Source organism: Triticum urartu, chromosome 5 (genome assembly GCF_003073215.2).
Source record: "Triticum urartu cultivar G1812 chromosome 5, Tu2.1, whole genome shotgun sequence".
NCBI lineage: Eukaryota > Viridiplantae > Streptophyta > Magnoliopsida > Poales > Poaceae > Triticum > Triticum urartu.
In genome coordinates, this window is record NC_053026.1 from 551,774,815 (window position 1) to 551,846,307 (window position 71,493).

Consider the following 71,493-nt stretch of genomic DNA (forward strand, 5'->3'; position numbering starts at 1 on the left):
TGAGACTCCTTCATTCACTTTGGACAACCTGTCCCAGATAAGCTTCGCTGTCTCCAAAGCACTCACTCTGCCATACTGTCCTTTGCTCAGATGGCCACATATGATATCCTTAGTTGCTTGAATCTCTTCACATCAACAGCATTCAGATAAGGTGTGACTAAGGGAACACCATTTTCCACAACATACCAGAGATCGTTATCAATTGCCTCAAGATGCATTCGCATCTTATTCTTCCAGTAGGGGTAGTCCATCCCATCGAAGGTAGGACATCCAGCAGAGACCTTGATCATATCTACAGTCGACATAACTAAAACTCCAGGCGGTTAAACCAAAATCACACAGAACAAGGGAGTACCTTGCTCTGATACCAATTGAAAGTGCATTATATCGACTAGAGGGAGGTGAATAGGCAATTTTTATGAAATTCTTCACTGAGGAATTTGCCGGTGAGGAAATTCCTTTATGAAGAACTACTAGCAGCGAAATGAGTACTCAAAAGTAAACATAACAGAATACAAGCATAGTCATCATGATGAAATGAAGACAGGCACAGAGTACAGGAAGCGTAAGCACAGGATAACACAGGATGAAGACAAACAGACTGAAGAAAATGAACTGAGGAAATTGAGAAAGTCTTCAGTCAAAGTCTTCAAACACAGATATGAACAAGTACACAACACAGTTATGAGGAAATGAAAGAGTTGAGGAAATAGAACCAGTAAGCTTGGTGAAGACAATGATTTGGTAGACTAGTTCCAACTGCTGTCTCAGTTGTACGCTGGTTGGAGCGGCTAAGTATTTAAACTCGAAGACACACAGTCCCGGACACCCAGTCCTGAACACGCAGCTCAAGACACCCAGTCCTCACCGTATTCTCCTTGAACTAAGGTCACACAGACCTCGTCCAATCACTCGTGGTAAGTCTTCAGGTGACTTTCGAACCTTCACAAACTTGGTCACTCGGCGATCCACAATTCCTCTTGGATGCTCTAGACCATTACGCCTAACCGTCTGGAAGAAGCACAGTCTTCAAAGGTAACAAGCGTCGGATCCACGCAGGACCAATCTCTTCAGTGATGCTCAATCACTTGGGGTTTGTAGGTGTTTGGGTTTTGGGTTTTTCCTCACTTGATGATTTTCGCTCAAAGTCCTCGGAGGATGGGTTGCTCTCAAATGACAAGTGTCGGTTTCTCTCGGAGCAGCCAACCAGCTAGTGGTTGTAGGGGGCGGCTATTTATAGCCTAGGGAGCATCCCGACATGATAAGACATAAATGCCCTTCAATGAAATGACCGTTAGATGGATAGATATTTTGGGACAGCTGGCGCATAGCACAGCAACGGTCGGAATTTTGAGTAGCAAAATCCTTAGGGCTATCATGTTCCTCAATGTGTAGGAAATCCGCACTGGCGAATTCCTAACTCCTCAGTCAGAACAAATTCCTCAGAGACCAAAAGAACTTCGTCTCTGTCACTGAAGAATATGACTGGACTGTATGAGATTTCCAATGGCTTCACTCGAAGGGATTGGTAGGTGTAGGATTTTGAGTTGAGCATCACATGGAAATTTTTCCTTAGTATTTTCTCGACCCCCTTTAACAGTACGGTGTTTCCTATGACTCAAGAAAGAGAAAATGAAACTACGAAAACAAAAGTCTTCATGCTTCATGTTCCTCGAATGAATACCAAGTCTTCAAGGTCACACCAATTTCTTCACTTTCAAAGTCTTCAGAAAGTCTTCAAAGATTTAAAGTCTTCAGTCGAAGAACTTCATTTTTAGGGGTCGACTTTCTCTGTAAATATCAAACTCCTCATAGACTTATAGACCTGTATACACTCACAAACGCATTAATCCCTTAACCTATAAGTCTTCAATACACCAAAATCACTAAGGGGCACTAGATGCACTTACATCAAGGCGGAGATTTGCAAGCGCTATTGGGAGACGGGCATGCCGTTGCTGTGGAGCGACATGCACCTCCCCAGTAACTGGTATCTCTCCGCGGATCGGGTGCCCATTCCACCGATCCCAGTGAGCGGTCGTGCCCGCCACGAGGAGACCGACCGCCGCCGTGCCCGCCGCGAGGAGATCGACCGCCGCTGTGCCCGCCTGCCGTCGGACCTCATCCACGATGCGAGGTACGCTGTGGACTCCCCGCTGTGGGATACATGGCTCCGCGACGAGCACAATCTGCGGCGGCAATCCTTCTTTGCCGGTCGTGCTCCGAGCCCGTCGCGTGCACGCTCCTAGCCCGCCCCAGCACCGCGGGCGTAGGCTGGTTCACAGCCTCATGCCCACTCCTTCGCCGTCCCCGCCACCACCTGCTCTGATGACCGCCGAGGAGGAGGCGAAGCTCATGAAACGGGTGGTGGAGGACTCCATCCAGTTCCATGAAGAGCGCCAATGGGAGGGCCTCGATGTGATGATGGCCCTCTCTGCGGCCGGCGACGTCGCCATCCTGGGCTCCACGACATGGTCAAGGAGGAGGCCATGGAGGAGGTGCAGAAGGAGCAGCCCGCCACGTGGAACCTGGCCTTGGTCGGCTAGTCCTGGTCATGGACGGAGACCGTGCCATGCACGCCGGAGTACGCAGGCGCCGACACATGGTCACCGTTGCCGCCACGATCAGAGGTTGTGTAGGCGGCACCGCAACCACCTTCGCAGGTGCCTCCCGCCTGGCAGGGGCCGCCAGCCCACCTCCGGACGCTGGCGGCCTACATCGACCTCATGGGTGACGAGGACGAAAGCGGCGGCAACTGAAGACGACAGCGGCCGCGGCGGCGACGGGCTATCTAGTTTTTTTATGTCTTTCAATTTTAAGTTAAGAAATATGTTGGATTGGCTTTTTGTTGTCGTTTATATTTATATTAATGTTTTTAAATTATTTTTGCAATGTCTATTTGGGTTCAAATTTCAAGTCCAGAAAACGGACAAATTGGGATGCGGTGGGCCGGTTGGACGCATCGATGGCCGAACGACCAAGAGCGGACGCGCATGTCCATTTTGCCGACCCAAACGAACAAAATTCGGACAAAACGGATGTCCATTTAGGGTCGACGGTTGGAGTTGGCCCAACGACTAGTAGAGCTTCAGTTGTGTGCCCTGAACTACATGATCAGGCCGGTCAGTTCGAGTTGTGGCGTGTCTCTCGGGTCATGGTAATTCGGTAGGTCCGCGTACCAACTGTACATGTTGCTAAATTGCTATGCTTGACGTTTCGACCGCCGGCAAGATCACAGTGACTGTAATGATCGATGCATATGCAGAAAGCACATACAAAACTCACCAGTACACTCACTATGTTTTACTGCAATCAGCTCAATGGTTCGCTCCACCAACGCAAAAGAATACGTTATTGGCTGATCTTCATTTGACTAGCACAATTATAACTGACCGACTCCACTTGCTCACAGAACAACCTGCAAATACATGCTCAGAGAAGGACTACATTTCCCCCGGCTTTGCTTTCTACTTAAGGTAGACGTGATTACTGTGATGAACAACAACAAGAAGAAGAACAAGTACATTGGAATAAGAAGAGAAACAAATACAAGCATGCGCATTTATAGATGAGACAAGAGGCAAGAAACTAGGTAGCTCGATCACTGTGTTGCACTACATGATGTCTTGGATGTTCGCCCAGTGAACTCAGCTTTGATCTTCTTCAGCGTCACCACCACGTCGCGCATCGTCATCCTTTGGTCAGGCGAGTCGCTAGAACATAGTAAACCCAGCTCGAACAAGGACACAACAAAACCATTGTCCAAGCTGCAGTTCGAAAGAGAGGAACCTTGCACTAAGTGGCCATCGACGACCTGGAAAAGATCTGCAGGAAATGCTTGATGAACCCACTGCCTAAGGGTTAGTTGTGCATCGAACATAGCGTCGGTCGGTCTTCTTCCGGTGAAAACTTCAAGGAGCATGATCCCATAACTGAACACATCGCTCTTCCGCGATGCTTTTCCAAGTGTTCCGTACTCTACCCAAGAAAAACGTAAACCGGAATTAAAATGCAGTTTCTCGGCCTTATTGTTCTGGGTGGAGCCATAACTATCAATGATTTTTAACATCTAGTTGGTTGAACAAGGTAACATGAGCTAGCTAATTAAGTACCTGGTGCCATGTATCCAACTGTTCCAGGCATGCTCCCAGATATCACTGAGTTGTCGTCGAGAAGCAACCTTGCAATGCCAAAGTCCGCCACATGTGCAGTCATCTCCTCGTCAAACAACACATTACTAGGTTTCAAGTCACAGTGCAAGATCAACTCATGATGATCATGGTGCAAATACTCAATTGCCATCGACACATCGAGCATGATGCCAAGTCTATCAAGGAATCCTAGGTGTAGTGTACTTTGAGAGGAGTGTAGGAGTGCCTCTAAGCTACCATTTGGCATGTACTCAAGCACTAGTGCTTTGAAGTCATGTGTGGAACATGTGTTGAGTATCTTTATCAGGTTGCGGTGTCGCGTCACGCAAAGAACGCGACACTCAATGTCAAAACTTTGAATGGCCTGCTCTAGTTGCATGTCAAGAACTTTTATCGCGACCACCAAGCCGTTGCTCAATAAGCCCTTATAGACTTTTCCGAAGCTTCCTGATCCGAGGATGTTATGTTCACCAAAATTATCGGTGGCGTGAATGAGCTCCCGATAAGAGATTATCTGATGGCCCATGATATTGGTTGGATTTAAAGATGCATTGCACTCATCCTTCTTAATTTTCTTTTCAAGCCATAGGTATACACAAATGGCAATGGCAACCACGGCTAATATGAGGGTTGGGAGTAGGAATAGTGGGAAGTGTATAGCAGTTGAGGGAGATCTGCCAAGGCAAGGCGAAAATCGGAGGCGCGGAGCACCACATAGGCCAGCATTGCCAATCAAAGATTGTACCGTGAGGTTTGAGAAAATACCTCCCCCGGGTATTTGGCCTTCTAGCCTGTTGAATGAAAGGTTTAAGATAGTCAAATAGGTAAAGTTTGCAAGAAACTTGGGAATGGTACCCGAGAGATTGTTAAATGAGAGGTCTAATGATGCTAAGCTTTTTAGTTTTTCGAATGTGCCCGGAATTGAGTTTTCCAATGAGTTGTGGGATAGATTTAGGTAGGTTAGCATGTTAAGTTGTCCAAGTGATCTTGGGATGCTTCCTGTCAATAGGTTTGAAGAGATGTCCATTTGATATGTTTGTCTTAGACTAGAAATATCGGATGGTAGTGCACCAACAAAGGAATTGTGAGAAATATCCAATTTGATAAGTTTATTCAGGTGGAAAAAGCTCGTGGGTATTGTTGAGCTTAGCTGGTTATTAGACAAGTTGATGTTTTCTAACCAACTAAGGTTACCAAAGTTGCCTGGTATGCAGCCCGAGAATTTGTTTGCCTGGAGAAATAAATGTTGAACCCTCCCGAGCATACCTATTTGTGTTGGTATCAGACCTAACATGTGATTGTGGGAGAGATCAAGGTACAAAAGATTTTCTAACATAGAAATGGACTCTGGAATTGGCTCGGTGAATAGGTTGTTTGAAAGATCTATCACTTCAAGACTGCTTATGTTTGAAATTGCTACCGGAAGGCCACCTGTTAACTTATTATAACCTGCAGAGAAAATGGCTAAACGTGAAGTGATGTTTCCCACAAGGTCAGGAAGGATGCCGGTGAAAGAATTTTCTTGTACGTCAATGCCTTGGAGTTGTCTGCACTTGGAAAGATCTAACAAAAAGTCTAAATTCCCATCTAAATTGTTATCCGACAAATCAAGCACGTTCAAATCTGCATTATATTCAAGTGTACTTGGTCCTTGGCCGGACAATTGATTAGTTCCCAAATTTAGGTAAGACAATCCGGACAAATTCCAGAGGGAGTCTGGAATGTTTCCTGTGAATTGGTTGTATCCAACATGCAAATATGATAGTTTCTGCATAAGACCCAATTCTCGTGGAATTTCCCCTTCCAAGTTGCCATTAGATAGTTCTAATGCAGCAAGACTGGTGAGATTGCCTAGATTAGCTGGAATTGACCCTATGAGGTTATTAAAACCCAAGGAAAGCTCTTCAAGGTGTGATAATTTGGCTAACCATGTTGGCACGACATCCACAAAGGAATTTCTACTCAAAGATATTACTTTTAGGTACTGGCACGATGCAAGCCCCGACGGAAACCGACCGGTAAAGTTGTTACGAAATAGTGAAAAAAATTGTAGCATTGGGAGGCTAAAAGTTTGATTGGTCGGAAATATTCCAGACAGGTTGCCGTTTCCTGCAAGTGCAAAAATTTGTAACCTAGACATGTTGTACATGGCTTGCGGCACTAGGCCGGAGAGTTGATTAACCTGTAGGTTTAAGACTTGAAGCATGGGTAGGGACGCAATGGTGTGTGGTATAGGACCCGATAGGCTGTTATTGCCAAAACTGATGTATGACAATGAAGGCGTGTTGTTGAACAAATACGGAGATATTTCGCCACTCAAGTCATTTCCATACAAATTAATTTTCCGAAGGTTGTGCATATGAAGTAGCAATTTAGGAGGGATCTGGCCCGAGAGTTGGTTCAAATCTAGACCAAGGAACTCCAGCCTCGTTAGGTTCCCCAGGGTAGGAGGTATGATGCTAGACAAGCTATTTCCACTGAGGCGAAGATACTTTAGACGATGTAGCCTGCCAAGTTCGGGTGGAATGGCGCCAGTGAGATTGGTGTTTGTGAGGTTGAGGACGGAGAGGAAAGAGAGGTTACCGACATGAGTTGTCATGGAACCAGCGAGCGGCATGCCCGGCAACGACAGAGCGGTGACCCGTTGCCTGCGCCGGCTGCACGAGACGCCGACCCAGTAACAAAAGGACGTGCCGGTGGTCCAGTTGCCGGCAAGGATGCCAAGAGGGTCGGCGAGCTGGGCTTTGAAAGCCAGCAGCGCGGCGAGGTCGGTGTCGCCGCCGGAGCTGCTGGCCGGGCTGGGAGAAGATGATGAGAGGACCGACAGTAGCGCGAGTATGAAGAAGATGGGAATGGGAGTAGACGATGTTGGAGAGGCCATTGATCGAGCTGTTTATCTGTGTGAGTGGGCATCAAAGAGCGGTGTGCGTGTGCATGGACTGGGAGTGTAGAGGTGTATTTGTAGTCTCATGTCTCCATGATTCCATCGCAGGCAACCATGACCTTGTTGCAGCCATGGCGCGCACGGCACGGCAAGGCAACCGGATCTTTCAAAGTCAGTCAAGCGCTTGCATGCATGTTCCAGGAAAGTCTCCAGGAAACACATGCTGCCGACTGCTGCAGCAGCTGATTAAACTTGTGGACCATGAAGTGAAATGCAGGAGTGGGTGGCCATTCATGGCGTGTAAGACTTGACCTGTGGTGAACTTGTTCCGGTTTGAAGTTTAGCTGCATGCGGCCAACCGGCCGGCCGGCAGGCCACTATAGACAAGGGGGAAAGTGTGAACCGGCCTTGCTGTGCGGGCGGCAGCTAGCCTTGACCGACGACGTGCGTCGTCTTGATCTGCTCTCGTCAACACCTCGGAGACTCCAGTGGTAGCTAGTCCACATCGTACGTAGAAGATGTTGGCGACAAAGACGCGCATTACGGAAACATGTAAATAGTGTCATTTCGTAGGGCATAACTTCACTTTCAACGTATACGATCGATCAAGACACATGGCAGCAGAAAATTGCTTCGGTCGGCGATGCATGCCCACATCCGTGTAAATTCACCTCTACGCTTGTTTGTTCACCTGGACACACGATCAGCTGGTCAGCTCCCTCCTCTTTTCCCCGTTCTTTCATCTTCATGGTAGTTTTCGGTCATCCCCTAAGTGGACGCTTATTTTGTCCCTGTATGTTTGGATCGGACAATCCAAACATTTTCAATCCATCAACATAGATGCTCATACTGGGCCGGACACGGGCACATTATTCTTCCCTCGCTCGACCCCCGCCCTCTCCTCATCCACCGGCCCCCCCCCCCCCCCCCCCCCCCCACACACACACGCGCGCGCGCATCGGCTAAAAAAGGACCTCCGGATGACGCTGATTTGCGGACCCAAGCGCACGTGTGTCCATTTAATACGACAGGCGGCGGTAGGTAGAAGATCAAAGTGTTGTCTCGAGGCAGACACGCAGGCGTGCATCTAGTGTCTGCATGGACGCGAATCTGGCGCAAATTTGAGCTGAAAATGCGTCCAGACAGACACTGAGTGGACGCAATTTGTGGATGAGTTAGGCCATCATTTCTGTTTGTTTTGGCCCGATCGACCACGCACGGACCAAATGAGTTGTTGGGGAAAGTAGCAATAATTCAAAATTTTCCTACGTGTCACCAAGATCTATCTATGGAGTCATCTAGCAACGAGGGAGGAGTGGATCTACATACCCTTGTAGATCGCGCGCGGAAGCGTTCAAGAGAGCGGGGTTGATGGAGTCGTACTCGTCGTGATTCAAATCACCGATGATCCTAGCGCCGAACGGACGGCACCTCCGCGTTCAACACACGTACGGAACGGAGACGTCTCCCACGCCTTGATCCAGCAAGGAGGAGGGAGAGGTTGATGGAGATCCAGCAGCACGACGGCGTGGTGGAAGTAGCGGGATTCCAACAGGGCTTCGCTAAGCGCTGCGGGAGGAGGGAGATGTGTCACGGGAGGGAGAGGGAGGTGCCAGGGCTCAGGTATCTTTGCTCCTCCTTTTCCCCACTATATATAGGGCCAAGGGAGAGGGGGGAGGCGCAGCCCTTGCCCCTTCCTCCAAGGAAGGGTGCGGCCAAGGGGGGGAGGAGTCCATCCTCCCCAAGGCACCTCGGAGGTGCCTTCCCCCTTTAGGACTCTCCCCTTTTTTCTCTCTCTTGGCGCATGGGCCTCTTGGGGCTGGTGCCCTTGGCCCATATAGGCCAAGGCACACCCCCTACAGCCCATGTGGCCCCCGGGGCAGGTGGCCCCACCCGGTGGACCCCCGGGACCCTTCTGGTGGTCCCGGTACAATACCGGTGACCCCGAAACTTGTCCCGATGGCCGAAATAGCACTTCCTATATATAATTCTTTACCTCCGGACCATTCCGGAACTCCTCGTGATGTCCGGGATCTCATCCGGGACTCCGAACAATATTCTGGTTACCGCATACTAATATCTCTACAACCCTAGCGTCACCGAACCTTAAGTGTGTAGACCCTACGGGTTCGGGAGACATGCAGACATGACCGAGACGACTCTCCGGTCAATAACCAACAGCGGGATCTGGATACCCATGTTGGCTCCCACATGTTCCACGATGATCTCATCGGATGAACCACGATGTCAAGGACTTAATCAATCCCGTATACAATTCCCTTTGTCTATCGGTATGTTACTTGCCCGAGATTCGATCGTCGGTATCCAATACCTAGTTCAATCTCGTTACCGGCAAGTCTCTTTACTCATTCCGTAACACATCATCCCGTGATCAACTCCTTGGTCACATTGCGCATATGATGATGTCCTACCGAGTGGGACCAGAGATACCTCTCCGCTTACACGGAGTGACAAATCCCAGTCTCGATTCGTGCCAACCCAACAGACACTTTCAGAGATACCTGTAATGTACCTTTATAGCCACCCAGTTATGTTGTGACGTTTGGCACACCCAAAGCACTCCTATGGTATCCGGGAGTTGCACAATCTCATGGTCTAAGGAAATGATACTTGACATTAGAAAAGCTTTAGCATACGAACTACACGATCTAGTGCTATGCTTAGGATTGGGTCTTGTCCATCACATCATTCTCCTAATGATGTGATCCCGTTATCAACGACATCCAATGTCCATGGTCAGGAAACCGTAACCATCTATTGATCAACGAGCTAGTCAACTAGAGGCTTACTAGGGACATGGTGTTGTCTATGTATCCACACATGTATCTGAGTTTCCTATCAATACAATTCCAGCATGGATAATAAACGATTATCATGAACAAGGAAATATAATAATAACTAATTTATTATTGCCTCTAGGGCATATTTCCAACAGTCTCCCACTTGCACTAGAGTCAATAATCTAGTTCACATCGTCGTGTGATTAACACTCACAGGTCACATCGCCATGTGACTATCACCCAAGAGTTTACTAGAGTCAGTAGTCTAGTTCACATCACTATGTGATTAACACTCAATGAGTTTTAGGTTTGATCATGTTGCTTGTGAGAGAGGTTTTAGTCAACGGGTCCGAACCTTTCAGATCCGTGTGTGCTTTACAAATCTCTATGTCATCTCCTAGATGTAGCTACCACGCTCTATTTGGAGCTATTCCAAATAACTGTTCTACTTGGAGCTATTCTAAATTGTTGCTCCATTATATGCATCCGGTATCTCTACTCAGAGCTATCCGGATAGGTGTTAAGCTTGCATCGACGTAACCCTTTACGACGAACTCTTTTTACCACCTCCATAACCGAGAAACTTCCTTAGTCCACTAGTTACTAAGGACAACTTTGACCACTGTCCTGTGATCCGTTCTTGGATCACTCTTGTACCCCTTGACTGACTCATGGCAAGGCACACTTCAGGTGCGGTACACAGCATAGCATACTGTAGAGCCTATGTCTTAAGCATAGGGGACGACCTTCGTCCTTTTTCTCTATTCTGCCGTGGTCGAGCTTTAAGTCTTAACTTCATACCTTACAACTCAGGCAAGAACTCCTTCTTTGACTGGTCCATCTTGAACACCTTCAAGGTCATGTCAAGGTATGTGCTCATTTGAAAGTACCATTATGCGTTTTGATCTATCCTTATAGATCTTGATGCTCAATGTTCAAGTAGCTTAATCCAGGCTTTCCATTGAAAAACACTTTCCAAATAACCCTATATGCTTTCCAGAAATTCTACGTCATTTCCGATCAACAACATATATTCATCAGAAATTCTATAGTGCTCCCACTCACTTCTTTGGAAATACAAGTTTCTCATAAACTTTGTATAAACCCAAAATCTTTGATCATCTTATCAAAGCATACATTCCAACTCCGAGATGCTTACTCCAGTCCTCAGAAGGATTGCTGGAGCTTTGCATACTTATTAGCATCTTTCAGGATTGACAAAACCTTCCGGTTGTATCACATACAACCTTTCCTAAAGAAAATCGTCGAGGAAACAATGTTTTGACATCCTATCTGCAAGATTTCATAAATAATGCAGTAATCGCTAATATAATTCCAACAGACTCTTAGCATCGCTACGAGTGAGAAAGTCTCACCGTAGTCAACTCCTTGAACTTGTCGGAAAACATCTTAACGACAAGTCAAGCTTTCTTAATGGTGACATTTACCATCATTGTCCATCTTCCTTTTAAAATCCATATGTACCTAACAGCCTTACGACCATCAAGTAGTTCTTCCAAAGTCTACACTTTGTTTTCATATATGGATCCTCTCTCGGATTATATGGCCTCGAGCCATTTATCGGAATCCGGGCCCACCATTGCTTCTCCATAGTTCGTAGGTTCATTGTTGTCTAGCAACATGACTTCCAAGACAGGATTACGTACCACTCTGAAGTAGTACGCATCCTTGTCATCCCACGAGGTTTGGTAGTGACTTGATCTGAAGTTTCATGATCACTATCATAAGCTTCCACTTCAATTGGTGTAGGTGCCACAGGAACAACTTCCTGTGCCCTGCCACACACTAGTTGAAGAGACGGTTCAATAACCTCATCAAGTCTCCACCATCCTCCCACTCAATTCTTTCGAGAGAAACTTTTCCTCGAGAAAGGACCCGATTCTGGAAACAATCCCATATTGCTTTTGGATCTGAGATAGGAGGTATGCCCAACTGTTTTGGGTGTCCTATGAAGATGCATTTATCCGCTTTGGGTTCGAGCTTATCAGCCTGAAACTTTTTCACATAAGCGTCGCAGCCCCAAACTTTTAAGAAATGACAGTTTAGGTTTCTCTAAACCATAGTTCATACGGTGTCATCTCATCGGAATTACGTGGTGCCCTATTTAAAGTGAATGTGGTTGTCTTTAATGCCTAACCCATAAACTATCATGGTAATTCGATAAGAGACATCATGGTATGCAGCATATCCAATAGGGTGCAGTTATGATGTTCGGACACACCATCACACTATGGTGTTCCAGGCTGTATTAGTTGTGAAACAATTTCCACAATGTCTTAATTCCGTGCCAAACTCGCAATTCAGATATTCATCTCTATGATCATATCATAGATATTTTATCCTCTTGTCACGACGATCTTTCAACTTCACCCTGAACTTACTTGAACCTTTCAATAATTCAGACTCGTGATTCATCAAGTAAATATACTCAACATCTACTCAAATCATCTGTGAAGTAAGAACATAACGATATCCACTACATGCCTCAGCACTCATTGGATTGCACACATCAAAATGTATTACTTCCAACAAGTTGCTTTCTAGTTCCATTTTACTGGAAACGAGGCTTTCAGTCATCTTGCCCATGTGGCATGATTTGCATGTCTCAAGTGATTCAAAATCAAGTGAGTACAAAACGGTCCATTTGCATGGAGTTTCTTCATGCATATATACCAATAGACACGGTTCGCATGTCCCAAACTTTTCAAAAACGAGTGAGCCCAAAGATCCATCAACATGGAGCTTCTTCATGCGTTTTATACCGATATGACTTACATGGCAGTGCCACAAGTAGGTGGTACTATCATTACTATCTTTTGGCATGAACATGTGTATCACTACGATCGAGATTCAATAAACCATTCATTATAGGTGCAAGACCATTGAAGGTATTATTCAAATAAACAGAGTAACCATTATTCTCCTTAAATGAATAACCGTATTGCGATAGACATAATCCAATCATGTCTATGCTCAACGCAAACACCAATCTCGATGGTAGAGGGAGCGTGCGATGCTTGATCATATCAACATTGGAAACACTTCCAACACATATCGTCAGCTCACCTTTAGCTAGTCTCCGTTTATTCCGTAGCTTTTATTTCGAGTTACTAACACTTAGCAACCGAACCGGTATCTAATACCCTGGTGCTACTAGGAGTACTAGTAAAGTACACATCAACACAATGTATATCCAATATACTTCTATCGACAGCCTTCTCATCTACCAAGTATCTAGGGTAATCCTGCTCCAGTGGCTGTTCCCCTTATTACAGAAGCACTTAGTCTCGGGTTTGGGTTCAACCTTGGGTTTCTTCACTTGAGCAGCAGCTGAATTGCTGTTTTATGAAGTATCCCTTCGTGCCCTTGCCCTTCTTGAAACTAGTGGTTTCACCAACCATCAACAATTGATGCTCCTTCTTGATCTCTACTTTTGTGGTGCCAAACATCGCGAATATCTCAAGAATCATCATATATGTCCCTGATATATTATAGTTCATCACGAAGCTCTAGCAGCTTGGTGGTAATGACTTTGGAGAACCATCACTATTTCATCTGGAAGATCAACTCCCACTCGATTCAAGCGATTGTTGTACTCAGACAATCTGAGCACAAGCTCAACAATTGAGCTTTTCTCCCTTAGTATGTAGGCTAGAAGAACCATCGGAGGTCTTATACCTCTTGACGTGGGCACGAGCCTGAAATCCCAATTTCAGCCCTCGAAACATCTCATATGTTTCGCGACGTTTCAAAACATCTTTGGTGCCTCAATTCTAAACCATTTAACTGAACTATCACGTAGTTATCGAAACGTGTATGTCAGATGTTCGCAACATCCACAGACGACGTTCGAGGTTCAACACACCGAGCGGTGCATTAAGGACATAAGCCTTCTATGAAGCAATGAGGACAATCCTCAGTTTACGGACCTAGTCCGCATAATTGCTACTATCAACTTTCAACTAATTTTTCTCTAGGAACATATCTAAACAGTAGAACTATAGCGTGAGCTACGACATAATTTGCAAAATCCTTTTGACTATGTTCAGAATAATTAAGTTCATCTTATGAACTCCCACTTAAATAGACATCCCTCTAGTCATCTAAGTGATTACATGATCCGAGTGAACTAGGCCGTGTCCGATCATCACGTGAGACGGACTAGTCAACATCGGTGAACATCATCATGTTGATCGTATCTACCATACGACTCATGCTCGACCTTTCGGTCTCTGTGTTCCGAGGCCATGTCTGTACATGCTAGGCTCGTCAAGTTAACCCCAAGTGTTTTTGCCGTGTTCCGAGGCCATGTCTGTACATGCTAGGCTCGTCAACACCCGTTGTATGTGAACGTAAGGATCTATCACACCCGATCATCACGGCGTGCTTCGAAACGACGAACTGTAGCAACGGTGCACAGTTAGGGGAGAACACTTCTTGAGATTTTAATGAGGGATCATCTTATTTACTACCGTCGTTCTAAGCAAACAAGATGTATAAACATGATAAACATGACATGCAATCAAATAATAGTGACATGATATGGCCAATATCATATAGCTCCTTTGATCTCCATCTTGGGGCTCCATGATCATCTTGTCACCGGTATGACACCATGATCTCCATCATCGTGTCTCCATGAAGTTGTCACGTCATCTATTACTTCTACTACTACAGCTAACGGTTAGCAATAAAGTAAAGTAATTACATGACGTTTATGTTGACACGCAGGTCATAAATAAATTAAGACAACTCCTATGGCTCCTGCCGGTTGTCATACTCATCGACATGCAAGTCGTGATTCCTATTACAAGAACATGATCAATCTCATACATCACATATATCATTCATCACATCCTTTTGGCCATATCACATCACATAGCATACCCTGCAAAAACAAGTTAGACGTCCTCTAATTGTTGTTTGCATGTTTTACGTGGCTGCTATGGGTTTCTAGCAAGAACGTATCTTACCTACGCAAAACCACAACGTGATATGCCAATTGCTATTTACCCTTCATAAGGGCCCTTTTCATCGAATCCGATCCGACTAAAGTGGGAGAGACAGACACCCGCCAGCCACCTTATGCAACTAGTGCATGTTTGTCGGTGGAACCGGTCTCACGTAAGAGTACGTGTAAGGTTGGTCCGGGCCGCTTCATCCCACGATGCCGCCGAATCAAGATAAGACTAGTAACGGCAAGCATATTGAACAAAATCAACGCCCATAACTACTTTGTGTTCTACTCGTGCATAAAATCTACGCAATAGACCTAGCTCATGATGCCACTGTTGGGGAACGTAGCAATAATTCAAGATTTTCCTACGTGTCACCAAGATCTATCTATGGAGTCATCTAGCAACGAGGGAGGAGTGGATCTACATACCCTTTTAGATCCCGCGCGGAAGCGTTCAAGAGAACGGGGCTGATGGAGTCGTACTCGTCGTGATTCAAATCACCGATGATCCTAGCGCCGAACGGACGGCACCTCCGCGTTCAACACACGTACGGAACGGAGACGTCTCCCACGCCTTGATCCAGCAAGGAGGAGGGAGAGGTTGATGGAGATCCAGCAGCACGACGGCGTGGTGGAAGTAGCGGGATTCCAACAGGGCTTCGCTAAGCGCTGCGGGAGGAGGGAGATGTGTCACGGGAGGAAGAGGGAGGCGCCAGGGCTCAGGTATCTTTGCTCCTCCTTTTCCCCACTATATATAGGGCCAAGGGAGAGGGGGGAGGCGCAGCCCTTGCCCCTTCCTCCAAGGAAGGGTGCGGCCAAGGGGGGAGGAGTCCATCCTCCCCAAGGCACCTCGGAGGTGCCTTCCCCCTTTAGGACTCTCCCCTTTTTTCTCTCTCTTGGCGCATGGGCCTCTTGGGGCTGGTGCCCTTGGCCCATATAGGCCAAGGCACACCCCTACAGCCCATGTGGCCCCCGGGGCAGGTGGCCCCACCCGGTGGACCCCCGGGACCCTTCCGGTGGTCCCGGTACAATACCGGTGACCCCGAAACTTGTCCCGATGGCCGAAATAGCACTTCCTATATATAATTCTTTACCTCCGGACCATTCCGGAACTCCTCGTGACGTCCGGGATCTCATCCGGGACTCCGAACAACTTTCGGGTTACCGCATACTAATATCTCTATAACCCTAGCGTCACCGAACCTTAAGTGTGTAGACCCTACGGGTTCGGGAGACATGCAGACATGACCGAGACGACTCTCCGGTCAATAACCAACAGCGGGATCTGGATACCCATGTTGGCTCCCACATGTTCCACGATGATCTCATCGGATGAACCACGATGTCAAGGACTTAATCAATCCCGTATTACAATTCCCTTTGTCTATCGGTACGATACTTGCCCGAGATTCGATCGTCGGTATCCAATACCTTGTTCAATTCTCGTTACCGGCAAGTCTCTTTACTCGTTCCGTAACACATCATCCCGTGATCAACTCCTTGGTCACATTGCGCATATGATGATGTCCTACCGAGTGGGACCAGAGATACCTCTCCGCTTACACGGAGTGACAAATCCCAGTCTCGATTCGTGCCAACCCAACAGACACTTTCAGAGATACCTGTAATGTACCTTTATAGCCACCCAGTTACGTTGTGATGTTTGGCACACCCAAAGCACTCCTACGGTATCCGGGAGTTGCACAATCTCATGGTCTAAGGAAATGATACTTGACATTAGAAAAGCTTTAGCATACGAACTACACGATCTAGTGCTATGCTTAGGATTGGGTCTTGTCCATCACATCATTCTCCTAATGATGTGATCCCGTTATCAACCGACATCCAATGTCCATGGTCAGGAAACCGTAACCATCTATTGATCAACGAGCTAGTCAACTAGAGGCTTACTAGGGACATGGTGTTGTCTATGTATCCACACATGTATCTGAGTTTCCTATCAATACAATTCCAGCATGGATAATAAACGATTATCATGAACAAGGAAATATAATAATAACTAATTTATTATTGCCTCTAGGGCATATTTCCAACATGAGTCACCTCATTGGTGTTGGCGTATGGACCAGGTTGGAGATTCTCTAATTGAGCCCACTTTTGCTGGAGCTCACCACTGTTGCCGGCCCACACCAGACAACAACAATGTAAGTCCGATTTCCTGCATTCCCACTTCACCCTTCCGAACCACTACAAAAGGTAAAAAACCTCCACCCCTCAGAAAAAAATTCCACATTCCAACGGATCTACTCTTGTTGGGGCGAAATTTGGTGTTTTGACCTTTTTGCGAAAATTGAGCCAGATTTGACCCTGGTTCGAAAAAAGTTTGGGATTTGACCCTTTTCGCACTGCCGGGATTGATGGTTGTGGGGTATACCAGCCTACCGTCGAGGTCTCTGGCGGTAGGCAACTTATCCATGTCAGTGCAGTGCAGCCCTACCGTCAAACAGGCTGGCGGTAGCCTGTGCAACCCTACCACCAAGGTGCCGAGCGGTAGGTGAGTACAAACACTGTATTTGATACTTAGAAATTATTTACGAACGGGGAGGGGAGGGGGATGCACCCCTACTGCCAAGGACCTTGGCGGTAGGTTGTTATACCCTTGTAACGCCCCAAGGCCGATGTGCCAGGTGTCCTCCGCTTATTTGCTGTTGTTGACTTGTCATTGCTTGCGTGTCATGCATTCCATATCATGTCATCATGTGCATTTCATTTGCATACATGTTTGTCTCATGCATCCGAACATTTTCCCCGTTGTCCGTTTTGCAATCCGGCGCTCCTATGTCATCCGGTGTCCCTTTCTACCTCTTTTCGTGTGCGGGTGTTAAACGTTCTCGGATTGGACCGAGACTTGTCATGCGGCCTTGGTTTACTATCGGTAGACCGCCTGTCAAGTTTCGTGTCATTTGGACTTCGTTTAATACTCCAACGGTTAACCGAAGAACCGTAAAGGCCTCGTGTGTGTTGCAGCCCAACACCCCTCCAAAGTGGTCCAAAACCCACCTAAACCTATTCCATCATCTAGAGCGTTCGATCACGATCGCGTGGCCAAAAACCGCACCTCATTTGGACTCTCCTAGCTCCCTCTACCTCTATATAAAGGCCTTCTCCCCGAAAATCCGGGTCTCCTCCACCCCTAACCCTAATTTTTCCATCGCGCGCCGCCGGACAATGTCCGCCCTGGCCGGACAACCGCCGCCGCCGAACCGCGCCTATGGCAGGCCGCCACCTGTCCCTCTGCCGCCGCGGGCCACGAGGCCCGGTCGCCGCCGCCGCATGCCCACGGGCGCGTGCCCGCACCGCAGCTCGTCGCCCTTCGCCGGAGTACGCGCCGGCCATCGCGCGCCTTCGCGGCCGGCAGCCGCACGCCGCCGCCCGTCGTCGCTCGCCGCCGCCACTCCTCGCCGCCGGCCGCCTCGTTCGCCGGCGCTGCCATCTCCGCCGCCTCGCTCGCGCCACCGCCGAGCTCCCTCGCTGCCGCCTCTCGCCGGCAACCGCGCCGCCCGGCCGGCCCCGACCTCCTTGCGCCGCCTCGCGCCCTCCTCCGTCCTCTCCGGTCATCACCGGAGTCGCGAGCTCGCCGGAGAGATCCGCCGCCCGGATCTGGTGAGATTGGATCAGATCCACCAATCCCGCGATCCAAACAGCCCCCTCGTCTCGGATATCCTCATCCCGTGTTGACTTTTCGCGGAGGTAAATTCCACTAAGTCCCTGAAGTTTCCAGATTCATATGCCCATATTCATCGCATCATAACTCTGCACTCGTAGCTCCGATTCGCGTGTGTAGCATTTCAAAATGTTCGTCTCGACGAGTACAACATTTCATCTCATTGAATCATTTGCATTTGAGCTCATCTTGATGCCCGAAATACTGTTGGAAGAGGGCTATGTGATGATTATGTCAAATCTGTTTCAGCAAATGGCCTTTTGTCATTTTTGTCATGATTAGTGTGTGCATGCTATGATCCTGAGCTCTACATGTGTTTTGTTATATGCCATGCCATCTTTACAGGGGTGTATGCCATGTATTTTTGTGATCTTTGTGGTGACTAGTACAAGCATGCAAAGTAGCTTACTCGATGATGCTGATTTCAGGGACTTACAATTTCACTAAGTCCTTGTCATGTTATTGTTTTTATGCCTTATGTTCATGTTGTTTCCTAGTGATCCATGCCTCTTTTGAGAATGATCAGTAAGGATGTTTTGTTAATATTGTTGTGCTCTATCCATCCGTGTCTTTGTTTGCAATTATGGAGCACCCTAGCTTGATTCAATCGAGCTCTACTTTTACTATAAAATGTTCCTGGCAGATTGTTAACATGTTTAGCGATTTTGCTGAGGTTGTTGCTATTGATCCGTGCATGCTATGTTGTTGTTCCTACCATGTCTAGCTTCTATGCCATGTCTTCTTGATGGGTGTATGCTTAGTTTGTCTTGCAATGCCTCGTAGTGAGTGCATCGAGTTCGTAAACATGCCTACTCGTTAATCTATTTTGCATGCTCCAGTTTTTCACTAAGTCTAAATCTATTTATGTTTTTACTATGTTCGCATGCTTGCAATTGTATTTTCTGATCCCTTTTGGCTCATGGTCACTAAGGGACTTTTGTTATATGCTTAGAGTAGCTTCATACCATGCCTTGCTTTGCCATGATATGTTCCTGTAGCATGTAGTTATCAGGCTCTAAAGTTTGCTTCCAGATGATAAATTTCAGACTTATGTTAATTTCACTAAGTCTGAAACCTGTTATCGTTTGCACTTTTGCCATGTTTGTTTGAAACTGCTATTGATTGAATTAGCCATAGCTCAGTGTTCACCTTTTGTCAAGCATCATGAGTGGATCTCTGCCATGTATTTTGTTGCCATGTTTGAGTGCTATAGCATATTCATCTTGATGCATTTAGAAGGCTACTTGTTGTTTATTGCAGTCCGGTGCCATATTTGTTTTGCTTACCATTTTCAAACCGTGCATCCGATTCCGGTGATCTTTCTATCGATTTCGACCGAAATCACCTCACCTTTCTAGTGGCACTCTTAGATTTTCCAAGTTGAGGCCAGGTTCAATCATTCCTTTGCAAATCATGCATATGCATCACATACCGCATACCGCATATCATACCATGTTCGTGTGTTGGTTGTTTACTATGTTGTGTGTGCTTCTTTCCGGTGTTGCTTCTTCGGGTTGGTTCCGTTAACGTCGCGTTTGTGAGGACCCATTCGACTACGTCCGTTTGTCTTCTTCATGGACTCGTTCTTCTTCCTTGCGGGATTTCAGGCAAGATGACCATACCCTCGAAATCACTTCTATCTTTGCTTACTAGATGCTCGCTCTTTTGCTATGCCTATACTGCGATACCTACCACTTGCTTATCATGCCTCCCATATTGTTAAGCCAAGCCTCTAACCCACCTTGTCCTAGCAAACCGTTGTTTGTCTATGTTACCGCTTTGCTCAGCCCCTCTTATAGCATTGTTAGTTGCAGGTGAAGATTGGAGTTTGTTCCTTGTTGGAACATGGATATTTTGTTGGGATATCACAATATCTCTTATTTAATTAATGCATCTATATACTTGGTAAAGGATGGAAGGCTCGGCCTTATGCCTGGTGTTTTGTTCCACTCTTGCCGCCCTAGTTTCCGTCATATCGGTGTTATGTTCCCGGATTTTGCGTTCCTTACACGGTTGGGTTATAATGGGAACCCCTTGACAGTTCGCCTTGAATAAAACTCCTCCAGCAAGGCCCAACATTGCTTTTACCATTCGCCACCTAGCCTTTTCTTTTCCTTGAGTTCTGCAGACTCAAGGGTCATCTTTATTTAAACCCCCGGGCCAGTGCTCCTTTGAGTGTTGGTCCACCTTGTCAGCCGCCGGTGGCTACCAGGGGCAACTCTGGGCTGGCCTACCGGAAGTTTGGACAATCCGGTGTGCCCTGAGAACGAGATATGTGCAGCTCCTATCGGGATTTGTTGGCACATTCGGGTGGCTTTGCTGGACTTGTTTCACCATTGTCGAGGATGTCTTGTAACCGGGATGCCGAATCTGATCGAATTGTCTTGGGAGAAGGAATATCCTTCGTTGACCATGAGAGCTTGTGATGGGCTAAGTTGGGACACCCCTGCAGGGATTTGAACTTTCGAAAGCCATGCCCACGGTTATGGGCAGATGGAAATTTGTTAATGTCCGGTTGTAGAAAACCTGAAGTTGATCTTAATTAAAATACATCAACCGCGTGTGTAACCGTGATGGTCTCTTCTCGGCGGAGTCCGGAAAGTGAACACGGTGTTGGAATTATGCTTGACGTAGGTTGTTCTAGGATCACTTCTTGATCATAGTTGTTCGACCGTGCTTTTGCCTTCTCTTCTCGCTCTCTTTTACGTATGTTAGCCACCATATATGCTAGTCGCTTGCTACAGCTCCACCTCATACCTTTTACCCTTCCTATAAGCTTAAATTAATAGTCTTGATCGCGAGGGTGTGAGATTGTTGAATCTCCGTGACTCACAGATACTTCCAAAATCAGTTTGCAGGTGCCGATGTTACCGAGCAGGTGACGCAACCAAGCTTAAGGAGGAGCTCGATGAAGATCTTGTCCTTTATGTTGTTTCGTTCTAGTTGATCAGTAGTGAAGCCCAGTTGGGGTTGATCGAGGATCTGTGTAGCATTTGGGATAGTCTTCTTTTATCTTGGTTCCGTAGTCGGGCCTTGAGTGTATTTGAATGAATATAATGTTTTATTCATGTATTGTGTGAAGTGGCGATTGTAAGCCAACTATGTATCTTTTTTCCTTATGTATTACATGGGTTGTGTGAAGATTACCTCACTTGCAACATTGCTTTCAATGCGGTTATGCCTCTAAGTCGTGCTTCGGCACGTGAAAGATATAGCCGCATCGAGAACATTACAACCCTACCAGCATCGACTCTGGCGGTAGGAAAAATATCAGATCTCGAAAAAATTCAAACTAGGATCAAATCTAACTAAACTTTTGCAAAAGGGTCAAAACACTAAATTTAGCCTCCTGTCGGTTCTCGCCCCATGTCATAGATGGTGCGTCCTGGCTGACCATATTTACCGGAGGTCTCGGCTTCATGGTGGCGCACGACTCCATGCTCGGCGGGGTAGTTGCCAAGCTGCCCAGCAAGCTCTTTACGGATGCCGTCACAAACTAAAGAATCAACAACGCTTGCGGCTTGCTCTGCCATCTTGTGGTATGGCGATGTTTTGTTGTAGGTGTCAAAAACAATGGGTTGCAGGCTACTACTTCATCCGACCAATAATGTAGGACGTTTTTTGACACTACATTAGTGTCGAAAAACATCTTACATTATGGAACAGAGGGAGTAGCTAATAAGCAGCAGAAGTCAAGTTCTATGGCCAAGTACAACAAAATCAGATCAGTTTGTTAGGGATGACACCAAGCAGGTGAAGTTTTTCCACCTCAATCTTGCTCCTTTGAATGTGAATGTCGGGGTACTCAAATACGTGCATCTCTAAATAGATACATACACCCTCTTCTTACAAGTACCTTGAGAACACAATATTTGATTTTGCACTAACCTGTAAGTGCTTTGTATATATACTTCATAAAAAAGTTACAAATAAACTCTTGAAGTATCCACAGTACGTGGGTTGGAAATGCAATTTCTTAGGTTCTATTTCCGAATACTAAACTGCCTTGAATGAAAAATGTTAACTTCAGTATTTTTTGGAAGACATATCATAGTATGTATAGAATCTTAAAAAAAGCCATTCTACTGTTGTGTAGCTAAGTAGTCACCCTTCTTCATCAACCTTCCACCTTCGAGGCTCCGGAAACAATAGGTCGCATAGAAACGGAAACTCATACGATGTGGCAATTAGAGAATCAAGTTACTTATGAAACATATCGAACTATCTTATGGTGCTCGTTCTTAAGGGAAAAAATTTGGGTGATGATACCTTTTGAATGATATTATGTGTGATCATATCTCCCATTACATGGGCGTAAAACCCAACAGAGCTTGAGAGCATGTATTCCTAGCTCAAAGATAAAGTAAAACTATTCTTCCTAAACAAACTAAGTCTCACATGTAGATGACTTCAGTATTACTTGGAGGCTTCTTGTTTTGTGCAAAGTTTTGAATGTTGTGAGCTATGCACACACAAAAACTTTAAACCTTTAAATATGTTTTAACGCCTCGTCTTTTTTTCATGAAAATTGCAAATCAAATTATTTTCTCACCAGAACTTGGACATACATAGTTCATTTAGTATGTACATGCATGCAATTTTTTTTTCATTTTCTAAACTTGCTCTTCAGATTTATTATTTTGAAACAAGAAGAGCGCATGAGCACAGTTGCACAAAATCCATGTCAATAGGGTTGCTGCTATAAAAATCAGTGTATAAAATAATAACGAATGATGCTATTAGATTTTGATGTTGAAAATAAATTAGTATTTATGATATTGTGTTAAGAAAGTGCGCTCCCTGGGAGTGGGTAGTAGCCGGGATAAAAAAATACATATATTTTTCTTGTGCTCCGAAAAAAAAACAAAGGGCGCCCAAATGTGAGACAAAAAAAGTCCATCCATAAGCCGAAAAGTCCTCCTTATGGCTTCCCGATATACATTGTGGCTTTTGTCCACGAACAAGAAAGCTTAAGCTTAGGGGCAGCACTTAGGTTATGATTAGCCAATAAGCACTGAAATTGTACCATCTAGTACACATAGCAATAACAAGTTAATTCCAATCACAGAGCTATGAGTTACGCATGGGTCCCAGAGTATGGACAGGTTTGGCCACATGTACATTGTGATGCACACGTAGCTAACACGTGGTACAGTATGCGGGATTCCCGAAGCCCCAAGGATGATTGCTGTACACGTTGGATGTTTCAGTTCAGCCACATGGGCACTGTTCCTTAGAGCCAAGACAACCCCTGGGGAACTGTGCCTCAAGATCTGTCAAGATTTGCGGCATTTGCTCCCACTGCGAATATGAGTATGTATGATGGTCGTAATATAAGAAGAGTACACGTGGATAGTTTTAACAAATATGTAAGAGCAACTTCAATGGGGCGATCTATTTCGTCCACCCGCGTCCGTTTGAGTCGGCGCGAACAAAAGTGACGGTCCAACGCGTTGATTCAAACTCAAATCGTGTCCGTCCGGCGTCCACGCCGACCCATTTCCGGCCCAAAATTGCGACTGGAATGCGTCGGCGCGGAAGCGAAGCGGACGCGCTGCGCGTCTCCTCGCCGTCCGCCGCGTCCCCAAATGGTGGCTGACCAACCGCTACGATCAACATAATTTATGACGACCGTCCATCTTGGGCCCACGCGTCAGCGACGACGGTCGTCCTTTTTTAAGTCGGGATGCGGCGGGGCCGTCCTCATCCACTACCACTCACCCCCCGTCCCTATCTGGCCACCCCTGCCCCACGCCGGCGACAACCCTAGCCATCGCCAGCATGGGTTTCTTCACCGGCGTCGGCAGCAGCCGCAAGGGCAAAGCCCCCGACCGCCATTTCCCCTCCCTCCCCGCCCTCCCCGCGCCAGCGCGCGCTCCCCGGCAGAGGCAGCGCATCAGCATGCCAGTGCACCAGGCCGAGTGGCACTAGCACCATCGCGTGCCTCTGCCGTACCCGGACGTGACGCTGCCGCATGACTGGCATTTGGATCCAGAGAGGATCCCAGTGCCGGCGGCGCTGCGGACGGCCAGGGCCTATGCGGAGGAGGTGCGGCACCGGCGGGCGTTGCTGAGCGAGGAGCAGCGCGCCGACCCGCGCTTCGCCGTCGACTCGCTCAACTGGGCTCGATGGTTCGCCATCGAGCACGAGGAGGTGAGGCGACGCGGCGTCCGCGGCATCGACCACAGCCTGCCGCCGCCTGCGCTCGTCGTCCGCGACGAGGACCAGGAGGCCGAGGCCGCCTACCAGGCGGCCATCAAGGAGAGCGAGGAGGAGGAGCGGTGGAGGGAGGCGGACGAGGCGGCTTTCGAGGCTGCCATGGCGGAGGCCATGGCCCTCTCCACGGCGGGCGACTGCGTCGTGCCGTCGGTGGCCCCGCCGTCCCCGTCCAAAGCCGAGCCGGAGGAGCCGGCCTACATCGAGCGCTACTCCTGGACCGGAGTAGTCCGCGAGTGGGTCAGCGCTCCGCCGATCTGGCTCGGGGCGACGGAGAAGCAGGAGGCGGCCTACCTCGACCACTGGCGCCGCGTTCGGCTTGCCGAGGACCGCCGGGAAGGCCAGCGCCTGCAGATGCTCGAGCGCGAGGCCGAAGAGGAGGCGCGCCAGGCCCAGGCAGCGGCGGCAAAGCCCGACATCACCGGCGTCTAGAACGAGGCGTTCCCCTAGGCCGGCCCTGCACCGACGTTGATCGACCTCACCGGTCCGGACAGGGATAGATTTATTTCTGGAGGCTAATCATTCACCAGTTTTTTTTAATCGTCGGACATCTCTTCGCCATCTCTGACACTCCACGCCATCTCCACATGGAGCCATGGAGGGGTGGAGCTGTGGGGGAAGAAACAACCAGCCAGCATGCTGTAACTCAGACCCTAGTGCAGAGAAGTAAATGAGGTAGAGGAGGAGGATGGCAGGTGGGTCCACCAGATGAGGGGAGAGGATGTCACGGGTGTGAGACCGAGGAGAGGGGAGAGATGAGGTGGACGACGGTGAGAACTGGCTTCAGAAGCCACTCGCTGGAGCTGGAGTGCCTCTCCTCTCCATGGAAAATGCTCTCGCCAGGGGAAGAAAGAAGAAACCACTTTGGCTTGGCCCTTTGCAGCGCTGCTAGGGGATAAATACCATTGCCCTGCCGCGCCAAGCTCTCACTTCCTCGCCTCTCACTACCAGGGGAAGCTACTTTGCAAGGTATACTGCTCTTCAGATTTACCGTACTATCTTAGCTGCCGCTGCTGTTGAATTTCCAGATTTTCAGAAACTGTAGCCCCTATTGTGCTCTGTTTATGCTGCATTGTCTGTTTCTGTTTTCCACCCATTTGTTCCGCCACGGCTGATTTCGGCGAATCAGGGCCAGGCTGCTTGATGTTCCGCCTATAAAATATAAATCATGCCGGTTTCCAGCAACATTATGTGTTTTGGGCCATGAAAATTGGGGGAAAACTTACCTGGATTTAGTGGTTTCCTTCTTCTCCAAACCGTGCAAAACCAGCTACTCATACCGTGCACTGGAGAACAACCAACAGATATGCACATGGCCAGATGGCCTGCCCAGCTACTATCATTTTTTAACTGTCGGTCCTTGTCCAAACCCATTCTTGAGCAACATTACCTGGTTTTAAGTAATAGATATGCACCCTTGTACTTGGCTGCAGGAGTGTCCACTTTTGCTTGTTTATGCTCCTATATGATATGATGGCTGCAGGAGTCCCTTGACTGGTCCAGTGTCTGGTTTCTTCATACAACAGCGTCGCATTAGAATATAACACATGATTGATCTTCCACTGTTGGTATAACCATGAGTGTTCGCTACTTCACTCACATTGCTGGCACCATTGCTTAGGTGTCTGTCTATATAGAAGCCTGTGGTGATCGATACCACAGACACACGGTGGCAACATGGGGAGTTCGCGCAACAAGTTCACCTCTCTTCTCCTCATGTTCTGCCTGGTTGTGCTGGTGAGAGCGGAGTATGCCAAGTACAAGGATCCGAAGCAGCCTCTCGCCGTTCGCATCAACGATCTGCTTGGTCGGATGACTCTGGCTGAAAAGATCGGCCAGATGACTCAGATTGAGAGGGTGAACGCCACGGCAGAGGCCATGTCCAAATACTTCATAGGTGCCTCATGTTTTATTTCATTCTAAACAAGTCACTGCAGATGGTGAAGGGCTGCAGAGTTTGTAGTGTAACAAACTAACCATTGTGTTGTATGATGATGCAGGCAGTGTGCTGAGTGGTGGAGGCAGCGTGCCTGCTCCTCAAGCATCTGCTGAGGCTTGGGCTTCGATGGTGAATGAGATACAAAAGGGTTCTCTTTCTACACGGCTTGGTATTCCGATGATCTACGGTATTGATGCTGTCCATGGCAACAATAATGCCTACAGAGCTACTATCTTCCCCCACAATATTGGGCTTGGAGCTACCAGGTAGAAACTGTTTCTGCTTTTGATATGATAATTCAATTTCATCTATTCATATATTACATTGGATGGGTAAGCTGTGAATTTCTCGCGCAAAAAGCACCAACTTTGATGCATATAGTGCATGTGATGCGTATATTGCTAGCATATACATGTATTTATGTGTATTTTTTTCATTCCAGGGACCCTATGCTGGTGAAGAGGATAGGAGAAGCAACTGCTCTTGAAGTTAGAGCTACCGGAATCTCTTACGCCTTTGCTCCGTGCATTGCGGTAATAGATAGTACAGCTTGCTTTTTGAATGCTTTGGTCTGGCATGGGATTGCAAATGTCTTCCTAGTTATCGTTAGGAACACATTTATTTAGTTGACATGATGTTTGCTCAGGTTTGTAGAGACCCAAGATGGGGACGGTGCTACGAAAGCTATAGCGAAGACCCAAAGGTTGTCCAGTCAATGACCACACTCATCTCTGGCTTGCAAGGGGATGCTCCATCAGATTACACAGGAAGGCCATATGTTGGTGGAAGGTAATACTCCATCTGCATCATACAGTTCTAGTAACTGAATTTTCTTCAGTGTGTCTTGTATACTCATGTGTAAAAGGAACTAGTGTTTTATTGATGGAACTAACTTTGATATCACTCTAATACCATGTAGCAAGAAGGTCGCTGCATGCGCGAAGCACTATGTCGGTGATGGTGGAACATATATGGGAATCAACGCAAACAACACAATCATTGATACGCATGGGCTAATGAGCATCCATATGCCTGCTTATTACAATTCTATCATCAGAGGTGTCTCCACAGTTATGGTCTCCTACTCTAGTTGGAATGGGGAGAAAATGCATGCAAACCATTTCCTTATCACCGATTTTCTCAAGAACAAGCTCAAATTTAGGGTCAGTTGCTCATCACAAAGACAGAAGATTGGTGTCTTTATTTGCTTTTGCAAGTATATTAACGGATTCTAATGTTATTTATTTCTTTGGCTCTTGAGCAAACAGGGTTTTGTGATTACAGACTATGAAGGCATTGATCAGATCACCTCTCCTCCGGGCGTAAACTATTCTTATTCAGTTGAGGCTGGAATTGGTGCCGGTATTGACATGGTATGGTCTGTGAACTTTTTACATGATAAAAATTATGGAATGCATCATTCGCTCCATTTTTCTGTTGGGGTCAACACTCAACAGTGGAGTTAATATCTAGTGCCTCATCAGTCACAATAGAGGGGTGGTCCTCTTCTACTGATTATGATACATCCTTGGTGATTTTTTATCTCTGTATACAACTGATGAAAATGCAGTGTTGCCTTCCCTTTCTGAACATAGTCTGAACTGAAACACACTATATGCAGGTGATGGTTCCTTTCGCCTACACAGAATTCATTGATGATCTGACATACCAAGTTAAGAACAACATTATCCCCATGAGCAGAATCGACGATGCTGTCTACAGGATTCTTCGTGTCAAGTTCACCATGGGTCTGTTTGAGAACCCGTTCGCCGATCCAAGCCTCGCCGGTGAAATTGGCAGCCATGTCAGTTCTGAACAACGCAGTTCCTTTCTCTCACACTTCATCCGTCTTGATTATAGTATATTTAGCGATGTGTCCTCTTCTGCTTGTAGGAACACCGCGAAGTTGCCCGTGAAGCTGTCAGGAAATCCCTGGTGTTGCTGAAGAACGGAAAATCTGCCTCCACTCCGTTGCTGCCTCTCCCGAAGAAGGCCGGTAAGATCCTCGTCGCCGGCAGCCACGCCGACAACCTGGGCAACCAATGTGGGGGGTGGACGATCACATGGCAAGGAGAGCCTGGCAATAACAACACTGCAGGTAAATGTCATCTCTCGTTGAGTCTATTGTTCGAACAAAATTTCATGGCATGGAATGCAGGCACGACGATCCTCTCGGCGATCAAGTCCACGGTCGACCCCGGCACGCAGGTGGTCTACGCCGAGAATCCAGGCAGAAGCGCCGTGGATGCCGGCGAGTACGACTACGCCGTCGTGGTGGTCGGTGAGCCGCCGTACGCCGAGACAGCGGGCGACAACCTGAACTTGACGATGCCGGAGCCCGGCCCGGCCGTGATCCAGACCGTGTGCGAGAGCGTCAAGTGCGTGGTGGTCCTCATCTCCGGCAGGCCGTTGGTGGTGGAGCCGTACATCGGCGCCATGGACACGTTCGTGGCCGCCTGGCTGCCCGGCTCGGAGGGTCAGGGCGTCGCCGACGTGCTGTTTGGTGATTACGGGTTCACCGGGAAGCTGCCGCGGACGTGGTTCAAGTCGGTGGACCAGCTGCCGATGAACGTCGGCGACGAGCACTACGACCCGCTGTTTCCCTTCGGGTTCGGGCTCACCACCGAGGCGATGAAATGAGTCCGGTGCGATGAGTGCTGTAAGACATGAGATGCTACGGATGCTTATGTCGTGTGGCACAAAATAACGAGATGCTAAATCAAGCGTGGAGGGTTCTTAATCAGCAGTTCTTCACCGTGTTCCTCTCGCGGCCTTCAATAATAATCTCAATCCTTGTACCATGATATTATATGAATATAAAGATACTAATGACCCCTCGAATCAGCACGTAGGTGTGGATGTGGCGAAGACACATGTGGATGTGGCGAAAACACGAATCGGATGAATGATGCATCACATGGAAGTGTGGTTTATCTACCGTGAATCCACTGTCCGTGATCGTTTTGAAATTCATGCTACTTTTTTGGTTTCAACTTGTATCAACATGGTTCATTTGTGTACCAATAAAAAAGGGATGGGCTTGTTTTGAATCGGGTTTGCAAATACATGATGATACACGATAAAACATTAAAATACATTTTGGAGCGGAGAAAACCCCAATGTAACACTTTGAAATAAGACAAATTATAATACCACACAAATACTATTGAAATAGTAGCACCAATATTAAAATAACCATGAACGATGGATGCATAGCATGTGCGACGAAGGAAAAAATGTCGCAATTTTTTTGAGAAATATCTGTAATTTTATTTAGACTCGCAACCATTACACTACACTGATTTGGATTTACGGTCCAAGAAATTACAAAATAAAAAGTAACTCCTGCAACTAAGAGTTACAATGAAATCTCTTAGAGACATCAGCTCCATAGTAATAATCTTTGTAAGATGAAAATTGCCAATACTATGGTAAAGAGATTGCAATTAGATTGGAGCGGCGATACTGCAACTCGTTCACCTGTGCGAACTTGATTACTGATAAAGGTTTTTGAAAGCCCCTTGAGTTGCTCATTCAAAAGATATGGGAAGCCATGGGCGACGAGCATACAAGCGTCGGAGATGACTCCCTAGAAGTTCAGGCTCGAACCATTAAGTATTCATCATAAATGTCGAGGAAAAGTTCCAACTCCACAAAGAGTCAACCCAACAAAAGCTACATGGCACATAACACACAACGATTTGAATAATCAGTTCTACAAGCACACATAATCTGGCTTCATGGCACCACCACAAAAAAAGAGTAATTTTTTCGTAAAACACTATACGAAGTTTTTGGATTTTTTTAAATTCACTAATACTTTCTAAAATTCACGATCACTTTTTGAATTAATGAAGTTTTTTCTGCAAATCACAAATGTTTTTTTGAATTCATGTTTTATTATTTTGCAAAAAAATTTGAAATTCCGGAATGTTTTTTTAATCTGGAACCTATCTCTAATTTTCCAAAAGAATTTAAAAGTAAAATAAAAAACAAACCTAAAAAACCAGGCTCCCCACATCATGCAGGGGGTTCGTACTTGGAGGTTATCCTCCGAGTCCTCTAACTCATGCGTGAGCTCCTAATTAGCGCCTTAAAGCGCCCAGACTCTTGTTGGCGCTCATGCGCGCCCCTAGCAGGCCGCAACCCATTAGGGCATGTACAATGGTTCTATCTTAACAGTGCCACGTAGAATAAATGATGAGGTGGAGGAGAGAGAAATCATAAGAGAAGGCTTGTCTTATCTTATTTAAGAGAAGACAAGAAATGATCTTTTAGTATAATTTGTCTCAACATGTTTATAGAAACAACTAATTATTAAAGATAAGGCTAAGAGATGGCCCATTGTAGACATGTTTTTTTATCATCTCTAATTTACATACAAAACTTAAAATAAGACTATCTTATCAATCATTGTACATGCCCTTAGTTAGAAACCACTGCTATTTTCCAATAGCTTTTGCTCGCCTGGTGGACCTGTGACTGTTTTGGTCATTCAGTTGACTAGTAGACAAGTGCCCGTTGACTTTTTAAAAACAAAAAAGTTCATAAAATGGAAAAAAAAAGCTCAAATTTTTGAAAGAAGTTTGTAAACTTGGTAAAATCCATAAAATTTGAAAAAAAATATTCACCAATTTGGCAAAGCTCAAGACATGGAAAAGTTTGTAATTTGAAAAAAATTCACCAATTTTAATAATAAAATCAAAAAATATTGAAAAAAATGTATTTGGGAAAAGTCCACAAAATTTGGAAAAAGTTAACGAATTAGCAAAATCTTTTCAATTTTGAAAAAAGTCCACCTATTTGAAAAAATAAATGAAAAAGGAAAAAATGAAGGGAAAATAAAAAGAAAGAAACCAGACAAAAACCGAGTAAAATAAGCAAACCAGAAACACATAAAAGAAAAAACTGGTTGGCTTCTGAAAATGAACAAATAGTAGAAAATGAAAAAAAAGATAAAGAAAATCACCCACCATGCTAGGTCAGCCCAAGAGTGTGTATGCTCATCTATTCTTGAGCCTACTGGAGGGATATAATGTGACATTAAGCTTGACAAAATGAAAAGACTTGCCTTCTTTTAATTAAAAGATGGTCCCGTACCAACAAAATCTCTCATCACAGTTTGAACTCATTGTACATTGTACATTATATTCTTGTTGCTATACCAAAATTACATGGCGTACCGGTGAGCTATATCTAAGATGTTGAGGCCCGATATTTCTATATGAAGATTCAGGTGGGGGAGTTCTCCTCCCCCCACGTGACAATTCAAAATAAAAAAACTAAGATGTTGTAATGGAACCAGCCCGTAGGGTTCATGTTCTAGACTAAGCATTGATGGAACCATGATAATCCCACTGTCCCATATATTGAACCGGCTCAGATAGTTAGGTTTATTGTGATGAAACCAACCCAGAGGGTTCAAGTGCTACACTGTCTAATGGCATTATTGAACCGACTCAGATATTGAACCGACTGAGATAGTTAGCTTTATTGTGATGGAACCGGTCCATAGGGTTGAAGTTATAGATTTAGAACCGGTGCTCAAATTTTTTGGATTTATTTCATTCTTTTCGGTGGTGTTTGTTCAGTGGGAGTTCAATATCTTGAAGGTGTTTGAATATGATGGGTATGTGTTCATAGAGTTAAGTCTATCTACGTGTATACCCCGCAAAAAAATATATGTACATGCATGTGGGCATCTATCTTTGTACTGTCTAATGGCATTTTTAAGCAAACATCTAACGGAACAATGGCATTTTTGAAATATCTAATGGCATTTTTAGTAAACATCTTAAGGATCGATGACATTTTTGAATAGTTGTAATTTCTAATAGCAAAACTGAGTAGTGAGACACAACTAATGACATAAATGATAAAAACCCTATAACAAGATAAAAATGTTTCATCAACTACGTGTCCTGCTATTTACCAATCCCAGCAACCAATGGCGGGGCATGCTTCCCGGTCAACCCGTTCCAGATGAGCATCAAGTCGAAGTAAGAGCATCTCCAACCGCGCCCCCAACATGCCCTTTCCAGGCGTTTTTTTCGTGTCGGCGTCCAAAAAACGGCCCAGTCGCACCCTCAGAAGCCCGTTTTTCACTGGCTTGAGCCGAAATTAACGCCGGCGTACCCAGACCGAACCCAGCGCACTCGGGGCGCCCGGGGGCGCCGGGGCGAGCATTTTTTGTGCGAAAGAACCGCGGGCCAGCCGCGTCAGCGAGACGGCGCCTCGGTTTCCTGCGGCGGCAGCCTTGCCATTGATTCTCACGGGCGGCGCGTCACGGGCGACGCGGCGACACCTCCCCTCCCGCCACGCGTACACACGGCGCGGGCAATAAAACCCGCCGCTCCCACTCGCCGCTGGCCACACTAGTCCGAGCCCAAGCCATCCGCCGAGCTCCCCCGTCTTTGCTCTCTCTCGCCCGCGCCGCCGAGCTCCCCCGTTCTCCCCTTCCCCGGCAATGGCCGAACGCTTCCCCGGCGACGCCGCGGCGGCCAACGGATTCGGCCGCCGCTCGCTCCAGGAATGGGAGGCATGGTTGCTTTTCGAGGCCAACATCCCGACGTCACCGGACATGCGCGCCGGGCCGACGGGGTGGAGGCTCAGCAACGACGGCGTCCCCATCCCTCGATGCCCGACGTCGACGCGCACCCCGGCGTCTTCGCCGCCGAGGTCGACCGCGTGCGGTCGTCCCTCACGGAGGAGCAGCGCGCCCTTCCCCAATACGTCGCCGACAACCACGCGGCGTGGGCAGACTACTTCCAGCGATGGCAAGCGCAACGGCTGGCGTCCACGAACGGGGCGGCGTCAAGAACAACGACGGCCACGTGTCTGGTGGGGCGTCCCGGGCCGCACGCTCCACGAGGTACTGGAGTACCTCGAGGGCGGCAATAACCTGCCGCTGGCATACCCTGCCACGGCGGCCGCCCTCCCCCCCCCCCCCCCCCCCCCCCCGCTGGAGCGCCGGGCCATGGGTGCCCAGGAGGTTCGGCTCCTCCTCTTCTTCCTTGTCCTCCCGCTCCTCCTCCCACTCTTCCGGCTCGCCGGCGCTGTTCGACGTGAAGGCTGAGCCCGCCGCGGAGACGCAGCTCGGTGGGCGCACCCGCAGCGCCGGCATCGTCATCAACGAGGGTGGCAGGCGCGCCCCCTCCTCGGCTCCTCCGCGCTTCGTCAAGCCAAAGGCGGGGCCGGGGCATGCCGCCGTGAAGACGAAGCCCGGGCTCGTCCGCGGCGTCAAGGAGGAGTCGACGACGCGGCGACCCTCAAATGGGCGCGCCATGACTGGGCGCAGCTGGAGCTGGAACGCCAGCGCGCCGCCTACGAGCGGTTTGAAGCTCGGCGCCATGGCCGGGTGATACGTCCATTTTGCATCATGCTTTTATATCGATATTTATTGCATTATGGGCTATTATCACACATTATGTCACAATACTTATGCCTATTCTCTCTTATTTTACAAGGTTTACATGAAGAGGGAGAATGCCGGCAGCTGAGATTCTGGGCTGGAAAAGGAGCAAATATTAGAGACCTATTCTGCACAGCTCCAAAAGTCCTGAAACTTCACGTAAGTTATTTACAGAATATATAAAAAATACTAAGCGCAAGAAGTACCAGAGGGGGCCACACACCAGCCACGAGGGTGGGAGGCACGCCCTACCCTCCTGGGCACGCCCCCTGCCTCGTGGGCCCCATGGTGGCCCTCCGATGCTCATCTTCTGCTATATGGAGTCTTTCATTGAGGAAAAAATCATAAGCAAGCTTTCGGGACGAGACTTCGCCGTCACGAGGCGGAACCTTGGCGGAACCAATCTAGGACTCTAGGGGAAATCAACATCATCGTCATCACCAACGATCCTCTCATCGGTAGGGGGTCAATCTCCATCAACATCTTCACCAGCACCATCTCATCTCAAACCCTAGTCCATCTCTTGTATCCAAATCTCTGATTGGTACCTGTGGGTTGCTAGTAGTGTTGATTACTCCTTGTAGTTGATGATAGTTGGTTTACTTGGTGAAAGATCATATGTTCAGATCCATTATGCATATTAATACCCCTCTGATTATGAACATGAATATACTTTGTGAGTAGTTACGTTTGTTCCTGAGGACATGAGAGAAGTCTTGCTATTAGTAGTCATGTGAATTTGATATTCGTTCGATATTTTGATGAGATGTATGTTGCCATCCCTCTAGTGATGTCATGTGAACGTCGACTACATGACACTTCACCATTGTTTGGGCCTAGAGGGAGGCATTGGAAAGTAATAAGTAGATGATGAGTTGCTAGAGTGATAGAATCTTAAACCCTAGTTTATGTGTTGCTTCGTAAGAGGCTGATTTGGATCCATATATTTCATGCTATGGTTAGGTTTACCTTAATACTTTTGTTGTAGTTGCGGATACTTGCAATAGGGGTTAATCATAAGTAGGATGTTTGTCCAAGTAAGGACAACACCCAAGCACCGGTCCACCCACATATCAGATTATCAAAATACCGAACGCGAATCATATAAATGTGATGAAAACTAGCTTGACGATAATTCCCATGTGTCCTCGGGAGCACTTTCCTTCATATAAGAGTTTGTCCAGACTTGTCCTTTGCTATAAAAAGGATTGGGCCATCTTGCTGCACTTTATTTACTTTTATTACTTGCTACTGGTTACCAATTATCTTATCACAAAACTATCTGTTACCGATAATTTCAGTGCTTGCAGAGAATACTTTGCTGAAAACCGCTTATTATTTCCTTCTGCTACTCGTTGGGTTCGACACTCTTACTTATCGAAAGGACTATGATAGATCCCCTATACGTGTGGGTCATCACCGGGACAAGGGAGGCGTCGTCGTCCTCGATGGCAGCGACGACGACGACGATGCGCCGCTGCCACCATCGGTCCACCTTGGAGACGCCGGACAGGGGTCCAGCAGGGGCGGCCGCGCCGTCAAGAAGGAGAAGGACGCCGCCGACGACGAGGACGGCGGCGACGTCGGCGACTTCGCCGCGCTCAGCGACTTCTTCGCCCCGCAAATGTCTTTTTTTTAATAATTTATGTAACGGCGAACATATTGAATATTAATGTCAGGTTTGCCGAATTTAGCAAAACTTTACTAAATTCAGATTCTTTAAAATAAAAAAAATACGTCTGGGACAACCCTGGGGCGAACGGCTGGGAACCCGCTCACCCCTGCGCCGATTTTAGCGCCGGTTCACCCCGGGGTGCATAAAATCGTCGCCTGAGAGGCCAATGGCTGGAGACTGGATGACGATAACGCCGGTGCGTGCGTCGGCTGGCACACGTACGGCCGCGCGATCTTTAATCGTGCACTTGGCAGTACAATAGCAATACTACGTTGTCCTCGTCACGCACTTGCCTTTTACGTGTAAGAAATGTGTACCACGACCGTGCTAAAAATGACAAAAAGGCGTCGACGTCTCGCCGGAAACGTTGGCCACCTAAAATCTTTTCGTCCTGATCCGGATGGGAGTGGCGCCATCGCTGGAGGTGGACGTCGCCGTAAAAATACAAAAGGTGATCAATCCACGTATTAGCTTCGACCATGTCAAGTAAGTAGAGCTAGCTGCAGCTTGAGTGTATGAATATCTTGAGTTGAGTAATACAGTTTTTCACCCGCAGAAAAAAAAAGAGCTTCGAAGCAAGCTATATATGTGTGTGAAAAAGCACGCTGGCTGATGCGATGTGCTTGTTTTTTGAATCGAATTGGTTGTGAGCAGTTGTGATAACTACTATGTGCACTTGTTCCCTGTTCCATTTATCTGTCTTGTACGCTTGCTCGGGTGCAAATGCAGCGATCGCCGACGCATGTACGCGACCTAGGCAGCTGCTAGGGAGGGTCCAACCATCTCCATCGCAACGGTGAAGAATCAAAAAAGGATGATGCGTGCACCGTACGTTACGTGCGTACACCCAAAAAACACCTTGAGGGCACGATCAAGCCACCCGGCCATGTGCATTGCATGAGCCGTGCGTGACTGTTAATCGGCTACGTACGTAGTACGACGAGAAGGCGCCGTCCCAAATCAATCCTACTAGTACCCATAAGTTAACCCAGTCGTTATCGTGCGTGGTTGTATGCTATGCACCGCCGCCGCCCATCTCTCTTTCCATCATGCATGCGTCCAACACGATCGAGGTCGACCCGACCAGGTAACGTTGCTAGGTCTAGAGGCAAGTCGCTGCCGCCGTTCAGCTGAACGGGTTTCTTTCCTCCCCCGGAACAACTGCCTGATGGTTATCCAGCAGCACGACGCCGCGTCCGTGTCCGTGAGACGAGAGCGGTAAATTCTTTCCGTAGGCGTGGCGTTGTTGGGCAACGCGCGGCGTTTCCAAGGGAAACGGCGTGGTGGCAAAGTCCCTACGCTCCCGTTCACTCCCGTCGACCATATCGATCCAAGCACGGCCCTGCGCTGCACGCCACAACGGCCGTGTCCGTCGCCCTCGCCCCCCACCGCCCCATGTCGGGTCACCTTGCCGAGACAAGCGTCGTACGCATCACACGGAAGAAACCAACCGCCAGCGCGACGCGGATGCCCCTCTTCTCTTCTCTCTGGGGTTTGATCGATGCGTACGGTGCGGTAAAACATATAAAGAGCTAAAAAACCTCGTTACACAGGACACAGGGCACGCGCACTCACGTGCCCCACGAGCGTGTTGCCCAAAGGCCAAAGGAGAGAGCCAGAAAGCTCGGAACAAAAAAGCCGGCCAAAAGCACAAGGGCCGGAGGGTTCTCAGGGCATCTCCAGCCGTTGGCTCCCTCAGGACGCATAAAAATCGTCCTCTGGGGATGAGCCGGCGATACACTTGGCGCTGGGGCGGTTTTGCGTCCAGTCGTCGCCCTCCAGACGCCGAAATTGGCCCACTTTGCAGCCTAATTTTAGCGAATAAAGGGTCCATATGGGCGAGAATAGGCCCATATTCGACGTGATTTCGCCGTGTCTCGGCGTTCAATTATCAATATAATTATTTCTTATCACATATTTCATCACAGAAAAATCAAATACTTCAACAAAATAGTACAACAACAAATAGTTCAATACAAATTATATAGTTCAACAAACAAAAACTCGTATTTCATCACACGGCGTCCCCCTTGAGCCTCCATAGGTGCTCAATCAGATTTTTCTGCAGTTGATGATGCACCTGTGGGTCTCGGATCTCCTGACGCATATTGAGATAGGCAGTCCAAGTTGCCGGTAGCTGGTGATCAACTTCGGCTAGAGGACCCTGCCTGTAGTATGGTTCAGTGTCAAACACTGGGTCTTCTTGCTCGCTCTCAATGATCATGTTGTGCAAGATGACACAGCAAGTCATAATCTCCCACATTTGATCTTTGGACCAGGTCTGAGCGGGGTACCGAACAACAGCAAATCGAGATTGGAGCACACCAAATGCCCGCTCGACATCCTTCCTGCAAGCCTCCTGAAGCTTCGCAAACCAGGCGTTCTTGCCTCCTGCCACAGGGTTTGAGATCGTCTTCACAAATGTCGACCATCTCGGATAGATGCCGTCAGCTAGATAGTACCCCTTGTTGTATTGGTGCCCATTGATCTCGAAGTTCACCGGAGGAGAATGGCCCTCAACGAGCTTGACAAAAACAGGAGAGCACTGCAGCACGTTGATGTCATTGTGAGTTCCTGGCATACCAAAGAAGGAGTGCCAAATCCAGAGGTCCTGTGTGGCTACCGCCTCAAGCACCACACTGCAACCGCCTTTGACGCCTTTGTACATCCCCTGCCAACCAAATGGGCAGTTCTTCCATTTCCAATGCATGCAGTCGATGCTTCCAAGTATCCCAGGAAATCCTCTTGCTGCATTCTGGGTTAGGATCCGAGCAGTGTCTTCCGCATTGGGTGTTCTCAAGTATTGTGGCCCAAACACTGCCACCACTGCCCGACAGAACTTGTAGAAACACTCTATGCTGGTGGACTCGGCCATGCGCCCATAGTTGTCGAGTGAATCACTGGGAGCTCCATATGCAAGCATCCTCGTCGCTGTCGTGCATTTCTGGATGGAGGTGAATCCAAGAGCGCCAGTGCAATCCATCTTGCACTTGAAGTAGTTGTCGAACTCCCGGATGGAATTCACAATCCTGAGGAAGAGCTTTGGGCTCATCCGATAACGGCGCCGAAATGTTCTCTCGCCATGAAGTGGAGTATCGGCGAAGTAGTCGGAGTAGAGCATGCAGTAGCCTTGGAGACGATGCCGGTTCTTTGCTTTCACCCGCCCCGGCGCCGAGCCACCTCGCCGCGGCTTTTCATTGCTCGCCAGCAGCTGGGCGAGGGCGGCGAGCACCATGAGATGCTCTTCTTCCTGGACGTCGGCCGCGGCTTCCTCATCCAGCAGCGCGGCGAGCTCTTCCTCCTCATCCGAGTCCATCGCCGAGACAGGCAAAACGCCAAACACCTTGCGCTCGGTGGGCGTGTACCCGCCGTTAAACCGCGCCTCCGCGGCCGGAAACGGCGGCCGGAAACGCCCAACTGCTGTGGGAGGGGCTGCCGCGGCGAAGCGCTGCTATTTTCCGGCGGGGAATGGCTATCTACCAGAGTAGGGCGGCGGCCGTCGCCGGGATATAGCTAGTGGTGGCCGAGGGCGCGGGGGTGCGAGGCGAGTCGGGGAAAGAAAACCTTGACTTTTTCCTTATCGGTGTGGGCTAGGCGTGCTTTTTCCTAGCGCCGGAGCCCCCAACTGCTCCCTAGCGCGCCGGGTTCGGCCTGTGACCGCCGGGCGAAAAAAAGGTCCGAACCTGTAATTTTCGACGTCCTGGGGACGCGACTGGGCCGTTTTTTCGGCGCCGACGCCGAAAAAGTGCTTGGAGGATCTGTTGGAGGCGCGGCTGGAGATGCCCTCACGTGCAGGAGCACCAGCGCCGGCGAGCTTTCCGACCGAGCAGGGCACTGCGTTGCTACACACGTACGCGGCGCCAAGTTTAAATTATTGGGCTATGTACTCTGACGTGCGTGAACCGGCAGGTCACCGCGCACAGGCACCCGACAGCAGGAGTGCCTCGCTTCGTTTACGGGTAAAAGAAAAGTGAGTGGCCGCGTCGACGCAAAACACGAGCGTTCCACGCTAAATTTACCGGGTACGGCACCTCTCTGTGAAGTATGAGCGCGTTGCGTGCCTGGCTAGCTTGAGGCGCCCGGCTTGTCTCGCCCGACGTGGCCCAACTTCGTGAGGCATCACGGTCCCTCTCCTCGATCTACGCCAAACAACTGCCTCGTCAAGGGCATCTACATTCGGACTTTGACAAATCCGGCCCTCTAAACACCCACAAACACGTCCACAGACAGCGTCGAACGGTCCTTCGTTTGGCCTGTCTGACAGTCACACACTTCAATATGCATGGCGATCATTTTGGCCAAAAACAGTTCGGTGCAGAAAAATACAAATTGTTCATACTTATGATTTCCAATATGGATGTAACATCCGTGTTGGCGGGGTCGAAGCTACTGGGTGGCCGGAGTGGACCGCGGCCTACCCTGGGATTTAGTTCCAGCATATATACATATATACGTATAGAGGGATGGGCCATAGAAGAAGAAAAAAAATGGTCCATCAACACTTCATGATTTGACCCAAAACAACCAACATCAGATCACACACCACACACACGAAGCCAGATCAGTCGCACGCGACACTGAAACCCTGCACGGCGCCCAGCCCTCCCTCCCCCCCCTCCCCAAAAAAAATCCCTGCCGCTCCCTACATCGTCGCCCTCCCCGGTTGCCAGCCGCCGAGGAGGCTCCTCCGCACCTGCCTCTCCGTCACGCCCTCGGTGCTAGCTGGGCCACTGCCCTAGCGACAACCCTGCTACCCCAGTGCCCTGCCTCGACCGTCTGGCGCCTCTGCATGCCGGCGGCAGCCGCCCACCGCCCAGTTTGAACTCCGGCACTAGGCTCACCTGATTTAAGGTACCATTTCCCAATCCCTCAAAATTTTAATTAGGGTTTGCTTCATTGCTGGATATTTGTTGTGTTGTGCACTGTCCGGTACAATACATGAACATGAACCGGTCAATTTAGCGCATATTTTTGTTCAATTATGTCATTATGATTGATAGAAAGTAAACGTTATTGCATAATTATTAGAAAATGAAGAGGACGGTGATATTGCAAAAAAAAAATCACATACATGCTATGAAGAGTATGAATTGTCATTATGAATCTTCTTGTTCATAGTGACAGTTCATATCCTTCACAAAGCGAGCATTGATGACCTTATTTTTTAAGTTATAAATCATTTTTCTACTTACCCTTTGTTCTCTTACTTTTGAGTAATTTTTACTGCAGACGAGAATCCATCGATGATGTAGAAGTAATAACCACAGGGCATCGTCAGGTGCGGTGACCTTGATCGGTTGTGGCTGTAGGAGAGGACAAACAAAGAAGAGAAGAGGGTTGGTTGCGCATGGAGGGGGGGGGGGCGAATATGGGCGAATTGGTGTAGGGCCCTAGCAGCCAGTCTGACGAGGCGGACGCGCCCGGGTCTTCTCATATCCGTTCTAGATTTGAGCTGCATATGATGGTGCAAGTCAGCCTAAGCGTCTGAGGCACCCGTCTAGGACACTTTTTTTACCGCTCAGTGACCGGGCCGTCCACCCGGGTGTTTAACGCCCGGTTGTCCATGCTCTAACCCTGGATCCCTCTCATTTACTGTCAACATGGCCCAAGTACGTTCATTGATCAAGACTTTCCATCCTTTTGGATTGCGTACGTTCATTGATCAAGACTTTCCATCCTTTTGGATTGCGACTCAAAGCGCTTTCGCCTTTCAGAAACCTTTATTGATAATGTTCGTGAGTGTGAAAGAGTGACAACATTGTTGTTCCAGTCCAACTACAGATTCTTTATTGAATTCTTGAGAGTATTTCTTCTAGCAGAGATTTATACCACGAAGAAGATGTTTCCAAGAGATTTCATAGTAATTCTTAGTCATAGGGGTTACTTTGTATTTTCTTGGATCTTAGATCCACATCAGTGTACCTGTAATTGTTATGAGTATGAATAAAATTACATGTGTTTTCTTAAAAAATGCTTTGATGTCTTTTTAGCATCACCCGAGCTTTCTTCTCCAGCTTGCGCTCGACCTATTTCTAGCTTCTAGGATGAGCCCCGGTGCAAACATTCACAGCCAATGTGCACCGGCTTTTTGGCATATTGGACCACATGCATGACGATATTGATAAAAAGGACCACCCCTGAATGCAATCGACAAAATTACCACAACAACAAGGGGCTTTCGGTGGCGGCGGCGACCTTGACCGGTTGCGACACGGTCGGCAGCGGTGTGGGTTGGGGCTTTACGGTGATAAATCAGGGGGTTGGGGTGCCATCGGTGCAGCGATGACGGCTAGAACTATAGTGGCAGCTATGCGGATTGGAAGAAAAGAGAAGAGGAATGGACTGGTCGGGCAAGAAGGGAGGGCCTTCTTCAAGAGAATTGACGCGGGCCCTTGCGCCAGTCCTACGTGACGGCCGCACCCGGGCATCCTCATATTCGCTCGGGATATATGGGTCGGGTATGAGAAGTGGCCCTTTGAGACGGAGTTGCCAGGTCCTATTTGGTGTCTCTTTCTTGTCTAGGCAATGATAGGACAAACCGTCCGGACATTTGCGACAGGTATCAGGGCTTTGGCTATTGATGCTCTCAGGCTTCAAACTTGATGTTTTTTTTACGAGAAAACTTCCGATCTATTCATCATCATTCAAGGTAGTATAAAATACACCAGAACTAAATATTACATCCCGGTCTGTAGAACAGCTAGCGGCGACTAGAAGCACTGGAACGAGCCCAAGGCGCGCCGCCGTCACCGTCTCTCCCTCGCCAGAGCTAGACATACATTGTTGTCGTAGAGAGTCGAGAATTTGTCGTATTAAGGCCCCATAAGAGCAGCGCATCAGAATAACAATCACCGCCGAAAAAGAGAAGCATAGATCGAAAGGACCAACCCGCAGACACGCAAAAGAAGACAAATGAAGATCGGATCCACCCAAGGCAAACGTTGCACGCCCTCCGACGACGCTAGAAGCATAACCGAAACGACGGCTAGGCGGAAGAACCTTCTTCCATCTTCAATAAGTCGCCGCCGCTAGAAGCACAACCGGAACGAGGGCTAGGCGGGAGAACCTTATTTCATCTTCAGAAAGCCGTCACCGCTTCGTCTTCGTGAGCATGGCACAAACCCAACTAAAAAAACTCTAAAAACGGAGCCCTTCGCCGGCAAAAACTGAGATCCACTGTGCCTACATGACTATAGGAGATGAGACGGACCGGCGAGAGGGAAGGAAACCCTAGCCGAGCGCCAAGGGTTTGTACGAGCAAAGGGGTACAGATGCACTGTAGTATACTTTGATTTATGCTAGGTTTCTAGCTCGTAGCTAACTCGTTTGAGAGGGGAATATTTTGATATTGGATCATAAACGTGACGGCACATGCCATATCTGCCCTGAATATAGAAACAAACTAAAAGCACCCATCAACGGACAACGTATACATCCTTGAATCCTTTTTTGGTTCCAAGTCATTGAACGCGTAGTCTCGATTACGTACTAGTGATACTATATATACTATGCTTAGTTTGCCGGCCCAGCCAGCTGCTTTCCTGCACTTATTTCTGGGTAATGCCCGGTCTGGAACGTAGGAAATAAAAGAAAAATACATAAACGTAAAAGCTACACCAACGGGAACAAGGCGCGACATATGCGATATACGTCCAGGACAACTGTGTAGACAATGAAACTAAAATACACGAATCCTTCCAAATGGCAGTTTGGAAGGCTTTGAAATAGCTAGAAAAAATATATTCAAACGTTGTTCAAGCCTTTTCACATACAACGCGCACTTGGTCTGTACCGCTCGCTCGCGTGGAATTTGTACTTCCTTTCGTGACAATGTGTGTTGTGTGTACTGCTTCCTGGTGCTAGATACATCTGTTTGAGCGGCAAGTAATTCTGAATGTAGGAAGTACTTGCTACCGGGCGTTGTTGTTTTCTTTTTCTGCCCTTTTTTTCTATGTAAACATATGTGAATTCTTGCCCCCGGTCGCCCCATTTTGTCCGGTCCAGTCGACGGCCATAACTATCATCTGGATTTACTACATTACCAGTGCGTAGCACAACTCCATTAATCAGTCCAGCACAGAATAGATAACCACGAGCGGTCAAAGCGTTTCTCACCGCCCAAGTTCCCAACGTTCGGAAAAATGAACAGCTAGGCGTACGTTACAGACCGTCGGCACGCGTCCAAATTAAGAAACGAAATGCCCTCCATCTTCTCCTCCTTCTGCGAGAAAAATGCGTCCAAATTGGCACGAAAAATATGTAAAAAAAGAACCAGATCGATGCAGCACCAGACAGATGGCACAGTGGGAACCATGAAGAAGCATAGGGATCCGCAAGGCTGTCCTGCCACAAGATCATCATAAAAAAAAAAGAAAAAGAGGGCGCTGGCTGGCCCTAGTCGCCCCAACGTTTGCCTCGCCCGGATCGCGGTCCGGTTACCGTTGGGCCTCGTGCTCGGCGGGGAAAAACCAAAAAGGAGGTGACCGGACGGACGGCGAGCAACATGGCCGTCACGTTGCCCGGGCGGGAACGCACGCACCCCCACGGCCCATTCATCATCGCCGGCCCCAGCTGGCCGTCCGCCCGTCCGTCCGTTGCCCGCCGGGCGGTCGGGACGCGTGCCCCGGGCCCCGAGCCGAACGTTGGAGATGAATCACTAATCTAATCCCTCCGCCGCGCTTTCCCGGCGTCCCTGTCCCTCTCCTTGCGTGCGTGCCGTTTCCTTCCTTCACCGATCGATCAATGCAACGCTGCTATAAAATCACACTCTCCAAACCGCTGGTCCATCATCCCTCCCTCCGGTACCTAGCCGTTGCCCGCCCCGCCCCACCTTCTTCCTCCTCCGGCCTCGTCCTCCTCCTGCCATTGTTGCTTGCCTCGGTCGCTTGGCTGCAAGTTGTGGCCGGGTTTCAAGGCCGGTGGGAGAACCTTGCACGGAAGAAAGATCGGATAGGTGGCGGTGGAATAGTGGATAGAAAGATAGGCACGGAGGTTCGGGCGTCGCTGTCGGACTCGCATCCGGCCTGACTCACCGCCGTCGTCCTCGGCCGCGCACCGGTCGCCGTCGCTTCTAATCTCCGGTAAGCAACCAACCCCACCGCCGCTATATATTTATACCCACCGCAAGCCAAGCCCCTTCCCAGTTCCCCTCCAGGCCAACATTACAGCCTTGCTTTCAATTCATCTCGTCTTCCCGCTGCCGCATCCCCCCTGCTACTTTACTGCCTTCGTTCTCGACCGCACGCTGCTGGGCCTCATGGCGAGCAAGCTGCTAGCCAGAGTAAGTTCGTCGGTTCACGAGTCCGCCACGCACCTCCTCACTTTTGTTTCTTGCGATTCTCTGGGCCGTTGTTGCCGTTGAGATGATGCGATGGCTGCGGCCGTCCCCGTTGCTTTCACTTCGGCCTTTGCCGGAAGAGGACAACCGGATGGCTCGCCGGATGGTTGCCAAAATATCAATCATCAAAGGCGGGCGGGTGGAGGACCGGAGCAGGGCAGAGCAGAGGAGGACATTTTCGGTTGCATTGCAATGGCGGCTTCCGCTTTGCATGACCAGCCGCATCCCACACCCCAACCACTCCTTTGATCGACCGCCCTTATCGCCGGCGTCACCCCGGGTTATATAACGGGGGGACGGAGAAGAGCAGGGGGAAGAGCACGCCTCTTCGTCCCATCCACCCTAGCTACTCGCTCTGCCTTGCCGGCGCCACACGAGCACCACCGCCGCCCTTTCCGGTAAGAGGCTCATGCCAGCCAGCCACGGTTGTTTCTTGCGACCTCGTGCCAAAAACATGGCGTGTCTTGTGTGAAAACCCCCAAAAAAAGTAGCGTGCCTCTTGCTGGAAGCATTTAGTGTGTGTGCTTGGACTCCAACTGTTTGTCCAAGGGCGCCGGCCATTCACGCGGGTTGGATTTTCTCTCGCGGGAGGTTCCGAAATTTCCAATCGGTTGCAACAAACGCATTGAATCCGGGTGTTTCACCACCCCAGTACTTCACCCCCCACCCCCTACCTCTCATACGAATAGTGCTCTGCTCTCCTCCCCTGTTCCTGCCAGCGCTCACACGTTTCTGCAGCATTTGCAAAGCCCAAGGGCAACCTGCTCGCTGTAGCTGCTGCCGCCCTCTTCTTCCTCCGCTCGCCTTCGCCTCTGGTGATTACACTTCCTGTTTGCTGCTTCCAATAGTAGCATTAGCTTCAAAGTAATCTTGTAGCCCAGCGTTTGGTTTTCTTCTGCTGTTGTTGGATTGTGATTTGCAGCTCTAGATTTTGACATTCCATTAGACGTCCTTGCAAGCTTTTATTTTGTTCTTGGTACCGTTGCAGTACAGTGTGCAAGCGGAACATACTGCTCTGCCAAATTATGAAAGGGAAAACAACGCTTAAACTAACACGCCGCTCCCACGCTCGCAACTGGGGAGTAAACAAAGCATCCCCGTCGGTGGTTGCCAGAAACAATCCGCACGCGATGATGATGCCCCGGCACGGCCCGCTGCCATGGCTCCTCGCATCACTGAGCCTCGGCGCCCCGGGCTGCTCTCGCCGCTGACCGCCACCGTTGACGTTGACCCATCGCCGCGCCATGGCCGATGGCGGCGCCGGCGGGCTCGCCTGCCGTCTCCGGTCAGGCGTCCTCTCGCCGCTGGAGGAAGGTCTCGCCGCCATACTCATCACGTCGCTGCAATGTTTCGCGCAGGTCAGGCGGCTCCTGCCCCCGCTCCTGCGCCGGCACAGGATGGCGCTGCTCACGGCGCCCGCGGTGTTCGCGGCCCTCCTGCTCTTCTGGGCCGTGCTCGGCGGCACCGACGCCGACTACGTGCTGTACAAGGACGCCGCCAAGCCCGTGGAGGACCGCGTCGCTGATCTTCTTGGGAGGATGACGCTCGCGGAGAAGATCGGGCAGATGACCCAGATCGAGCGGCTCGTGGCCACGCCGGACGTGCTCCGGGACAACTTCATCGGCAGCCTGCTCAGCGGCGGCGGCAGCGTGCCGCGCAAGGGGGCCACGGCCAAGGAGTGGCAGGACATGGTGGACGGCTTCCAGCGGGCCTGCATGTCCACGCGCCTCGCCATCCCCATGATCTACGGCATCGACGCCGTCCACGGCCAGAACAACGTCTACGGCGCCACCATCTTCCCCCACAACGTCGGCCTCGGCGCCACCCGGGACCCGTACCTCGTCAAGAGGATCGGCGAGGCCACGGCGCTCGAAGTCAGGGCCACCGGCATCCAGTACGCCTTCGCGCCATGCATCGCGGTAAGTACATCTTCTCTCCTGGACAGCATTGTCGGCGGCATTTCAAATTTTGGATCTCATCGCGCTGTGCTGAAATCATTTGCTGTTCTTGAACAGGTGTGCAGAGATCCGAGGTGGGGGCGGTGCTACGAGAGCTACAGCGAGGACCGCGGGATCGTGCAGTCCATGACGGAGCTCATCCCGGGCCTTCAGGGCGACGTGCCCAAGGGCTTCAAGAGCGGCATGCCTTTCGTGGCCGGAAAGTAAGATCCAGTCCATGAAGCATACATGAATCTCAGTCACTATTTGAGAGCTCGTCTGATTGATTGTCGCGTTGAAAAATGTAGGAACAAGGTGGCTGCCTGCGCGAAGCACTTTGTGGGCGACGGCGGCACGGTGGACGGCATCAACGAGAACAACACCATCATCAACCGCGAGGGCCTGATGAACATCCACATGCCAGCGTACCAGAACGCCATGGACAAGGGCGTCTCCACCGTCATGATCTCCTACTCCAGCTGGAACGGGATCAAGATGCACGCCAACCATGACCTCGTCACCAAATACCTCAAAGACACGCTCAAATTCCAGGTAAAAACAAAATCAAATTCAAGTTCAGCTGCTCTTCATTGCTTGGACTCTTCAGATGTTCAGAGGCTCATCGCCATTGTTGTTTGCAGGGCTTCGTGATCTCGGACTGGGAGGGTATTGACAGGATCACCACCCCTGCCGGATCCGACTACTCCTACTCGGTCAAGGCTTCCATTCTTGCCGGCCTGGACATGGTGAGCACCAATTTCTTCCCTGTGAATGCTTGATGCTGGCCAGGCTGAGATCTAAGATTCTTGTGATGTTGCAGATCATGGTGCCCAACAACTACCAGCAGTTTATCAGCATCCTGACTGGCCACGTCAACAGCGGCGTGATCAACATGAGCAGGATCGACGACGCCGTGACCCGGATTCTGCGGGTGAAGTTCACCATGGGCCTCTTCGAGAACCCCTACGCTGACCCGGCCATGGCCGAGCAGCTGGGAAAGCAGGTACCTGAACAAACTCCGATGCTGAAAAATTCAGAAACTCCCTTCAGCTTGGCAAGCACTTGAACTCTGAAGTCTGAACGACTACTCGATTTGGAATGCAGGAGCACCGAGATCTGGCGAGGGAGGCGGCGAGGAAGTCGCTGGTGCTGCTGAAGAACGGCAAGACGGCGAGCGACGCGCCGCTGCTGCCGCTGCCCAAGAAGGCGCCCAAGATCCTGGTCGCCGGGAGCCACGCCGACAACCTGGGCTACCAGTGCGGCGGGTGGACGATCGAGTGGCAGGGCGACACGGGGCGCACCACCGTGGGCACCACCATCCTGGACGCCGTGAAGGCCGCCGTGGACCCGTCGACGGTGGTGGTGTTCGCGGAGAACCCCGACGCGGAGTTCGTCAAGGGCGGCGGCTTCTCGTACGCGATCGTGGCGGTGGGCGAGCACCCGTACACGGAGACCAAGGGCGACAACCTGAACCTGACGATCCCGGAGCCCGGGCTGAGCACGGTGCAGGCGGTGTGCGGCGCCGTGCGGTGCGCGACGGTGCTCATCAGCGGGCGGCCCGTGGTGGTGCAGCCGCTGCTGGCCGCCTCGGACGCGCTGGTGGCGGCGTGGCTGCCCGGCTCGGAGGGGCAGGGCGTGACCGACGCGCTGTTCGGCGACTACGGGTTCACCGGGAGGCTGCCGCGGACGTGGTTCAAGTCGGTGGAGCAGCTGCCGATGAACGTGGGCGACAAGCACTACGACCCGCTCTTCCCGCTCGGCTTCGGGCTCACCACCAAGGGGACGAAGCAGTACTAGGCCGCTTCGCGTAGTAGACAGCACACCATTAATGGATGGATGGAGATAGGAAACTGGGACATGGCTGCCGATCGATTCCTTTCGCTCGGTCGGCTTATTCTATTACTTTCTTTGTTGCTGGTTGATCTGGTGTATTATGCTGAGTGAGATCTCACTCTGGAGCAAGCAATATATATCCAATCGATGAGCTATTTTATTCACTGATGGTCATGGTCGTGTATGTGGATGTGACATTTTTTTTTTTGCGGTTATGTGGATGTGACATGTACGGCAGAAAAACGAAACTGCTCCATGCACGAGATGTAAATCCATCATCGTGTGTGAATCTCAAACGCGGTGATCCGAAACGCTCGTAGTAGGTCCAACCAATTTTTCACATCGAGCGTGGTATCCCAAACGTTTGCAGACACATGTTTGAATTTGATGCCTATTTGATGCACATGGTTGGGGAAGCTTCACTTGCCCACTATCAGCTGCACCATATATCCTCACACCCCATGTTTTTGTCCTTTAGGCTCGTCTAACCTATCCTTCTTTTTGAATTGTATGCCTACTTGATGAACATTCTTTTTGAATTGTATGCCTACTTGATGAACATTGTCGAAGCCTAAGGCACCAGCCAAAAAAAAGATCAGATCACACATGGGGTGTGGCACAAAGGCATCAAGAATATTAGTGTCAACATTCTTTCCAAAAAAGAAATCTAGCCCCTGCCGCCTCCTCCCTTTTCCCCATGGCGGCGGGGCAAAGCCCGCTCAGCTGACGGCGGCGTCAGGACCGCTTTCTCGCATGAGGAGCGTTCCCCGATCATATACCGTGATGGCCCCGAACGGCATGATCTGAGTGATGGAGCTTGGACATCGAGGCGGTGCCCTTGAAGGCCCTTGGAAATCTGTGTTGTGTGGGCAGCGACGAACGACATTGATGACCTCTGATGCACAGATGTTGGTGACGGCTCGGGGGGATGGTCAGTGGCTAATCGACTGTGGCAATAGTGATGTAGCAGGCGCGGGATGGGACAGGGATGGTGTCTTTATGGCCTGCGGTGCGAATGGACTTTACCATAGTGGCTCTGGAGCACGCCTGCACAACATTCGGCTCTTGCATACCACAAGATACTTCTATGTTCACAAGCATGGATTTGGCCGCATGAGGATATGCACGAAAGCAACTGCCTCAAGAGGCCTCAAGAGCATGTATGCCATGGAACGGGTGTTTCCAATTTTCCGTGGACAGTGTGCGTCTCCATGTAGCATCGTCTTCTTCGGAAAACCTGGGGTTTTCACCACTGAGCTCGAAACCCAATGCTCAAAAATGTTCACGGGTTTCAAAAAAATGTACGAGACATTTAGAAAAAAAATGTCATGTAATGGAAACAAAATGTTTTGTACCATTCAGAACAATGTACTTCACATTTAGAAAAACCACGCGTTTCAAACAAAATATTGTAACATTTAAAAAAATATTTATCAGTCCAAAAAATGTTTGAAGGTGAGTTAGAAAAATTTGTCAGTCAAAAAAATGTTTGAAGGTGTGTTAGAAAAATGTTCGAAAGGAGTATTTGAAAAAAAATATTAATCATGTATTTACTAATGTTAAACATATATAAGAAAATGTTTTAGACGTATATGAAAAATGTACAATGTGTATGAAAGAGGTAGCATTAAAACATATTTTTCATGTATTTGAAATATGTTAAATGCATATGAAAAACAGAAAACATTCAATGTCTCAAAAATGTGAAAATGGGTTGAAAAAAAGTAAAAAATGAAAGAAAAGGCCGAAGAAAACTAGTGAAAACCAAAGAAAAAAGAAAAAGAATAAAAAGGGAAAATCGAAAACAAAAGAAAACCAAAAGATACCGATGCAAAATAGTGAAAAAACCTGATAAAAAACAACAGAAAAAACCCGTGAAAACAAAAGAAAAACACAGAAGAAGAAAGAAAAAAAAAGAAAAAAACCGGTGAAAATCAGATCGGTCCAGCCTGAGAGCAATAAAAACCCGTCCATACAGCTAGCGAGCAGCAAACAGTAATACCCGAGCGATATTACCAGCAATATCCCACCACGAGGCGGTCCAATAGGGAGTTCTTTATTTTTTTTTGATTTTGCCATTCTTTTTTCCTCACTTATTTTGTTGTTGTTTCATTTTTGTGCTTTTCGTTTTCTTAAAGTATGATCGAGAATATTTCGGTTCGAATTTTCTAATCCATGTACTAAAATTTTATACCATCATTCTTAAAAAACATTGTGTTTAAAAAAATTGCCAAGACGTGTATTTGAAAAATGTTTCGAAGCCGGCGTGACAGTGACTTAGCCTCCTCTCCCAGCCTGTAGAGACCAAATTGATTGCTTGGTTGTGCAGGTCAGGTGCATCGCGACTTGATGTATATGGATGCTACCCAATCTTCAAGTGATGCTCCATGAGATCTGTCTCACGTCCATGCATGATTAATCGGAAGAAACAATACTACTCCTTCTATTTCTGAATATAAGTTTTTGTAGATATTCCACTATAGATCATATAGGATGTATATAGATGCATTTTAAAATATGATTCACTCATTTTACTTACTATGTAGTCTATAGTGAAATCTCGTCAAAGACTTATATTTAGGAAGAGAGTAGTAGAGAGGACCAATTAGTACTGAAGAGGTAATATCTCGATTATTAAAATTGAATGGATAGGGCTGCACATCACTACGGTCCACGGGCATGCACCAAACGAGAGATCTCATTTGTGATTGAGGCAAGTAAAGCATACACTATAAGAAAATAACCAATAATTGCTTGGATAGAGTGGACCTCGAGCATGTGGATGCATGGGCCAACCACATCAAAGCGAGTAATTAATTTCCCTTTGATGCCACGATGTGCACACAGATGGATCGGATCGATCCCTCCCTGCGAGCATATGTCGGTGTGTGTGTGTGCATATACTACGACGCAAAGATGTGAAGGTCCCGGCGATAAATCTCCCTCGGTAACCAGGTCTTACCGATTTGAAGGCCAGATCGAGCATGATAATTTAACGGTTTCGCTTTTACAATTGGGCATCATTCAATTTTGTGGCCGTTCAATCTTGCACGGAGATTCACGCTGGGAGGTGTCTTTTTTAGGGCGTTTTCCTTTTCTGTTCCTTACTGGTGGCGTAATAGTTTCCCGGCCAACCCGTTACTGCCCAAGTGCCCATCCCCTAGGCCCTAGCCCTCTGTCTCTTTTTTTTTCATTTCTGTCCTTTCGATTCCTTGGCGATTTCCTTGTCCACCATGGTGATTCTCAGCTCCTTCTCTACTGCAGCTTGATTTCCGATCCAGTTTCTTGTGGTTTTGGTTGGTTGTTCTCATCTGCTCTCTTTCCTCACTGGATTTCTTCTAGATCTACTGGTTTGATTCGATTCCCCCGGTGTTTGATATAGACGTACGTGTACGTGTACTCGTAGCGGTGTATTTTCTCTGGCAATTCTTGTTGTTCTTGTAGTGGTAGGTGCATGGATGTAGCGGTGAATTCGTTTCCCCTATCGATTTTCTATGTGCTGGCCTAGGCGTCTGATCTGCTGGATCTAGTGGTATTGGTAGTTTTATTCCTGATCGTTCATGTTATGTAGATGTAGGTCCTTAGCTCCTTGCTCTTCCCCTGTTGATTTGATATCTGCTAGCCTGGGAGTCTGATTCAGAGGGTGTTTTTTGGGGGGGGGGGGGGGGGGGGGGGTTAGATGTAGGTTCCTTGGTTGCTTGTTTCTGTATGTTCGTGTGATGTAGATGCAGGTGCTTATTTCAGTCCTTGCTCTAAATTTCCTTTGCCCTGGTCGGTTGATTTTGCTCGTCTATGTGATGTAGCAGTCGGCGGTAATGGTCAATCCTTGCTCCTTGCTCTGAATTTGGTTCACCAGTCATTTTTTTATTCTGATGGCCGTTGTGATGTGGATGCATGTCCTAATTGTCAATCCTTGATCTGAATTTAGGTTCAAGTGATGTAGAGATGTAGTTGTAATTTAGGCAAACCTCCCTCGTCTGAAGTCGGGTCCTTAGTCATGTGAATGTTCTTATTCATTCTGTTTTGGTTCTGTATGTATTTGGTGGTTTGTGTTGTATCTTCAGCTATTTTTTGTTCATGAATTTCTCTGCCCTAGTACTTCTATAATGAGGTGTTGGTACTTTAGATGCTATCTCCTTATTAGGTTGTGTAATTTTCAGTTTTGGTGTTGTGCAATTTCAGTTTTTCACTCATTCTGTAGTATGGTTTGGTACAGTCATGTCAGTGTTGTTGTATCCTCATATATTTGATGCTTAGGGTTTTGTGTGTTATATTTCAGGATCATGACGAGAATGAACTTCTCTTTCATGTAATGGTTTAGATGAGTCACGGTCCTGTTCGCTGCCAGTCTTTTTCCCTTCCTGACTAGATGAATAAAATATTAATTCCATTCGGGCAGGTGAGGAAGGGCGGCGTCGGCTTGACCATGTCTTCTGTCTTAGTTGTTTCGGAGACTAAGTTTCTCATTCAATGGTGAGGTGTTTATAGAAAGCAAGGCCTCGCTCGACGAGTCATGTAGTCATAGGTTTGAGTTCCCTAATCAGTAGTGTAAGTTCCACAAGTAAGTAGTGTAACTTCCATTTGAATTCCATTAGTTTGCAACGTTTTTGAATTTGTATCACACTGGTGAGTTTCCTAGTTTTTTAGTACTGCAAGTTCCATAGGCAAGTACTGGAAGCTTCCTAGTTTTGCAATGCCCACTAGCACTTTTAGAACCTAACATTTTGGGTTTCTCTTTGTTGGATTTGTATTGAATCCAGTTTACCATTTGAAAGTCTAAATGGATATTACTGAAACTAAAGTGTAATCACAATGTTCTAATATCTTAAATGCATGTGTTTTTATTAGAAATCTGGTGTAATTTTACTGAAATTTGTACTGTGAGCACAATGTATGTTTCAGTGAAATTTTAGTGGAATTATTATGTGCATTTTCAGTGGAATTATAGTGCTTTTGAATTGTAATTATAGTGGGGATTTCAGTGTAATTACAGTGAGTATTTTAGAGTAATCACATTATCTTTTTAGTTAATTTACCCCTCAAGATGTTTGGGTTTTGTCATTGTTGATGCATTCACTTTAGAACAATTTATTTTCTTTTGTTAGGGTTATTGGTATGCTCGTACTTTATTTCTGCCCATTTGTGTAAGCAACCTTAGTTGTGCACATGATTTTCTAGTATATGTAATTTCAGCAATTTGGTAACTATATTTTCAGTGTTTTTAGGCTTATAGCTACTATAATTTACTACTTTGGAAATGCTCTTTTTTTTGCACTGCACATGCTAAATATTGTGGTTATTCTATGTCCCCAGTGCTTTTATGCAAACTGACCAGTTTAGTGCTGTGGAATAGATAGATTATGTGATCTCTGTAAATTTTCTGGTGATTTTGCAGGTGCTTAGGGTTTAGGGTTTCCATACTCCAATAGCCTATCTGATTTGGTGTTGTTCCCTTGTTATTTCTTTCCACCGGCTCTCCATGTACTAACAGTTCCAGAGCTCCTGAACTGTTAGATATTGTTGTACTGTTCTTCTTCATATAATAAAGATCGGCCAATGGCCCTTCGAGATTTTGCAGGTGCTCAAAGATGTGCAATTAACTAGGAGTTGAAAGTGAAGCTACTGTTGACATGTCAAGTGCTCAAATAATGTGTATTTTTTCTAGTGTATTTCCATTGTGTTCTTTGCAGTCAATGTGTAATTACAGTGCATTTCAGTAGAGTTACAGCGCTTTTTATTTGTAACTAGAATGGAATTTCAGTGCAATTACAGTGGGGATTTTAGTGGATTTTTTAGAGTAATCGCAGTTTACGTCACAATGTAATTACGGTGAATTTTTAGTCTCACTACAGTGGGCATTTAAGAGGATTTTGAGAGATATTATACTGCATTCCGTTGTATTTTTCACAGTCAAATTGAACTGCAATTACATTGTCTTTTACAGTGTAAGTACAATGTTTTTTCAGTGTAATTACAATGTATATTCAGAGTAATTACAGTGTATGTAATTTTTCAGTGGATATTCAGAATAACACATTGTATGTAATTACTGTGAATTTTCAATGTAATTACAATGGGCATTTAAGTGGAATTTCAGAGTTATTAAACTGTATTTCCAGTGTATCTTTGTAGTTAAATTGAACTGTGATTACACTGTTTTTTATAGAGTAAGTGTTGTGCTTTTTGACTGGGATTTTTAATGTAATTACTCAGTGTGTATGTTCATTAGGATATTCTGTTTGGGATGTGAGCATGTGGGCACACATGCTACTAAACTATCTGGTTATCCCTTGCCTGATTCATGTGGGTTTCGTATACAGTGTGTGCTTTTTTCTTCCACTATCTACTTTGCTCTGGCTTTATTAGTGCTTTACAATGTTACTGAACTGTCCAGTTCATGTTTCCTCTGTTGATTTATGCATTACATCTGCTGTTTTCACATGACCTGGCAAAAATTCTCTCTAGATCTTCAGAGCTTAGAAAATTCACTAGGCATCAAAGTAGGGATTGGAATTGGAGAATCTTCAGAACTGAGAAAATTGGGACCCCTTCCCTGGCTTTTTTACTGTCCAGGCGTAATTGTGGTCTACTTTTAAGAAACCGGGTCTAGGGCATCAAACTCGTTATGGTCCAGATGGGATTTTAGGTTGGGTCGTTTCAGTCCTGATACATAAATGCGCTGATTTTGTTGTTCGTTGACATACATACAACCAAAGGTGGAAATAAAGGGCATACACGTGCCAGCTGCCTATTTGGTGCAAAATTTGATTGTAATCCAATTGGATTTCAGTCGAGTGTCAAATAGACAGTCCCTAATTTAAATAAGAGCATTTATGGTCGGGCACCTCAAATCCGTCTCATACGCCCGGGCGAGCCACCATGTCACTGTTCGGTCACGTTTTTTCGATTCAGACGGGCTTCCTAAACAGGCCTCAAACGCTCGGACTGACCGACACCTTCATATCCAGTCCAAATATAAGGCGGATATATGGGCGCCCGGGGGTATCAAATAGCATAATGGATCTAAACGTATAATCTTCCAGCAAATAAACATATAGTAATCAACTACAAGATGCAATCAGCACTACGAGTCACCCACAAGTAACAATCTGAGGTTCCAGTATAAAGATTGAACACAATAGATGAACTAGGGTTTGAGAGGAGATGGTGCTGTTGAAAATGTTGATGGAGATTGGCCTCCCAAAGATAAGAGGGTTGTTGGTGATGACGATGACTTCGATTCTTCCCCCCGGGAGGGAAGTTCCCCCGGCGGAATCGCTCCGCCGAAGGGCAAAAGTTCTCCTGCCCAAGTTCCGCCTTCAGACGGCGATGCTCGTCCCAAAAGTCCTCTTCTCATTTTTTCTAGATCAAAATGACTTATATACCAGAAGATGGGCATTGGAGATGGGCTGGGTTGAGCAGAACCCACCAAGACGCGCCTGAGGGCCCTGCCGCGCCCTGGTGTCTTGTGCTCACCATGTGGGCCCCTCCGATAGTTATTTGCTCCAGTATTTTTTTTATATATTTCAAAACAATTCTCCGTAAATTTTCAGCTCATTTGGATATGCGCATAATAGGTAACTCTGACATAGCTTTTTCAGGTCCAGAATTCCAGCTGTCAGCATTCTCCCTCTTTGTGTAAACTTTGCATATTATGAGAGAAAGGGCATTAGAATTACTCCATAAAGTATTATTATGCATAAAAACATTATAAATAACAGTAGAAAAACTTTTGGGGAACGTAGTAATTTCAAAAAAAAATCCTACGCACACGCAAGATCATGGTGATGCATAGCAACGAGGGGGAGAGTGTCGTCCACGTACCCTCGTAGACCGTTAAGCGGAAGCGTTATGACAACGCGGTTGATGTAGTCGTACGTCTTCACGATCGACCGATCCTCAGTACCGAACGTACGACACCTCCCCATTCAGCACACGTTCAGCTCGGTGACGTCCCGCGAACTTACGATCCAGTAGAGCTCAAGGGAGAGTTTTGTCAGCATGACGGCGTGTTTACGATGTTAATGAAGCTACCGTCGCAGGGCTTCGCCTAAGCACCGCTACAGTATGACCGATGTGGATTATGGTGGAGGGGGGCACCACACACTGCTGGGAAAGATCAATGATCAACTTGTCTGTTCTAGGGTGCCCCTGCCCCCGTATATAAAGGAGCAAAGGGGGAGGTCAGCCGGCCCTGTAGGGCGCGCCAGGAGGAGGAGTCCTACTCCTAGTAGGACTAGGACTAGGAGTCCCCTCTTTCCTACTCCTACTAGGAGGGGGAAAGGAAGGGGAAGAAGGAGAAGGAAAGGAAGGGGGAGAAGGAGAAGGAAAGGGGGGCGCCGCCCCCCTTCCTAGTCTAATTTGGACCAGAGGGGGAGGGGCGCATGGCCTGCCCTGTCCGTCCCCTCTCTCTCTCCACTAGGGCCCAACAAGGCCCATTAACCCTCGGGGGGTTCCGGTAACCCCTCCGGCACTCCGGTAAAATCCCGATTTCACCCGGAACTCTTCTGATGTCCAAATGTAGGCTTCCAATATATCAATCTTTATGTCTCGACCATTTCGAGACTCCTCGTCATGTCAGTGATCATATCGGGGACTCCGAACTACCTTCGGTACATCAAAACATATAAACTCATAATACTGATCGTCACAGAACTTTAAACGTGTGGACCCTATGGGTTCGAGAACTATGTAGACATGACTGAGACATGTCTCCGGTCAATAACCAATAGTGGAACTTGGATGTTCATATTGGTTCCTACATATTCTACGAAGATCTTTATCGGCCAAACCGCATAACAACATACGTTGTTCCCTTTGTCATCGGTATGTTACTTGCCCGAGATTCGATCTTCGGTATCTCAATACCTAGCTCAATCTCGTTACCGGCAAGTCTCTTTACTCGTTCCGTAATGCATCATCCTGCAACTAACTCATTAGTCACATTGTTTGCAAGGCTTATAGTGATGTGCATTACCGAGAGGGCCCAGAGATACCTCTCCGACAATCGGAGTGACAAATCCTATTCTTGATCTATGTCAACTCCACGAACACCATCGGAGACACCTGTAGAGCACCTTTATAATCACCCAGTTACGTTGTGACGTTTGGTAGCACACAAAGTGTTCCTCCGGTATTCAGGAGTTGCATAATCTCATAGTCATAGGAACATGTATAAGTCATGAAGAAAGCAATAGCAGTAAACTAAATGATCAAGTGCTAAGCTAACGGAATGGGTCAAGTCAATCACATCATTCTCCTAATGATGTGATCCCGTTGATAAAATGACAACTCATGTCTATGGCTAGGAAACTCAACCATCTTTGATCAACAAGCTAGTCAAGTAGAGGCATACTAGTGACACTTTGTTTGTCTATGTATTCACACATGTATTATGTTTCCGGTTAATACAATTCTAGCATGAATAATAAAAATTTATCATGATATGAGGAAATAAATAATAACTTCATTATTGCCTCTAGGGCATATTTCCTTCAGTCTCCCACTTGCACTAGAGTCAATAATCTAGATTACACAGTAATGATTCTAACACCTATGGAGTCTTGGTGCTGATCATGTTTTGCTTGTGGAGGAGGCTTAGTCAACGGGTCTGCAACTTTCAGATCCGTATGTATCTTGCAAATCTCTATGTCTCCCACCTGGACTTGATCCCGGATGGAATTGAAGTGTCTCTTGATGTGCTTGGTTCTTTTGTGAAATCTGGATTCCTTTGCGAAGGCAATTGCACCAGTATTGTCACAAAAGATTTTCATTGGACCCGATGCACTAGGTATGACACCTAGATCAGATATGAACTCCTTCATCCACACTCCTTCATTTGCTGCTTCCGAAGAAGCTATGTACTCCACTTCACACGTAGATCCCGCCACGACGCTTTATTTAGAACCGCACCAACTAACAGCTCCACCGTTCAATATAAACACGTATCCGGTTTGCGACTTAGAATCGTCCGGATCAGTGCCAAAGCTTGCATCGACGTAACCATTTACAACGAGCGCTTTGTCACCTCCATAAAGGAGAAACATATCCTTAGTCCTTTTCAGGTATTTCAGGATGTTCTTGACCGCTGTCCAGTGATCCACTCCTGGATTACTTTGGTACCTCCCTGCTAAACTAATAGCAAGGCACACATCAGGTCTGGTACATAGCATTTCATACATGATAGAGCCTATGGCTGAAGCATAGGGAACACTTTTTATTTTCTCTCTATCTTCTACAGTGGTCGGGCATTGAGTCTTACTCAACTTCACACCTTGTAACACATGCAAGAACCCTTTCTTTGCTTGATCCATTTTGAACCTTTTCAAAACTTTATCAAGGTATGTGCTTTGTGAAAGTCCAATTAAGCGTCTTGATCTATCTCTATAGATCTTGATGCCCAATATATAAGCAGCTTCTCCGAGGTCTTTCATTGAAAAACTCTTATTCAAGTATCCTTTTATGCTATCCAGAAATTCTATGTCATTTCCAATCAGTAATATGTCATCCACATATAATATTAGAAATGCTACAGAGCTCCCACTCACTTTCTTGTAAATACAGGCTTCTCCAAAAGTCTGTATAAAACCATATGCTTTGATCACACTATCAAAACGTTTATTCCAACTCCGAGAGGCTTGCACCAGTCCATAAATGGATCACTGGAGCTTGCACACTTTGTTAGCTCCCTTTGGATCGACAAAACCTTTTGGTTGCATCATATACAACTCTTCTTCCAGAAATCCATTCAGGAATGCAGTTTTGACATCCATTTGCCAAATTTCATAATCATAAAATACGGCAATTGCTAACATGATTCGGATAGACTTAAGCATCGCTACGGGTGAGAAAGTCTCATCGTAGTCAACTCCTTGAACTTGTCGAAAACCTTTCACAACAAGTTGAGCTTTGTAGACAGTAACATTACCGTCAGCGTCAGTCTTCTTCTTGAAGATCCATTTATTCTCGATGGCTTGCCGATCATCTGGCAAGTCAACCAAAGTCCATACTTTGTTCTCATACATGGATCCCATCTCAGATTTCATGGTCTCAAGCCATTTTGCGGAATCTAGGCTCACCATCGCTTCTTTATAGTTTGTAGGTTCATCATGGTCAAGTAACATGACTTCCAGAACAGGATTACCATACCACTCTGGTGCGGATCTTACTCTGGTTGACCTACGAGGTTCGGTAGTAACTTGATCTGAAGTTTCATGATCATTATCATTAGCTTCCTCACTAATTGGTGTAGGTGTCATAGGAACCGATTTCTGTGATGAACTACTTTCCGATAAGGGAGCAGGTACAGTTAGCTCATCAAGTTCTACTTTCCTCCCACTCACTTCTTTCGAGAGAAACTCCTTCTCTAGAAAGGATCCATTCTTAGCAACAAATGTCTTGCCTTCGAATCTGTGATAGAAGGTGTACCCAACAGTCTCCTTTGGGTATCCTATGAAGACACATTTCTCCGATTTGGGTTCGAGCTTATCAGGTTGAAGCTTTTTCACATAAGCATCGCAGCCCCAAACTTTAAGAAACGACAACTTTGGTTTCTTGCCAAACCACAGTTCATAAGGCGTCGTCTCAACGGATTTCGATGGTGCCCTATTTAACGTGAATGCAGCTGTCTCTAAAGCATAACCCCAAAATGATAGCAGCAAATCAGTAAGAAACATCATAGATCGCACCATATCCAGTAAAGTACGATTACAACGTTCGGATACACCATTACGCTCTGGTGTTCCGGGTGGCGTGAGTTGCGAAACTATTCCGCATTGTTTCAAATGTAGACCAAACTCGTAACTCAAATATTCTCCTCCACGATTAGATCGTAGAAACTTAATTTTCTTGTTACGGTGATTTTCCACTTCACTCTGAAATTCTTTGAACTTTTCAAATGTTTCAGATTTATGCTTCATTAAGTAGATATACCCATATCTGCTCAAATCATCTGTGAAGGTGAGAAAATAACTATACCCGCCGCGAGCCTCAATATTCATCGGACCACATACATTAGTATGTATGATTTCCAATAAATCTGTTGCTCGCTCCATTGTTCCGGAGAGCGGAGTTTTAGTCATCTTGCCCATGAGGCATGGTTCGCAAGTACCAAGTGATTCATAATCAAGTGATTCCAGAAGTCCATCAATATGGAGTTTCTACATGCGCTTTACACCAATATGACCCAAACGGCAGTGCCACAAATAAGTTGCACTATCATTATCAACTCTGCATCTTTTGGCTTCAACATTATGAATATGTGTATCACTACTATCGAGATTCAACACAAATAGACCACTCTTTAAGGGTGCATGACCATAAAAGATATTACTCATATAAATAGAACAACCATTTTTCTCGGATTTAAATAAATAACCGTCTCGCATCAAACAAGATCGAGATATAATGTTCATGCTTAACGCTGGCACCAAATAACAATTTCAGGTCTAAAACTAATCCCGAAGGTAGATGTAGAGGTAGCGTGCCGACGGCGATAACATCGACTTTGGAACCATTTCCCACGCGCATCGTCACCTCGTCCTTAGCCAGTCTTCGCTTAATCCATCCCTGTTTCGAGTTGCAAATATTAGCAACAGAACCAGTATCAAATACCCATGTGCTACTGTGAGCTCTAGTAAGGTACACATCAATAACATGTATATCACATATACCTTTGTTCACCTTGCCATCCTTCTTATCCGTCAAATACTTGGGGCAGTTCCGCTTCTAGTGACCAGTCTGTTTGCAGTAGAAGCACTCAGTCTCAGGCTTAGGTCCAGACTTGGGTTTCTTTTCCTGAGAAGCAACTTGTTTGCCGTTCTTTTTGAAGTTCCCCTTCTTCTTCCCTTTATCCCTTTTCTTGAAACTGGTGGTCTTGTTGACCATCAACACTTGATGCTCCTTCTTGATTTCTACCTCCGCTACTTTTAGCATTGCGAAGATTTTGGGAATTGTCTTGTTCATCCCTTGCATGTTATAGTTCATCACGAAGCTCTTGTAGCTTGGTGGTAGTGATTGAATAACTCTGTCAATGACACTATCAACAGGAAGATTAACTCCCAGTTGAGTCAAGTGGTTATGATACCCAGACATTCTGAGTATGTGTTCACTGACAGAACTATTCTCCTCCATCTTGCAGCTGTAGAACTTATTGGAGACTTCATATCTCTCAATCCGGGCATTTGCTTGAAATATTAACTTCAACTCTTGGAACATCGCATATGCTCCATGACATTCAAAACGTCGTTGAAGTCCCGGTTCTAAGCCGTAAAGCATGGCACACTGAACTATTGAGTAGTCATCAGCTTTACTCTGTTAGACGTTCTTAACGTCATCATCAGCAGGCCTGGCACCTAGCGGTGCTTCCAGAACGTAATTCTTCTATGCAGCAATGACGATAATCCTCAAGTTACGGACCCAGTCCGTGTAATTTCTACCATCATCTTTCAACTTTGCTTTCTCAAGGAACGCATTAAAATTCAACGGAACAACAACACGGGCCATCTATCTACAATAACATAGACAAGCAAAATACTATCAGGTACTAAGTTCATGATAAATTTAAGTTCAATTAATCATATTACTTAAGAACTCCCACTTAGATAGACATCCCTCTAATCATCTAAGTGATCACGTGATCCATATCAACTAAATCATAACCGATCATCACGTGAGATGGAGTAGTTTTCAATGGTGAACATCACTATGTTGATCATATCTGTAAGGGCATTTCCCTAATTTGTGTTTTGGATGATGATGGCAACCCTTTGTTAGTCTAATCGTGTGCTAAGTGCTTCAGGTACTCGGTGTTTAGGCGTACATCAGTTAGCTATTCTCTCTGGAAGGAAAAGATTGAAGACGGTGTTTTCTATGTTTTGGATCTCTTTGGTCGTAGGGAACACGTACTATCAAGAGGGAATCCACAATTAGGAGGTGTTGGGGATTTTTCTCACGTACACACTTGCATCACCCCTCTCTTGCCTTCCTTTTGCTGAGAGAGAGAGAGCTTCCCTTCTCTCCTGCCTCTTGCCGTGCATTCCCAGCGGTTGTACCGCTCGCTCAAGCGGTTGTACCGCTGAAACATTGGCGCTTACCCAGTCTTGTTCGAGCGGTTGTACCGCTGCCTCCGGGCGGTGGTACCGCCACCTTGCTCCTCAATGACTGGGGCGGTCGTTTCGGCCAAGTACCGCTCAACAACCGGTCTTGCCTCTGTTGTGATGCGGTACTTGGCGGTAGTGGCCCGGTTGGTCCGGTTGTGCCCCGCACACCGGTACTACCGATGCCCCGAGCGGTTCTACCGCTTGGGACTTAGCCCCTCAAGCGCCCATGGCCAGGCGGTTGCACCAGTCGTGTACCGCTCGACTGCCGCATTCTGGGGTGACTCCCTTCTGTTTCAATGCGGTGGTTAAGCGGTGGCTGGGCAGTTGTTTCAATTGTTTTATTTGACTGGTACTACCGCCTGCTCGTACGATTGTACCGCCAGGTAGGGTTCTGCTAGTAAACTGCGAGGCCCAGTTGTACCGGGGAAAGGACCGGTTGTACCGCTACAGTACAGAATACAAAGTAACAGTTGGATTTTTAGGGTTGCTACATAAGGGTGGTTCTTCTACCTACCACACCTACCTCTTACCTCTCTCACTCCACCATTAATGCCACTCAAGCTCTCTAGCCCGATCTCTCTCTCTCTCTAGACACTCAAACTTGTTGATTTGCTAGGGATTGAAGGAGGAGACCTAGATCTACACTTCCACCGAAGGAGATTTGATTCCCCCATACTTTCTTGTGTGGATTTTGTTACTCTTGGGTGTTTGAGCACCCTAGACGGTTGAGGTCACCTCAGAGCCACATTCCATTATGGTGAAGCTCTGTGGTTTCTTTGGGAGCCTCCAATTCAGTTGTGGAGAGAGCCCCAACCTTGTTTGTAAAGGTCCGGTCGCCACCTTCAAGGGCACCAATAGTGGAATCACGGCATCTCGCGTTGTGTGAGGGCGTGAGGAGAATACGGTGGCCCTAGTGGCTTCTTGGGGAGCATTGTGCCTCCACACCGCTCCAACGGAGACGTACTTCCTTTCAAAAGGAAGGAACTTCGGTAACACATCCTTGTCTTTGCCGGCTCCACTGTTGGTTATCTCGTACCTTTACTTATGCAAGCTTATTTGTGTCATATCCCTTGCTTGCTTGTTGTTATTGTTGTTGCATCATATAGGTTGCTCACCTAGTTGCACATCTAGACAACCTACTTTGATGCAAAGTTTAAATTGGTAAAGGTAAGCTAAAAATTGTTAGTTGCCTATTCACCCCCCTCTAGTCAACTATATTGATCCTTTCAATTGGTATTAGAGCCTCGTCTCTTTATTAAGGACTTTGCCATCCGAAGAGTATGGTTGACACCATAGACGGTGTGGAGGAGCACTCCGGTGTGAATCCGGTCTCGTCTACGGCCGATGGGGGAACCTCGGTCTCTCGTGAGGAATTCAATGTGGCTTTGGACACATTGAAAACCTCCATGACGACCGAGGTTGAAAGCATGTTTACTAAATTCTTAGAAGGGCTTAAACTATCTACCGCACCGTTGAAAGTGGGTGATCCCACTAACAAGGTGACGGATGCTAACTCCGACAAGGGGGGAGCTACTAGTGAAAAGTCTCCTTCTTCTAGTGGTAAAATTGACAATGGCATCTTTGCCCATGTGGAACCTCCGCTTACTTATGGTGGACCGATTCCTTCCACTCATTTGAATCATGCCGGTCCTCCCCCTGAGATTGTGAAAAATGAGGACTTTGATTCTTGGGTTTATCGCTTTAAGCATCATTTGAACCATGTTAATACTAACCTTTGGAGAATCATTGAAGAATGTTTTTATCCGCATGATCGAAGCAACTTCACCCCTAGAGAAGCCATGGATAATCAATTCAATGAGAATGCTCTCTTCATCATCCAAGATGCAATTCCACCCAAAGATCTTGCTCATCTCCGGCCCTTCACCACGGCCAAGGATGCATGGCACCATGTTGTTTCCCTCTACAGGGGAAGCGCAAGCACTCGACGCTCCAACTATGAAGTGGTGCAAGATGAAGCCGATGAGTTTGCAATGAAAGAAGATGAAGAACCTCGTGAGCTTTATCGGAGATTAACCAAACTCGCGGTCTCACCCTGAGATCATGGGAGCAAGGATACAGATGACAATTGGATCAAGCGCAAATTCCTCAAGGCCATGATGACTTATCACAAGGCAATGTCCTCTGTCATTCGTCAAAGGCCGGACTTCCACACCTTGTCCTCAAGTGAAGTGTTGGATGAGATTGTGGCTATGAGCATCTTGGACAAGACCGCCGACAATGCGGTGTTACATTCTCAAAGAGCAAAGGAGCACAACCTTGCATTAAAGGCCAAGGTTAGTGTGGAAGAAGAGGACGAAGAGGAAGAAGAGGAGAGCAATCCCGAAGATACAAAGTATGCCTATCATGAACACATGGCTCTTGCTTCAAGGCAATTTTGGAGAAAGAAGAACCCAAGGCCCAACTTCAACAAAAACAACTCAAGTGGCGCGAAGGTCAAGAAACGAGTGAGGACGTGCTATAATTGTGGCAATGTGAGCCACTTTGTTGCGGAATATCCTTATGAGAAGAGGGAAGACAATGGTGGCAAGCTCATCCGAAAGGACAAGGCCAAGTCTTTCCCCAACAAGAGCAACTTCACCAAGAAGACTCCTCCCAAGGGGTTGGTGGCACAAGAAGAGTACAATGAGGATGATGATGATGATGAAGACAACGAGCCCGTTGCCATGGCCTCTGTTGCCATTGCGACAACTCCACGGTGTCTCTCTTCGACTCACCCAATGAGAACATCACCGCCAAGTGCCTCATGGCTAAAGCCACCAACAAGGTAACCCCCAACATCAAAACTACCATCATTAATAATCCCTCTTTGACGGATTGCATTGATGAACATGAGGGGTCTAATATGGAGAAAAATGAGTTTGAGTCTTTTATGAGTAAGCTTAAGGGTAAATCCAAGAAGCACTTTGTTGCTCTCTTGGAACAACTTGGTGAAGCCAATGACATGATCAAAGCTCACGAGGACACCATCTCAAAGATGGAGGGGCATAGTCGTGACTATGCCGATGAGATATCAGATCTCTCTAACGCTCTTGAGGAAGAGTGTGGTCATCGCTTGGCTCTTGAGGAGTCACACAACGATGACCATGCTAAACTAAAGAAAGATCTAGATCATGCTCTTGTTATTTCTCGTGTGCTAAACTCCGAGAAGGCCAAGCCTGGGTTGATCTTGCTAGACTCAAAGAGGATTTTGACTTACTTGACAAGGCTCACAAGGTCTTGAAGGGTGCTCATACTAGCCTCAAAGAGTCTCATGATCAACTCCAAGTAAAGCTAACCAAGGAGAAAGCTAAATTTCCTCATATGGTCTTAATTGATAATGCAAATGCTACTAACCCGTGTTGTGAGCATGTGCATCTTTTTGAGGAGAACGCTAAGTTGAAGGAGAAACTTGAGAAAGGCCTTGTGTCGTGCATACAAGGAGAGAAGAACCTCAACGACCTTTTGAGCAATCAAAAGGAAGTTGTGACCAAGGAAGGGATTGGGTTTGCACCCAAGTCCAAGAATAAGAAGAAGAATGACAAGACCAAACGACCTCCTCCACTCATGCAAACCTTTGTCAAAGAGGGAGAGGGTGCCTCTAAGAAGAATAAGAACAATGTGAAGGGTAGTGATGCCAATAAGGGAAATGCTACTCCTCCCAACAAAGCCGGCGACTTTAACCCTTCTTATGTGTTATGCCGTGCTAGTGATGGACATGTTTATGCCAAATTTGTTGCTTCTTCTTATGAATACATTGAATGGTCTATTTGGGTTCCTAAGACCCTTGTTACTAACATCAAAGGACCCATCACAAAATGGGTACCTAAAGCCAAGCATTGATCTCTTGTAGGTGTTTGCTTTCGATGGGGGATCATGGTTGCTCGATAGTGGAGCTACTAATCATATGACCAGAAGCAAGGACTTGGTGGTGGACGTGCAAAAGATTCCATCTATGCCCACCAACATTGAGTGGGGTGACGCCTCGTCCTCTAAGGTATTGGGACTCAGCAAGGTTGTCAGTTCTCGTGATCTCACGATCGAGAAGGTCATGCTTGTTGAGTCCCTTGCATACAATTTACTTTCCATTTGTCAACTTGCGCTCATGGGCTTTGCCACCTTCTTTGATGTTGATACCATGGCCCTCTTGTGGAGCAAGACTCTTAAAGTAGCCTTTGTTGGGCATGTCGAAAATGGTCTCTATGTGATTAACTTTTCGGAGTGACTCACTAATACCGCGACATGTCTAATGGGTTTGACGTGGGATGGCTATGACATCGTCGTTTAGCCCATGTCAATATGAGATCTTTGCAAAGTATTCTCAAGGGGGACCATGTCTGTGGACTAACAAATGTTAGTTTTGCCAAAGATCGTGCTTGCAGTGCTTGTATCAAAGGAAAGCTACATGAAAAGGCTCACCCTCCCACGACTATCATTTACTTTAAGAGGCCTTTGGAGCTCCTTCACATGGATCTCTTTGGGCCTCCATCTTTTGATAGTCTTGGGGGCAGGAAGTATTGCTTGGTGATTCTGGATGATTATTCAATATACACTTGGGTATATTTCTTCAAGAGGAAGAGTGAGACCCAACAAACCGTCATTGACTTTGCAAATGAATCTCAACGTCAACACAATGCAAAGATCTTGACAATAAGAAGTGACAACGACACCAAGTTCAAGAACTACACCTTGGATGAGTTTATTAGTGATGAGGGGATCAAGCATCAATATTCCGCACCTTACACCCCTCAACAAAATGGTGTATCGGAGAGGAAAAACCGGACGTTGATGGATGCGGCAAGGACCATGATGGCGGAGTTCAAGTCTCCATACAACTTTTGGGACGAAGCCATCAACACCGCGTGTCATGCATCCAATCGGCTCTACCTCTGTAAAGGCTTGAACAAGACTCCATATGAGATACTCACCGGTAACAAGCCCAACATCAAGTACTTCCGGGTGTTCGGGTGTAAGTGTTTCATTCTCAAGAAAGGTGTTCGTTTGTCTAAATTTGAGGCTAGAGCTCATGAGGGCATATTTGTTGGTTATGCTACAAACTCCCATGCTTACAGTGTCCTCAATAAGTCCACGGGACTTATTGAGGAGACATGTAACGTGGAGTTTGATGAGAATAACGGCTCCCAAGTGGAGCAAACTGGCACTTGTGATGTAGGTGATGAAATTCCTCCCCAAGCCATAAGAAGAATGGGTGTTGGTTTTATCCTACCCATTGAGGATCCCCTTGTGGCCGAAGGATAAGAACAATGTTCCACTCATGTGGAGCCATCACCAATTCAAGGCCCACACGCTTCCGAAGAAAAAAGTGAAGGCCCTCAACCTCATGAACAAGACCAAGGGCAAGATCAACCTCAAGATGGTGTTGAATCACCAAGTGATGCCCAAGGTCAAGTTCTATCATCCAAGAAAGTTCAAGATCAAGAGCAAGCTCAAGATCAAGAACAAGCTCAAGACGACGCTCAAGATAATCAAGTGACCACTCCTCAACTCTCTCCAGAGGAGGAATTAGAGCGTTGTGCTGCCAAGATCGCATCCAAGCTATCCATCAAAGATCATCTCATGGCAAATGTGCTTGGAAGCTTAAGAAAGGGGGTAAGCACTCATAGAAAATTAGCAAACTATTGTGAACATCACGCGTTTGTCTCTTGTGTTGAACCCCAAAAGTCTATGAGGCGCTCGAGGATCCGGATTGGCTTAATGCCATGCATGAAGAACTCAACAAATTCGAGCACAACAAGGTGTGGAGATTGGTGCCAAGGCCAACGGGGAACCATAATGTCATTGGAACCAAGTGGATATTCTAGAACAAGCAAGATTCCCATGGAATTATTATTCGCAACAAGGCTCATTTGGTAGCACAAGGCTACTCCCAAGTCGAGGGTATCGACTACGATGAAACCTTTGCTCCCGTTGCTTGCCATGAATCCATTCGCATGTTGATTGCTTATGCATCTCATCATAACTTTAAGCTGCAACAAATGGATGTGAAGAGTTCTTTTCTGAATGGTCCTATTAACGAGTTAGTATATGTCAAGCAACCCCCCGGGTTCGAGGATCCCTATTTTCTCGATCATGTGTATCAACTCGATAAGGCACTCTATGGCCTTAAGCAAGCCCCACATGCGTGGTATGACCACCTTACCGAGTTGTTAATAGATCGTGGTTTTGAAATTGGGAAAATCGACCCCATTATGTTTACTAAGAAGGTCAAAGGGGAGTTGTTTGTGTGCCAACTATATGTTGATGATATTATCTTTGGTTCCCCTAACAAAGCTTTCAATGAGGAATTTGTCGCACTCATGACCTCCAAGTTCAAGATGTCCATGATGGGAGAGTTAAAGTTCTTCCTTGGGTTCGAAGTCAAGAAACGAAGAAAAGGAACCTTCATCAACCAAGCCAAATACACTCAAGACATGCTCAAGAGATTCAAGCTAAATGATTTCAAGCCAGCTTCCACTCCAATGCCCGTCAAATGCCAACTTGACATAGATCCCAATGGTAAAGCGGTGGATCAAAAGGTATATCGCTCCATGATTGGCTCCTTGCTTTACCTTTGTGCATCTAGACCGGATATCATGTTGAGTGTGGGGATTTGTGCACGGTTTCAAGCCGCACCTAAGGAAAGTTACTATGTGGCGGTCAAGCGAATCTTTCGATATTTGCCTCATACCCCAAACTTTGGCTTATGGTATCCAAGAGGATCTAACTTTAACCTTGTGGGCTATTTAGACTCCGATTGGGCGGGAGACAAAGTGGATATGAAGTCCACTTCTGGAGGGTGCCAATTTCTTGGTTGCTCTTTGGTGAGTTGGTCTTCCAAGAAGCAAAGTTGTGTGTATCTCTCTTCCACAGAAGCGGAGTATGTGGCTGCCGGTAGTTATTGTGCACAACTTCTTTGGATGAGGCAAACTTTAAAGGATTACAGTGTCATTTGTGACAAAGTGCCTCTTTGGTGTGAAAATGAAAGTGCAATCAATATTTCTCTCAACCCGGTGCAACACTTCAAGACGAAGCATATTGAGATCCGGTATCACTTCATCCGGGATCATATTAGACGAGGAGAGATGGAACTCAACTATGTCAACACTCATGATAACCTTGCAGATATCTTCATGAAGCCTTTGGATGAAGCAAGATTTCACGAGCTAAGGCATGTGCTAAATATCATTGATTCGAGCAATGTTGCTTGAACCCTTGCACGTCCCACTATACTCAACTTGCTATCTTGTTTAGGTGTAGGCATGGACATAGGGGGAGTGTTGTTCTCTCGATGAACTCTTCCTCCCCCCATTATGCATAAATTGATCCACTCTTTCACATTAACCATTTTGATGGTACATGTGCTTCAAAGACGAGTTTTGGTCATGGGCCCAAGGATAATTCTTCGTGGTGCCATACCAATTGACTCAAACATAGGTGGCTCCGGCCACCGCCCTCTCTTGGGAGAGGGCGTGTTTCGCGTTTTGTCCGTGTTGTTTTTGCCTTAGTCGTGCTCTAGGCCTTAGGTGTTGTGGTCTCCAAGTTTTTTTCTTCTTGTTGGACTTTTTGATCTCTTGGAGTTCCTCGCACCCTATTCTAGTTTCGTGCTCTATCCCAAGCCTATCTCCTACCCCTTTGAACCATCTAGTCCAATTGCACACATTTGATCGTGGTTCAGGTGATGGTGACCGGGCGGTACAACCGGTGTTACGGGCGGTTCTACCGCTGGTACACTCTGTTGTCCCGCCCCAGGAGGACTCCCAGCGGTGCTTGAGCGGTTCCGCCGCTCAACCACTAGGGTGCTCATCTGGCCGGTACTACCGGTTGGTTACAGGTGGTACTACCGCTGCCTCCTTGGCGACGGAAGTACCGCCCGCAACCACCGGCTCGTACCAGGTAGCGGTACAACCGCTCTCTCGAGCAGTACAACCGCCACGCGTCTATGGGCCTATATATAGCCGACGAGGCTGAAGGGATTTTATTTTTCCCCTCATCCCCTGTCCTTCCATCTTGTGCCCTAGCCGCCGGTCACCATTGCCCTTGCCCCGGAGTGCTTCTCGTGCTTCGGATTCATGGGGTCTTCGTGGATCCTCTCCAAGGAGGCCTCCTCCTTCCCGATCTCTTCCCATGGATGCCGGTAATGCCCCGTGTCCTTTGTTCTTTGTTCTAGGGTTCTTTCCCTACTCCTAGGGCATTACTTGACATTCCGCGTTTATTGCTTAAACTATTGGGTGGAAGAGATCTACATTTGCCTCATGCTTAGATTGTATTTCTTAGAAGTTAGAATATGTCTAGTGTAATTCATTTTCCGCGGTTAGATCTATTTCCTACTGGTAGTGCGACTGTTCAGTGGTACTACTTCCCCTACGGGCGGTACAACCGCTGGAGCGGTACTACCGGTAGGAGACCCAGTACAACCGGGGTATCTACACCACGTAGCCCTGTTCTGTCTTCTATGTTTGTGCAATCTATCTATTCCTCTGCTCGTGTGTGCAATCCTGTCATCTTTGCTGGGTTTCTTGTGTTCTCCTTGTGTGGTGTTGCAGGTGGCTC

The 71,493-nt window shown here is 47.3% G+C and overlaps 3 protein-coding genes across 6 annotated transcripts; 2 read left to right on the plus strand and 1 right to left on the minus strand.

Moving 5' to 3' along the window:
- Positions 1-3,383: 3,383 nt before the first annotated feature.
- On the minus strand, positions 3,384-7,068 carry LOC125510616 (probable LRR receptor-like serine/threonine-protein kinase At3g47570). Its single transcript, XM_048675842.1, has 2 exons — positions 4,113-7,068; positions 3,384-3,978 (listed from the first exon to the last, which is right to left on the minus strand). Exons 1-2 carry the CDS (start codon positions 7,030-7,032, stop codon positions 3,602-3,604), a joined length of 3,297 nt encoding a protein of 1,098 aa, XP_048531799.1. The 5' UTR covers positions 7,033-7,068; the 3' UTR covers positions 3,384-3,601.
- Positions 7,069-25,384: 18,316 nt separating this feature from the next.
- LOC125510617 (beta-glucosidase BoGH3B-like) lies at positions 25,385-29,495 on the plus strand. The gene is made up of 10 exons (XM_048675843.1): positions 25,385-25,684; positions 26,337-26,612; positions 26,716-26,920; positions 27,097-27,187; positions 27,301-27,443; positions 27,574-27,817; positions 27,923-28,027; positions 28,276-28,458; positions 28,548-28,752; positions 28,813-29,495. The coding sequence occupies exons 2-10, from the start codon at positions 26,393-26,395 to the stop codon at positions 29,292-29,294; spliced, it is 1,878 nt and encodes a 625-aa protein (XP_048531800.1). The 5' UTR covers positions 25,385-25,684; positions 26,337-26,392; the 3' UTR covers positions 29,295-29,495.
- A 15,034-nt stretch (positions 29,496-44,529) lies between these two features.
- LOC125510618 (beta-glucosidase BoGH3B-like) lies at positions 44,530-49,011 on the plus strand. 4 transcript variants are annotated; one of them, XM_048675846.1, is made up of 7 exons: positions 44,530-44,820; positions 46,436-46,996; positions 47,093-47,238; positions 47,323-47,566; positions 47,656-47,760; positions 47,835-48,017; positions 48,119-49,011. In XM_048675846.1, exons 2-7 carry the CDS (start codon positions 46,475-46,477, stop codon positions 48,809-48,811), a joined length of 1,893 nt encoding a protein of 630 aa, XP_048531803.1. In that variant the 5' UTR covers positions 44,530-44,820; positions 46,436-46,474; the 3' UTR covers positions 48,812-49,011. The 4 variants fall into 4 exon arrangements, with proteins under 4 accessions (XP_048531803.1, XP_048531801.1, XP_048531804.1 ...); XM_048675844.1 differs by lacking the exon at positions 44,530-44,820 and adding an exon at positions 44,866-45,020; XM_048675847.1 differs by lacking the exon at positions 44,530-44,820 and adding an exon at positions 45,048-45,475.
- The last annotated feature ends 22,482 nt before the right edge of the window (positions 49,012-71,493 follow it).

Coding starts and splice junctions, on each gene's coding strand:
- LOC125510616 (XM_048675842.1), bottom strand. CDS start 7,032: ATGGCCTCTCCAACATCGTCTACTCCCATTCCCATCTTCTTCATACTC. Junction 3,979..4,112: donor AGTTGGATACATGGCACCAG/GTACTTAATTAG, acceptor TTTCTTGGGTAG/AGTACGGAACACTTGGAAAA.
- LOC125510617 (XM_048675843.1), top strand. CDS start 26,393: ATGGGGAGTTCGCGCAACAAGTTCACCTCTCTTCTCCTCATGTTCTGC. Junction 27,188..27,300: donor CCTTTGCTCCGTGCATTGCG/GTAATAGATAGT, acceptor ATGTTTGCTCAG/GTTTGTAGAGACCCAAGATG. Junction 28,753..28,812: donor TGGCAATAACAACACTGCAG/GTAAATGTCATC, acceptor CATGGAATGCAG/GCACGACGATCCTCTCGGCG.
- LOC125510618 (XM_048675844.1), top strand. CDS start 44,997: ATGGCGAGCAAGCTGCTAGCCAGA. Junction 46,997..47,092: donor CCTTCGCGCCATGCATCGCG/GTAAGTACATCT, acceptor GTTCTTGAACAG/GTGTGCAGAGATCCGAGGTG. Junction 47,761..47,834: donor TTCTTGCCGGCCTGGACATG/GTGAGCACCAAT, acceptor GTGATGTTGCAG/ATCATGGTGCCCAACAACTA.